This window comes from Argentina anserina, chromosome 4 (genome assembly GCF_933775445.1).
Source record: "Argentina anserina chromosome 4, drPotAnse1.1, whole genome shotgun sequence".
NCBI lineage: Eukaryota > Viridiplantae > Streptophyta > Magnoliopsida > Rosales > Rosaceae > Argentina > Argentina anserina.
The window spans coordinates 828,150-889,097 of NC_065875.1; the positions used below are offsets into that span (position 1 = coordinate 828,150).

General features: G+C 39.6%; 4 protein-coding genes across 4 annotated transcripts; 2 read left to right on the forward strand and 2 right to left on the reverse strand.

The window, feature by feature from the left end:
- Window positions 1–1,782: 1,782 nt before the first annotated feature.
- Window positions 1,783–3,924, forward strand: LOC126791262 (heat stress transcription factor A-6b-like). Its single transcript, XM_050517689.1, has 2 exons — window positions 1,783–2,372; window positions 2,792–3,924. Exons 1-2 carry the CDS (start codon window positions 2,118–2,120, stop codon window positions 3,587–3,589), a joined length of 1,053 nt encoding a protein of 350 aa, XP_050373646.1. The 5' UTR covers window positions 1,783–2,117; the 3' UTR covers window positions 3,590–3,924.
- Window positions 3,925–43,687: 39,763 nt separating this feature from the next.
- On the forward strand, window positions 43,688–50,921 carry LOC126791259 (uncharacterized). The gene is made up of 18 exons (XM_050517685.1): window positions 43,688–44,053; window positions 45,223–45,462; window positions 45,897–45,960; window positions 46,045–46,174; window positions 46,264–46,408; window positions 46,637–46,885; window positions 46,971–47,055; window positions 48,092–48,194; window positions 48,355–48,480; window positions 48,557–48,670; window positions 48,945–49,063; window positions 49,226–49,298; window positions 49,408–49,500; window positions 49,618–49,707; window positions 49,889–50,008; window positions 50,115–50,206; window positions 50,441–50,498; window positions 50,610–50,921. Exons 1-18 carry the CDS (start codon window positions 43,855–43,857, stop codon window positions 50,688–50,690), a joined length of 2,181 nt encoding a protein of 726 aa, XP_050373642.1. The 5' UTR covers window positions 43,688–43,854; the 3' UTR covers window positions 50,691–50,921.
- Window positions 50,922–51,447: 526 nt separating this feature from the next.
- Window positions 51,448–52,891, reverse strand: LOC126791267 (early light-induced protein 1, chloroplastic-like). The gene is made up of 2 exons (XM_050517694.1): window positions 52,151–52,891; window positions 51,448–51,967 (listed from the first exon to the last, which is right to left on the reverse strand). The coding sequence occupies exons 1-2, from the start codon at window positions 52,292–52,294 to the stop codon at window positions 51,518–51,520; spliced, it is 594 nt and encodes a 197-aa protein (XP_050373651.1). The 5' UTR covers window positions 52,295–52,891; the 3' UTR covers window positions 51,448–51,517.
- An 803-nt stretch (window positions 52,892–53,694) lies between these two features.
- On the reverse strand, window positions 53,695–54,707 carry LOC126791266 (early light-induced protein 2, chloroplastic-like). The gene is made up of 2 exons (XM_050517693.1): window positions 54,478–54,707; window positions 53,695–54,316 (listed from the first exon to the last, which is right to left on the reverse strand). Exons 1-2 carry the CDS (start codon window positions 54,619–54,621, stop codon window positions 53,867–53,869), a joined length of 594 nt encoding a protein of 197 aa, XP_050373650.1. The 5' UTR covers window positions 54,622–54,707; the 3' UTR covers window positions 53,695–53,866.
- Between the last annotated feature and the right edge of the window lie 6,241 nt (window positions 54,708–60,948).

Sequence of the window (60,948 nt, forward strand, 5' to 3'; positions counted from 1 at the left end):
AGTAGGCTCTGATATCAGCTATGGCGGATCTAACCAATGCTTAAAATGTTTAGAGGTCTCTGATCTTCTTCAAAAACTTCTTCAAGTACTATGATATCTTCTCTAGTTTCGTAGATTTTACGTTGAACTCTATAGATAATATCCCAGTAATTTATAGAAGGTTATCTCTGTATTTTATTATTTTTTTGTATTTTTCTTTTTCTTCTTAAAATTCTTTCAAAATAATTTTTGCAAAGTTAAACGTCCGAAGCTATTAAATTTGTAATAATAATAAAAAAGTAAATATTTATCTTCGAATAGATGATGAATTTATTTATTTGTATTATGTTAAATAAATAAAGTCAAGAATTAATCCCCGCCATGTTTTACTCAATAATGGTATTGTAACTGCCGCATCTTATACAGCAACGTACAGTAGACAAACCATTATTAGTTCACTTTTATATGTTTCTCGTTTGGTAGAGCAGAATGATCTAATACTGTGATTTATGCTTATAATAATAATAAACTGTAGCCCAGAGTAATGCTGTCGAGTTATAATCCAGAAGTACGTGTCCTGCAGACACCTGTTGATGATGATCATCTATGATCTATGATATCACACATTCATCAAACTATATTATTTTTACCAAAGAAAAGGGGACTATAAACAAATGGGTTTCTACAACCTTCTGGTTTAAAGATTCATAAAGTGCAATCCAAATTATTGTTAGGAAGCTCTTTTCTCTTAATTATTCAAACAATAGAAACAAACATTTGTTGGCAAATGCTTGACCTCTCAGTCGTTTACCCTACTTCTCAATCTGTCATGAGTGTCATCTACTGTGATCTTGACGACCCTAAAGTGCCAATGACTTTCCCAAAGAAGAAGGAAAATTTAGGGGGTATCGACATAATTGATGGTAGATAAAATTAAATTTATGTTACACATGACATTATGGGTTAGTCCTTTTTTTATTTATTTTTTTAGAAATCATTGAATCGAAGCTCAGGGAAACAAACCTACGTTAGTGGTGTAGGCATTGTTTTTGTTGGTGTCACAAGAGACTTTATTCTTCAATCATACATACAAATAAACCCTACCTCTCACCGTTGCTCCTTTATGATGACACTGTTTCACTATATTTAGTATTTACGGCCAAAATAACATATGGTGTCTATATACAAACAAAATTTACTACAACATCTATATAAGAGGAAGGCTTGGGAAGTGAAAGTGGAAAATCTAGCACCATTGTCCATTGCTGAGGATGTGAACCATGTCCTCTTTCTGGAATAGCAATTGCAAGAGAGACTATCTCCCTATATGAATTTGTTCGAACTTTGATGGAATTGACTTGTACTGGTAACAAGTATAGTTCGATATCTCATAGCTAAGACCAGATTTAAGATCTTTCACTTACAAATGTAATATTTGTAATAAAAAAATGAAAATAAATTACAAAAATAAACCTATATATTACAAGACTAAAACAACAACAGGGTATACAAAAAGTGGGAACACTATGTAACCGACCGCCAATATCAATTCATTATCTAAGATTTGCTATTGCATTTGCTGCAAAGTTAAATTTCAATATCAATTGTTATGGTCAAATCGGGAGACTGAAAGAACGACATTTCACCCACTCGAAATTAGTTCTTGAATAAGTTGCAACGTGTGCGATTGTGGTTGATATGCATAGAAAGAAATGACTGGCATAGTCCACCACGCACCTATAAATTGCAGGCACTCAACTCCCTAGCAGACTTCTTGTCCAAACAAATTCCCAATGCCCAACGCCCTCTTCTTTCTTTCACCTCTTCATCAGCTTTCTGGTCTCTTCGCCTCCATAGCCAACCTGATCATCTGGGCTTCTCTTCCTCTCTTCTAACAAACGCCTCAAAATTTCTGTGTGCCTTTTCTAGTTTCAATATTCATGTATACCCAACATTGAACATTCCCTCTTCCATTTTATATCTCTGTGAGTCTGTTTACAGTTTCTCAAAAATCCATTTGAAAAACCAGTGTCTGATTCACACCACCTTTGTTTTGTTTGTCCAAAGACAAAAGAGATCAAGGACACTAACCCAGATCAGATATTAGAGATTTGTTGTGAGACTACCATATTCAAACTATGAATCCCCAAGGCCAAGTAAAGGCTGCACCTTTACCTGTCCCAATGGAGAGACTTAGTGAGCAAGGCCCTCCTCCATTTCTCTACAAAACCTATGAGATTGTGGATGACTCAACCACCAATCACATAGTGTCTTGGAGCAAAGCAAACAACAGCTTTGTTGTATGGGATCCCCAGGCCTTTGCCATCAGTCTTCTCCCCAAGTACTTCAAGCACAGCAATTTCTCCAGCTTTGTCAGGCAGCTCAACACCTATGTAAGCTTCGTCATTTTTGTCTCATGAATGAGTGCAAAGTTTCTCTATTTTCTCTCTATAGATATTCTCATAAACTATGCTAGCTAGCTCTGATGGACATGCTTGAAAGGTTGCATCTTTATGGTTTCTGGCCTTTGTTTAATGGGTGGATTACTTAATGTGGGCATGGTGTTTGTTTAATGGCTTCAATGAGGAAAGTGCAGGAATCCATGTATATTATATATCTGCAGGCTACTATTACAGGGAAGGTGCGTGTGCATTATTGCATCTGTATAAACTATAGTAGAACTTAATCTTATGGGTCAGAAGCTATAGTTTATATGTTTGGATTGTTTTTGTGTGAGCTTCTGGACTAGGAGAAGCCAGAAGCATTCTTTTTGAGTTTGATCATGAATAGGTTATTTGATTGGTTAATGTAGGGATTTAAAAAGGTTGATACAGATAAATGGGAGTTTGCTCATGAAGTGTTCCTCAGAGGGCAAAAGCATCTTTTGAAGAATATTAGGAGGAGGAGGGCATCTCATAATAATGTTCATTATGCTTCACAGCGAGCTTTGGAGTCTTGCATTGAGGTTGGGAGTTTCGGATCGTTAGATGGAGAGCTTGATCAGTTGAGGCGTGATAAGGAGGTATTGATGGGGGAATTGGTGAAGCTTAGACAACAACAGCAGACTACTACAGTTCACCTCCATGGAATGGAAAATAGGCTCAAGAGAACTGAGATGAAACAACACCAAATGATGAGTTTCTTGGCAAGAGCAATGCATAATCCCAACTTTCTACAACAACTGGCACAGAATAAGGACAGAAAAAAACAAATTGAGGAAGCAATTAGGAAGAAGAGGAGGCACTCTATTGAAGGGTCTTATAGTGTTGAGGTGGGTGAATTATGCCAAGGAGGAGAAGATGCTTTTGTTAAAGTTGAATCCCAACATTATGGTGACATAAATGAACTTGATGTTTCAGGGTTGGACACATTTGCTATGGACATGCAAGGAACAGATGAAAACCAAAACGTCTGTGATAAGCAAGAGTATATAGAGAAAGAAGAAGAATATGAAGGGCGAGGCAAAGATCTGTCTGAGGTATTTTGGGAAGAATTTTTAATTGACAGCGTTGATGAAGAAGTTGAAGTACTGGGTGCTAAAGGAGAGGACGAGGAAGATGTTACTGTGTTGATTGAGCAGCTTGGTTGCTTGGTATCCAAGCCCAAGTAAAAATGATCGAGATCTTTTGGACAAAGAGCTGTTAAGTGAGCTTCCTTTGACAAATCTTGATCTTCCCAGGTCATCTTCTTATTTGGTATTCACAACTTAATTCAAGCACATTGGCACTCGTTCAACTCAAGCTGCCTGGTTTTTTTTGTGATTTTCATCTGTGTTAGTCTGCTACTCATAGAATCATTTGAGAATCGTGGTCAGTTTGTAGCACCACCTCTCTTCTCATTTGTCTACAAAGGCTACAATTTGTAACTTTATTTCAGTCTGTTGTTGAATTAAACCATTGTTTGTTCTGTTTCATCGTTTTATGACCTCGAATGACAACAAGTTTTTATGTGACAAGTGTGCAATGGCAGATGAGTAAATGACACAATTCTGAGATCATATTACTTTTAATTTGTGGTTCCAATTTCTGTAAGCTTTGCAAGAACTGAAATATCTGCTTGGATCACTGGGTCGTCACAGCAGGTCTACCACGTACAACAAATATACATGCAATGCTTTGGTATGCCTTCCGAAGCAAAAAAAATAATAAAATTATATACATATATTGTAATAACCCGATTTTTCGGAGCGAATGTTGGATTGTTTTTAAGTTCATAAATTTGTGAAATTTATTTAAACGAATTTTGTTTTCTTAGCGAAGCGGTAAATCGAAAACGAAAACGTTATCGAAACGTTTATTTAGAAAAACGTTACGTTTCCGCGAGGTAAAAATCAACTTTTACTCTGTCGATCGTTTGTGAAAACTTCCTCCACAAAAGTCGTAGAGCTCGTCGATACAAGTTCGTGGACGCGTCACACGTTCGAATCGGACACTGTACGTAAAAGTTATTAACAACGGAAGTTAGTTTCCGATTTGGAAAAGGGTATATAAGGAAAAATTGAAGGGTTAGGGTTTCCATTTTCGGAAACCCTTCACCCCGCCTCCCTTTCCCACTTCCTCTCTCTTCTCTCTCGTTCTCTCTCCCTCTCACCCGAGCTCTCCTCTCTCTCTCTCTCTCTCGGCTTCCACCTTCGATCTCCCTCCTCCGAGGGAGGTGTTCCTCACTGCCGGCTCCAAGGCACTCAGCAGCTCGACGCGATGACCCACCGAGCATGGCACGAGCCCCAGCGTCGCCGCGAAGTATCGTCGAACCTCACCGAGCCCAGCAACGACGGGTTCCAGCCCTCCGCCGATACGAGCACACGATCCACACCCCTCTCTTCCCTCCGACGCCGCATGTGAGCTATCACTACGCAACTCGAGCCGATGCAAGCCCCCCTTGAAGGATTGAGCTCCACCGACGATCCATCCCTCTCCAACGAGTTCCAACAGCTCCACCGTACGATCTAGGTAAGAATTGAAGTGATTAATGCTTGTGTGTGATTGTGGGATTGAAATTTGTTGAATTTGGGTTGATTTTACGGGATCAGAGGATTAATGAACACCGCCGCCTTAGGTGGCGCGTGTGGAGGCGTTGAGGTGGCTAGGCACGGCGTGATGCCGTGGGGGGTAGAGGAGGAAGATAGGAGGAGTTTGGAGGCGGCGATGGCGTCATACGCGCCTTGGTTGGTGTCGGTGCATGGGCCCCACGCGCTGCCACAGTGAGTGGCGCGGTCGCGGGTGAGTGACGCGTGTACCCCACGCGCCGCCACGTGCGGCGGTGTGAACAGTGTTTCCGAAAAAGGGTAATTTTGTAATTTATTTTTACGCACGGTAAATGTAAAAAAGTGATTTACGTACGGTAAATGTAAATTTTATTTACATACGGTAAATGTAAATTTTATTTACATACGGTAAATGTAAATTACTTTTAGTAAATGTAAAAAGTAATTTTGGAAGGGTAATTCAGTAATTATTATTTACTGAGACAGTACGTACATTTGAATAGTATTTATACGTATAAAAATACGTAAACAGTATGTACACATACATAAATACGTATTGGATGTGTATTTGTACAGTAATACATGATGAGTAAATACGTGAATAGGACACAGTGAATAGTACTCAGTGAACAGTAAATTCGTAAAACCGAAAATTGCTGAACAGTAACCGATTATTACTGTTTCGACATTTAAGGGTTTACGAAACGTTTCTAAATTCTTTTCTTATCTTTTCAAGGTGATCGATAAATCAAGGAAAGAAATTATTTTCGGAAATTGTGGAATTACGCTCGAGTCGATAAGGTGAGTAAAATCTCACATATTTACGAATCTACTATTGCAGAGATTCAAGATTTTTGCAAGAGTTAATATTGAATTATGACACGTATACGATATAATGGATTATATATATATATATATATTGTATAAATGGTAATAAGTACATATATATATAGTTCGCTATATTATATACTGTTATGAATTCATTGGAATCGGTCATTTCGATGACGTGAATGATATATTGAGCATGTGATATAATTTGTACAATATGAGGTGTGATTATTGTACATAATTTTAACACGGTGATGGTTAAAACGTTTTGTCTTCGAACGTGTTTATGAAATATGACATGTATAGGATATAGCGGATTATATATATATATATATTATATAAATGGTAAATAGGTACAAATATATATAGTTTGCTATATAATATACTGTTATGATTTTATCGTGATAATGTCATTTGATGACGAGATTATATATCAAGCATGTGGTTTTGATTTGTACAATATGATGTGAGATTATTGTACGTGATTTTAACATGGAGATTGTTAAAATGTTGATTTGTCTTGGGACTTGATTTTTGTACAATATGATGTGAGATTATTGTACGTGTTTGGCAAGTCGGAACCTAGCCTTTGGCCGGGCGAAAGTTACGATACAGTTAGAGCTCTAGTCTGTCTGCCGGAGTACTGCATGTGAGGTAACGGGTGGTTATCGGCTCATGAGTACTCATATTGTTTTGGAGGTTGGGTAGCGGGTGGTTACCCAATATCGGCGGTGTACTACGTGACGGGTAACAGATGTGTACCAACGTTCATTAGTACCCGTATTATAAATGCATTTGGGTAACCAAAAGGGTTGCCCAATTTCTCATGAGCACTTTCGTTTTCATATTTTGGACAACCAGACGGGCCGTCCATCGACCCATGAGTGCATTTATATTTGATGTTTTTGTGGATTTCCGTATATTGATATGCGGGTTTTATTGTTGTTTTTACTCATACGAGCTGTAAAGCTTACCGGGTTTGTGTTTACAATCCCGGTGCACCAATTCGATGGTGTAGTGGATACTCCGCAGGTGTGGATTAGCGGGAATTGACGGACCGCTCAGAGGTCTTGAAGATATTTAGTTCCAGTTTGTGTGAGGATTTTTGTGCGACTTTCTTGTGAGGATTATACATTTCCATTTTATGTAATGTTGAATTATAAATTGGGTTTATTATAATTGGTTGTCTGAATTGTATTGTGAACTCAGTAATGATCCGCTGTGCATTTAAACGATTTTGATTCGTTGAGATTGTTTTAGTGTTGTACGACTTTAATATTTTGAGTTTTTATGCTCGAAACTTTAGAGTTGTTACATATATATATATATATATACACATATACCCTTTTCGGATGCTAATCTATCATTATGCATGAAAGATCAAAAACTGTATTTCCAAGTATTTCCAGAGTTCGAACTTTATACATGCACACATGCTCATTGCCTCATTCATTAGTTCATTACGAAGTTGAAGAAGAACTATCCATTAGTTAAAAAAAAAAAGAGAAATGAAACCCGTTGCATAGTGGGGCACGTGTCGCAATTCTTTAGCGGTAACAAGAGTGGAACCCAAACAGACGTTACGTCGAAGCCGTTACTTTCCGAATTCAAACACGAATAAAGTTCAGCAGAGACTCTCACTCTAACTCAATTCAATTTTGAGTTCTTAGCTTGGCTCTCTCTCTCTCTCTCTTTCTCTCTCTCTCTCAAATTCAAATTTGAATTTCAAATTTGGGTATTCTAAAGCCGCTCCGGTGCGGCCAACCGCCGCCATCGTTCGCCCCAACAAGGTAAGACCGTCAAACTTTCCCCTTTCTTTCTCTGTTGTTTGATTCTTCTCGATTGGGTAATCGTTTTACAATTAAATCGAATCTCACAGTAACTACATCTGACTCTTTTAGATTTCATATGTAGGGTTTTGATTATGTCTTTCCTTGATCCAATTTCAGATACATGCACGGCGCCGGCGGGTTTCTGATGCTGGGTTTCAGATGGTCAATGGTTCGCCTATTGACCATCATTTATGGGATTTAATCTCGATTAGAAACCCAGTAATCTGAGATAGAGAAAGAGAGACATGCATGAAATTTCAATACAAATGATTGGTGCTCCCTCTTTAATTGGGGTTTGAGGAACCATGTTTGATTGGGTTTCATGCTGCCCAGACCCGAATTCGAAAGATTTGATCTTTCATCAGTCCCATATATTATTGTCACAAAGTGACAATTTCGTCAGAGTTGCCTTTTGTCTCATCGGAATTGTTTCGGAAAGATAAGTCGGAATTGGTCCCTAAGGTTGCCTATGATATCTATAGCATTCTACAAACATGTTGCCATACTCGGAATTTCACCACTCAAGTGGTTTTTTGCCCAACTTGAGATAGGTTTTCAACTACCAACTTGTTGGTGTTGTAGTTCAAAGGAAATACTGAACTTGTTGCCTGTCGGTTTATATTGATATAATTGTTGCATGTCGGTTTATATTGATAAAAGGATTGTTGCCTGTCGGTTTATATTGATTAAATTGTTGCCACTCGAGTGATTTTTTGCCCAACTTGAGGTGGCAGCAAACAAGCTGTTGAGGTAATACTGTAATAGTGCAAGGGATACCACTTAAGTTTGTTGCCTTGTAAGTTTATGTTGATATGATTGTTGCCCCCCTGAGTGATTTTTGCCCAGCTTAAGGGGTCAACCAAAGCCTCATTGTTGCTTCTTAAGGAAAGGTTAGACAAATGCTTATTTGATAGTGATGGGAGGTTGCATTGTCCACAAGAACAACTGTTTCATCTCTCAAGGATATCCAGAGACCATTGTCCTCTTCTGATAATCTCTCAACTCAGGTACTTTGCAAAGTCAAATTTGCTTCTCAATTTATGCTATTTGGATGCCTTATATATGATACTTGTAAAATTACAATGAGTATGTTTGTGTGAAACCTGAGTAAAGAGATTGATCCGATGGTGCATGAATACTGGTCTATATGCTTGTATGGAAAGTTTGGTTGTGAATGTTCTTTGTCAGTTGGTTCATAAAATGCCTCAAGGGAATAAAAACTCTTGAATATCCCTCTAAGGGTGTTGAATAAAGCATTTTGTTGTTTGGATAATTGCGGATGTAGGGTACTGAAATATATGTCTCCCCCTTATCACAAAGTTTGTAAACTTCTATGTTCCTGGCCATGGATCATGGAACTTGTTTGATCACTTGATGCCATACTTGAAAGAGATATGTCCCTTTGGAACACCTTAATTAGGGTTTATGCTGGAGACCTTGTCTTGAAGCCATAGCATTGCACAAAAAAAATGATGCAGTGTGGTTTTCCACCCTATAATCACACTTTTCCCTTTGTCGTTTGATCTTCTGCAGTGCAATCGGCTTTTAAGAGAAGAGATAAAATTATAAATGGTTTTAGTTCTGATGTATTGGTTCAGAGCTCCTTGGTGAGTATTCATGCACAGAATTCTCACAGTAACTATATCTGACTTTTTTAGATTTTATATCTAGGGTTTTGATCACGTTTTTCCTTGATTTAATTTCAGATACATCCATGGCGTTGGCGGGTTTCGGATGTTGGGTTTCAGATGATCAATGGTTTGCCAATTGATCAATGTTCTGTGATTTTAATCTCAGATAGACCTTTAATTTATCTCGGTAAATATACATGGTATGGTGAAAAACTCAGTAGTCTGAGATAGAGAGAGACTTGCGTGAAATTTCAATTCTCTTTCATTGGGGTTGAGGAACCATGTTTGATTGGATTTCATGCTGTCCAGACCCAAATTCGATGGATTTCTTCTTTCATCTGTTCCCTAGTTATTGTTACAAATTGACAATTCTGTCACAGTTGCCTTTTGTCCCATCGGATTTAATACACTTGTTTCGGAAAGATAAGTCGGAAATTGTCCCTAAGGTTGCCTCTGATATATATAGCATTCTGCAAGCATGTTGCCCTACCCGGGAATTCCCCACTCAAATGATTCTTTGCCCAAATTGAGATGGGTTTTCAACTACCAACTTGTTGGTGTTGTAGTTGGGGGGAACCTAATGAACTTGTTGCCTGTCAGTTTATATTGATTAAATTGTTGCCACTCAAGTAATTTTTGGCCAACTTGAGGTGGTTGCAAACAAGCCATTGAGGTAATAGTGCAAGGGATACCACTTAAGTTTGTTGCCTTGTACGTTTATGTTGATATAATTTCTGCCCCTTAAGTGATTTTTTTCCCACACTGAGGTGTCAACAAAAACCATATTGTTGCCTTATAAGGAAAGATTAGATATTGCTTTTATGATAGTGATGAGGTTGCATTGTCCGCTTCTAATAATCTCTGAACTCAGGTACTTGACCTTCAAAGTAATATCTGCTTCGGAATGATAATTCGGAAATGGTCCCTAAGGTTACCTATGATATTTATTGCATTTGCAAACATGTTGCTATACTTGGAATTTCACCACTCATTTTTTGATTTTTTGCCCAACTTGAGATGGATTTTAACAACCAACCTTTTGATGTAGTAGTTGGAGGAGACTAAAGAAATTGTTGCTTGTCGGTTTATGTTAATAACATCGTTGCCACTCGAGTGATTTTTTCCCAACTTGAGGAAGCGATAAACAAGCCATTAAGGCAATGGTGCAATGGATACCACTAAGGGTTGTTGCCTTGTAATTTATGTTGATATGATTGTTAACCTTAGGTGTTTGTATGCCCAGCTTGAGGGGCCTCATTGTTACCTCATAAGGAAAGGTTAGAAATATGCTTATCTGATAGTGATCGGAGGCTGCATTGTCCTCGAGAACATCTGTTTCATCTCACAATGATACCCAGTGACCATTGTCATATTCTGATAATCTATCAACTCAGGTACCTGACTTACGAAGTAAAATATGCTCCTCGATTTTATGCTATGCGGATGCCTTGTATATGGTACTTGAAATTTACAACGAATATGTTTATGAAACCCGAGTAAAGAGATTGATCTGATGGTGCATGATTTACTGGTCTCTGTGGTTGTATGGATAGTTTGGCTGTAAATGTTCTTTGTCAGTCGCTTCATAAAATGCCTCAAAGGATGAAAAACTCTTGAGTATCCCTCTAAGGGTGTCAAATGGAGCATTTTGTTGTTGGGATTATTGTTGATGTAGGGTAATGAAATATGCCTCCCCCTTATCACAAAGCTTGTAAATTTGGTTTCTTTTATGTTCCTGGCTATGGATCATGGAACTTGTTTGATGCCGTGCTTGAAAGAGATATGTCCTATTGGAACACCATAATCAGGAGTTATGCTTATCGGGACCTTGTCTTGAAGACATAGTTTTGCACAAAAATAAAATAATGCTGTGTGATAATCATAATGGGTTTAGTTGTGATGCATTTTTTAGGAGAAAATGTTGAAATGTTGAACTCTGAGCATATTTTTTTTTACTAAATCGCTGTAAGGAACATAGTTTCCTGGACCGCAATGATAGCAGGCTACGTGAAAAAAGGGTTCTGTAAAAAAGGGTTTAGTGTTCTGTGAGACATGGCGGCTTCAGGTTCTCAACCAAATGTGGTTATACCGGTCAACATCCTCCTGCTTGTTCAGGAAAACTGATTCACAGTTTTGGAGTTAAAGTTGAGGGGACTCAGATATATCACTCACGAATGCTTTGATTGCAGTTTATGGAAAGTGTTCAAATCTTGGGCAAGATCTTTATTTGATGCAATGGTAGTACGAAACCTAGTCTCGTGGTATGCAATGTTTGCCCGCTTATTCAATAGAGCTCTTTTGTCAGATGCAAATTGATAATGTGGGAGTATGACTATCATAATAGTTAGTTTTATTCCTGCCTGTGCTAGCTTGGGTGCGCTAAAATCACTGGGATATGGTTGCAAGAGCTTATTAAAAGGAAAGGCTTTAGGACCAGTGTTTCGATAACAGATGCACTCATTGACATGCATGTAAAGTGTGGGAATTTTGAGCTGGTCAAGGATTCTTTTTAGTAATTGCCTCATAAATGTTGTATCCTGGACATCTATAATAGGGGATTGTGCATCTCATGGTCAAAGTGGATATTGGATAATGCTCCCATGATTTTCTGAATGATGAACGAAAAGGGTGTGAAACTATTGTTTCACTTTTACAGCTGTTTTGACTGCTTGTAGGAACTCAGGTCTAGTAGATGAAGGGATAATGCATTTTGAGAGCATTACTAGTTTACTACTATTCCCTTGTTCCTGGTGCATAGCACTATGCTTGTATGGTTGATTTACTTGGTCGAGGTGGTTGATTGTTAGAAGCATAAAAATTTATTGAGATGATGCCGATTCAGCAGACGTTGGTCTTTGGGGAGCTTTACTTAGTGCGTGTTGGATATATGGTAATGTTGAGCTTGCTGAACTTTTGGCAGCCAATTTGTGGGAGTTATATCCTCCATATGCTCTTATAGGTAGCTGATGAAATTGAATGCTCTGAAGCACCCCTTATAAGCTGTCTCTTGGGTTCCATATTCTTGTAAATTTTGCAAGAACAACTGAAATTGTTTGGATCACAGGGTCCATCGTCAAATGTTCCTAAGATGCAGGCCAAATTGCCGACTGCACCAGTATATTCAAGGGATGGAAAATATTTGCAATAGTCGCTCTTGCTAAATGTGATGGTTATGGCTTGTGCAGATACAACAATACGGCTCTGTGATTCAATGGAAATCAGGGCTGCAGTTCTAGGACCCAATAAGGTACTAAAGGTTGCTCTACTTTCTTCCAAGTTATGATATGGACTTGGTGGCCGTTAGAGCCTGGATAGTTGCCTTTAAGGTGATAATTACATGTGTTTCTTCAAAAAGACCATGGAATGACACTACTCTCTTTTGAGCGATAATTTTTACTCTCTTTCCCAAATATAAGAAGCCAAGCATAGATGAATGCTGCTTCTTCGGCTGTGGTTGCATTTAGTAGGATCTGGACTGAGTTGTTGTTTTGCTTATAAGGTATAGAGCAGCCATGTCATGTACCAAGTACAAGGAACCGGTATCAATTTTCATCAGCAATGAGCCTTCTACAAGCTTACAGACTATGAATGGGAATAGAGTATCCTGCCCCAAAAGGCAGTTTAGTCTCCATACATACAAGCTTCTGGTACAAGTTCTTCCCATGAAAGAGCCAACAAAGCTATAAAAAGTTCTCTAGTCTCCAGGCATTGGATTTAGATTCAACTCAAACGATCCAAAAATAGCTAAAGCATTCTCAGCTTCTTTTTCGTTGACATATGATACAGGACCAGGTGCAGATGTGCCAAATGTGGGTAAGTTGGTGATAGTCTTTACCCATTTTTATCTGCTTTTGTTTCTTTACTGGGGTGGGGGCCTTACCCTATAATGGCATCTGTAAAAGGATGGTGACCGCAACACTCAGGTAAGTTCTGTTAGAATTTGATTCCTCTATCTTGTTATGTAACAGGATATGATTGAGCAAATTGAACAATCAATCTTGCAGTAGCAAGATGAGTATGAAGAACAAAATATAGATTTGAAAAACAAACTGAACTTTGCAACTGTTCTTGATATTTTCAGATCGTATGATTTTCCTTTGTCCTTACATATTGATCAAACATCTCTCACTTTATATAGTGAAGCAAAATGAAAGATTAACCTACAAAATATGCAAGGAGAAGAACTCAAACTGAAATTGAAATACACAAAATATCTATGATTGTTTTTGAGTGGAGAAAACAGTAAACTGCAGTTGGAAAAATCTTATTAGATTTTTCCGCAGCAGTTTCCTAGTTGCAGCAGGAAGTCATTAACATCAACACTCCCTCTTAATGCTTTGCTTCTTCACTCCTACCAAACCTCTTAGATATACAAATCTTTCTCTTGGCAGAGCTTTGGTGAAGATATCTGCCACTTGGTCTTCAGTATTGCAGTATATCAAATCAACTTCATTTTCTTCAACTGCATCTCTGATGTAGTGAAACTTCAAGGCAATGTGTTTTGCCCTACTGTGATAAACTGGATTCTTGCTCATAGCAATTGCAGATTTGTTATCACATAAAATAGTTGTTGCAGACCCTTGCTTCTCACCAAAGTCATTTATGACTCTTCTTAGCCAAATTGCTTGTGAAGTGGCAATCGATGCAGACACATACTCAGCTTCAGCTGTAGATAAAGCCACTGATTTTTGCTTCTTTGAAGCCCAAGAGAATACTCCAGTCCCTAGTGTGAAAGTATAACCTGATGTACTTTTCAAATCATCAACACTTCCACCCCAGTCACTGTCACAAAAACCAAAGAGTTTTGGTTCCACATTCCTCTCATACAGTATTCCAAAGTCCATAGTACCTTGGATGTATCTCAGGATTCTCTTAGCAGCTCCATAATGAATCTTAGTAGGGCTGTGCATAAATCTGGACATCAAGCTTGCAACATACATTATATCTGGTCTTGTTGCAGTCAAGTATAGCAAGCTTCCCACTAGGCTTCTATATAAACTCTCATCTACACTACCACTTCCATCTTCTTTTGAAAATTTTTCATTGACAACTAGAGGAGTAGCTACTGGCTTGCATCCTAGCATCTTAAACTTCTCTAAAATTGCCTTTGCATATTTTTTCTGTGAGATAAAAATTCCTTCCACAGTTTGAACTATCTCAATTCCCAGAAATTAATGCAATATTCCCAAATCACTCATTTCATATTTCAACATCATATCAGACTTGAAATCAGAAATCATTTTTTCACAACTTCCAGTAAATACTAAATCATCAACATATAAGGAGACAATAAGTATACTTGAAGTACCTTCAGTTTTGGTGTAAAGAGCAGGCTCATTCTCACTTCTTTTAAAACCTCTCTCTGTGAAATAGGAATCGATTTCACCATACCAAGCTCTTGGTGCTTATTTCAAGCCATATAGAGCTTTCTTCAATTTGTACACTTTCTGCTCTTTGCCCTTTATGATGAACCCTTGTGGTTGCTCCACAAAAACTTCTTCTTTCAGCACTCCTTTTAGAAATGCAGACTTGACATCCAACTGGTGTAGATACCAGCCTTTTTGTGCAGCAATGGAAATCAGACCTCTTATGGTCTCATGCCTTGCCACTGGTGCAAACGTTTCATTGAAATCAACTCCAGGTATCTGTGCATACCCTTTTGCCACCAATCTTGCTTTATTTCTTTCCACATAACCATCTGCCTTCAGCTTGGTTTTATAAATCCACTTCAAACCAATGACATCCTTGTTGTCTGGTTTCTCAACTAACTCCCAAGTGTTGTTTTTCACAATCACATTTATTTCCTCCTTCATTGCTGCCCTCCATTCATCTTCTTTTACTGCATCTTCAAATTTTTCTGGCTCAAACAAGCAGGCATTGCAGCTTGCATACACATCATTCAAGCTTCTCATCCTTATTGGTGTTGAGCTTGGTGTAGATTGAGCCTCAGAATTTACAGGTGAGGGTTGTTGAGGGCTCTGAGGTGGAGACTGTTGTGGTGGATTAAGCTCCAACTCTTCTAGACCTTCTTGTTCATCATGAACAAAAGCTTCTTTAATTCGGATTGTACCATTTTTCCAATCCTAAGATAAATTCTCACTGAAGAGAACATCTTTTGCAATTATCAATTTTTCTTTTCCCAAATTGTAGAGCCTGTAGCCCTTTGTCTGTAAACTGTACCCCATGAAAACACATTTTTCACTTGTCTCATCCAACTTGGTTCTGAGTTCTTCAGGAATGTGAGCATAGCAGATAGATCCAAACACCTTCAAGTGATTCACACTTGGCTTCCTTCCACTCCATGCTTCAACTAGAGTCTTGCCTTGCACAGCTACTGTAGGATGTCTGTTCATTAAGTACACTGCAGTATTAACTGCTTCACCCTAATACTCTAGAGGCACCTTTTTCTCATACAACATGGATTTGGCCATTTCCACAATCGTTCTATTTTTTCTCTCAGCCACTCCATTTTGTTGAGGTGTGTAACTCACTGTAAGCTGTCTTTCCAAACCAATGTCTGCACATAAATTCTTGAATTCATTTGATGTGTATTCACCACCTCTGTCTGATCTAAGCTTTTTTAACTTCAACTCAGATTGTCTCTCCACCATAGCTTGAAATTTTTTAAAGATACTGAACACTTCACTCTTCAACCTCATGCAATAAACCCAGGTCATTCTTGAGTAATCATCAATAAATGTCAAAAAATATTTATTTCCTCCCTGTGTAGTTGTTTTCATTGGACCACAAACATCAGAATGCACTAGCTCCAGTGGTGCTTTTGCTCTCCATGCCTTTCTCTTTGGGAATGAGATAGTATGCATTTTCCCAAGAGCACATCCTTCACATACATCATTTACTTCTATAATTTTTGGTAACCCATGCACCATTTCTTTTTCATGCAGCAGCTTGAGACTTTTAAAATTCAGATGTCCAAGTCTTTGATGCCACATCCATGGATCATCTTTCACATCCATTCTTCTTGCACTTTCTGCAGCATATTTGAGAGATAGAGGAAAACTTATGTTCCTCTTCATATCTATATCCACCATGAATTTTGTTCAGCTCCCCCTCTCAAAGATTTGACAAGAGTCATCACCAAAATGTAGATGATAACCATGCTCAATAAGATAACCTACACTTAACAGATTTGAGTCTAGGTCAGGAACCAGCATCACCTCTCTGATGAACATTTTCCCATTTTTAGTTTCAATAGCTATGCTCCCTTTTCCTCTTGTATCCACTAACATTCCATTTCCCATCTTCACTTTTGTAATGCTGTTGTAGTCTACATCATATAGGAGATTTGCATTTGCAGTCATATGGTTGCTACAAGCACTATCAACAAGCCACACATTTTTGTTTTCTGCAGGAGCTTCATCTTGTGTCATATTGAACACATTTGTATCACACTCCTCTGTGCAGTTTGCTTGTTGATTTCCTTTGTTACAATCTTTTGCTGCATGTCCAAACCTATTACAATGTGGACATCTTGACTGACCTTTAAACCAGCATTCACCTAAGTGAGCTTTCTCACAGGTTGCACATTTGGTATAGTTTGGATTGATTGAACTGCTTACTTTCTCATAAGTTGACTTTCCTCCTTGCTGGTTTGATTTTCCTCCCCACTTCTTGCCTTTTCCTTTCCACTTTTTCTGTTTGGTATTTGAACCAGATGGTTCACTAGTTTTAGGGGTAAGGCTAAATGTTTGGAAGGCTTTTTCTGTTGGTTCATCATGACTAGCTAACCTCTGATCAAAGGCTTTCAAAATCCCTACTAAATCCTGAACTCCTAGTTTTGAAATATCTCTAGTTGCTTCTATAATACTTACTATAACATCATATTTTCTGCTCAAACTCATTAGGATTTTCTCAACTACTCTTTCATCAGTTAAGGGTGCATTGTAAGTTTTTAACATATTAACAATGCTAGTTATTTTAGTACAATGAATATCTAGCAAGTCAGTATCACTCATTCTTGCATATTCAAACCTCTCCTTAAGGACTGAATTTTAACAGCTCTAACCTTATCAGAACCTTTGTGCTCCAGCTTCAGAACCTCCCATGCTCCTTTAGCTGTCCTCTCATTTGAAATCAAAGGAAAGATGTCGTCTGAAACTGAATTTTGCAGAATACCAAGGGCTTTTGCATCTTTCTTGACTTGACTTTTCAGTTCAAGTCTTTGTGCTATTGTCATTGTAACGACCCTAAAATTTCGAGCTTCAAAACTCAAAATCTTAGAATCGTTAAACACAAAAATAATCTCAATGAAATCGAAATCATTTTAATGTCGCAGCGGATCACATCTGAGTTTAAAATATAACTCAGTCAAGCCGATTATTACAAACCCAAATGATAATTCAACATATAACAAATGGAATTGTATAATCCTCACAACAACCTCACAAATAAAATCACACCAAATCTCACACACAATCCACGCTGGAACCTCACCACGACTGGATGCGATCGACTTCGAGTTTTCGGAGTCGTCACTCAATCACCACTACTCAGCACCTGCGGAAGTATTCCCTACACCATTGAAATCGGTGCACCGGGATTGCAACACAAACCCGGTAAGCTTTACAGCTCGTATGAGTAAAATATTAAGATAACTCAAGTCTCATAAAAGACACAACTCCACATCAACACAGTATAATGAAAAATCATGAGAAAACGAGCAACCCATCTGGTTACTCTAATACTTTCACAAAATGGTATCTAATGAGCGCTGGTACACATCCGTTACCCCTCACTTAGTATACCGCTGATGTTGGGCAACCACCCGCCACCCAACATCCAAAACAAGCTGAGTACCCATGATCAGATAACCACCCGTTACCTCATGCAGTACTATGGCAGACAGACTAGAGCTCTAACTGTATCGTAACTTTCGCCCGGCCAAAGGCTAGGTTCCGACTTGCCTCACATGTACAATAATCTCACATCATATTGTACCACACATCACGTCCGAAGACAAATCACAATATTTCACATTTTCCGTGATAAAATCACATGTACAATAATCTCACATCATATTGTACCACACATCACGTCCGAAGACAAATCACAATATTTCACATTTTTCGTGATAAAATCATGTACAATAATCACTCATCATATTGTACGTTTTAAAACTTTCACGATATATCCACAATAAAAATCATAACAGTATATTATATAGCAAACTATATATATTCGTACTTATTTACCATTTATACAATATATACATAGTCCACTATATCCTATACATGTCATATTTCATAAACACCTGAAAATTACGTACGATAATCTCACATCATATCGTACCATTAAAATCACACATGCACAATTTTTCTGTCACCGAGATGACTATTTTTAATGAATTAATAACAGTATGTAATTTAATGAACTATATATATATATATGTATTTATTACCATTATACTATATATACGTAGTCCACTAAGTTATATACATGTTGTAATTCATTAAATAAACACACTTGCAAAAATGTTGAATCACCACGAGGGTAGATTCGTAATTCAGTGAGATTTTACTCACCTTATTGACTTGAGCGTAAATCCTCAATTTCCGATAATACTCCCTTTCCTCGATTTAGCGATCACCTTAAAAAGATAAAAACCAGCATTTAGAATCGTTTCGTAAACCTTTAAATGCCAAAACAGTAATATACGGTTACTGTTCAGCAATTTTGGTTTATACGAAGTTACTGTTCACTGTTCACTATTCACGGTTACTGTACAATACTCAATTAATACGTATTTCTGTACGTATAAATATTATATACGTATTTCTGTACGTATAAATATTAAATACGTATTACTGTACGTATAAATATTAATACGTATTTCTGTACGTATAAATATTAATACGTATTTCTGTACGTATAAATATTAATACGTATTTCTGTACGTATAAATATTAAATACGTATTACTGTACGTATAAATATTAAATACGTATTACTGTACGTATAAATATTAAATACGTATTTCTGTACGTATAAATATTAATACGTATTTCTGTACGTATAAATATTAATACGTATTTCTGTACGTATACGTACGATTTAATGTAAATACAAATTCAGTAAATAAAATTACTAAATTACCCTTTTTACAATTTACTTTTTACATTTACCGAAAGTAAATTATAATTACATTTACCGTAGGTAAAACTTAATTACATTTACCATACGTAAATAAAATTTACATTTACATTTACCGTTACACAGTAAATTACCAAAATACCCTTTCAGTCGAAACTATTTACACCGCCTCACACGGCGGCGCGTGTGCCCCCCGCGCCACCTCCGGCCGGCCGCGCGTGGGGCCCACGCGCCGAGGCTAACCACGGAGCGTGTGACGCCACCGCCGCCTCCAAATTCTCCCCCTCCTTCCCCTCTTCCTTCCTACGGTCCTAGGCCGTGCCTAGCCCCCTCCACTTGCCCACACGCGCCGCCTAAGGCGGCGGCATCCCCCTCTCAAGCTCTCCTCCTCCGATCTCCTCAATACGAATCCAACAACCACACAAAACACATCTAAGCATCAACACTACCGAATTAAACTAACCCTCACCTCAGTCGGCTTGAAAACCACCGGAGTAGGCTCGGTACGACGGAGCAGAAGACGCAAACGTTGGTGGAGCTCGGGCGTGGCACGAGAGGGCGAGTCGACTTCGGGGTTTCTTGTGAGGGGTGCTGCGACGCCTCCTAGGCCGGCGGTGAGGACCACGTCTCCCTGTGAAGGGAGATCGGTGGTGAACCGAGAGGGTGAGGGAGTGAGCTCGGGAAGAGGAAGAGAGGTGGAGGCGCTGCGTGACGACCGGGGCTGCTTGCAGGGGATCTTGCGAGGGTATAGGGAGCGGCGGTGCTAGCCACGAATGGCTGAGGACGGAGGTCGGGGAGGGAGGCGATTCGGAAGGCAGAGAGGGGGGAAGGTCGGGTGGGAGAGAGAGAGAAGAAGGGAGGATGCGGCGAAAAAGAAAAGGGTTTCCTGTTATGGAAACCCTAGTTACAAAAATTCCCTTTATATACTAGTTTCCAAATCGGAAACTAACTTCCGACGCGAATAACTTTTACGTACGATGTCCGTTTCGAACGCGTCACATATCCATGAACTCGTATCAACGAGCTCTACAACTTCCGTGAAGAAAGTTTTCGAAATCGAGCAACGGATTAAAAGTCGATATAAACGTTCGGAAATGTAACGTTTTTCGATTAAAACATTCCGATAACGTATCCGTTACTCGTTTCCTATCGTCGTAACCAAACACATCAATTCTAATTAAATTCCACAATTTTAAAGAATTCAAATCCACTCAAATGTTGTTTGAAATTTAGGGTTATTACAATCTACCCCCCTTAAAGGAATTTCGTCCCGAAATTCAAGCTCACTCAACAAACAACTGTGGATATCTAGTCATCATGTCTGACTCTAGCTCCCAAGATGCATCACCCTCATCATGGTGACTCCACAACACCTTGACTAGCTCAACTTCTCTCCTCCGAAGCTTCTTTGTGGATCTATCCAGAATACGAACCGGCTCGACAACAAAAGTGGCATTTTCCTTCACTTCAATGGTGCTATGATCGATCACATGAGACTCATCTGGTACATACTTCCTCAGCATGGAAATGTGGAAGACGTTGTGAACGCCCGACATGCTAGTAGGCAAGGCTAGTCGATATGCTAGTTCGCCCACTTTCTCAAGTATCTCAAAAGGCCCAACATACCTCGGTGCCAACTTTCCCTTCCTGCCGAATCTCACTACACCTCTCATAGGCGAAACTTTCAAGAACACATGATCACCGACCTCAAATTCCACATGTCTCCTCTTCAAGTCTGCATAGCTCTTCTGTCTACTCTGAGCGGTCCGGATTCTGTCTCGAATGATCGAGATCTTCTCCGTGGTTTCCTGCACCACCTCTGGACCCATCAGTGCCTCATCACCCACTTCGGCCCAACAGATCGGAGATCGACATGGCCTACCATAAAGTGCCTCATACGGTGCCATGCCAATGCTAGAATGGTAGCTGTTGTTGTAGGCAAACTCAATCAATCTCAAATGATCTTCCCAGCTACCCTTGAAATCCAACACACATGCTCTCAACATGTCTTCCATCACCTGGTTCACCCTCTCTGTCTGTCCATCCGTCTGAGGGTGAAATGCTGTACTCATATCCAAGGTAGTGCCCATCGCCTTCTGCAAACCACCCCAGAACTTCGAAGTGAAACGTGCATCTCTATCGGAAACAATAGAAACTGGAGCACCATGAAGTCTCACTACCTCATCCACATATAGCTTCCCAAGCACGTCTACTGAGTACTTCATCGACACTGGGAGAAAATGAGCCGACTTCGTCAATCGATCGACAATCACCCATATGGCATCGTGACCCTTCTTCGATCTAGGCAACCCGGTCACAAAATCCATAGATATCTGCTCCCACTTCCAAAGAGGAATAGTCAGTGGTTTCAACATGCCAGCTGGTCGTTGATGCTCTGCTTTCACTTGCTGACATGTAAGGCACTTCGATACAAACTCTGCTACATCTTTCTTCATACCGTTCCACCAGAATTGTCTGCATAGGTCCTTGTACATTTTGGTGTTCCCTGGATGGACGGTATAGCGTGAACGATGTGCCGTACGAAGAACCTCCTCCCGAAGATCATCACAATCTGGAACACACAATCTTGCCCCAAACCTCAACCCTCCATCGGGTCCAACTCTCCACTCAGAAGGACACCCATCAAGCGTATCAACTACAAGATCCGCCAACTTAGCTCGTGAGAGTCTATCCTGCGCCTGACCCTGTATGATCCTCGTGATCAATGTGGGTTGCACTGTGACACTACCAAGAAAGACCCTTGGTTCTCCTCCCGATGGTACCAAATCAAACTCTGATGCAGCTTCTAGCATGAACCATTCCTGGACCATAAGTGAAGCTACTACGCCTCTCGGTTTTCTGCTCAAGGCATCAGCCACCACATTTGCCTTCCCCGGGTGGTACTCTAATGTGAAGTCATAGTCCTTGAGGAGTTCCATCCACCTCCTCTGCCTCATATTCAGCTCCTTCTGTGAGAACAAGTACTTCAAACTCTTATGATCTGAAAAGAGTTGAAATTTCTCACCATACAAGTAATGTCTCCAAATCTTCAGGGCAAAAACAACTGCCGCAAGTTCTAGGTCGTGTGTCGGATAGTTCTTCTCATGAATCTTCAACTGTCTCGAGCCATATGCAACTACTCCTCCATGCTGCATTAACACGCAGCCCAAACCCTGGAGTGAAGCATCACTGTAAATGACATAGCCACCACCACTAGAGGGAATCGTCAACACTGGAGCTGTGGTCAGTCTAGTCTTTAGTTTGTTGAATGCTTCCTCACATGCATCCGTCCACACAAACGGAGTATCTTTCTTGGTCAACTTGGTCAATGAAGATGCGATACTAGAAAACCCCTCGATAAACCTCCTGTAGTAACCTGCCAACCCGAGGAAACTACGTATCTCTGTAGGGTTCTTTGGACGACTCCAATTCTTCACTGCCTCTACCTTTGCTGGGTCCACTAGTACTCCATCTTTTGAGACAACATGACCAAGGAATTTGACCTCTTCTTTCCAGAACTCACACTTCTCTAGCTTGGCATACAGTCTCGCCTCCTTCAAGGTCTTCAACACTGTTCTCAGATGCACCACATGTTCTTCTTGTGTCTTGGAGTATATCAGAATGTCATCCACAAACACCACCACAAACTCATCCAAGTACGGGCTAAATACTTGGTTCATCAAACTCATAAAGACAGCTGGTGCATTCGTTAGACCAAATGGCATGACGACAAACTCATAATGTCCATACCGGGTCCTGAAGGCTGTCTTCGATATATCTTCTTCCTTCACTCTGAGTTGATGATAACCGGATCTCAAATCAATCTTAGAGAACACTGTGGCACCCTTGAGCTGATCGAACAAGTCATCAATCCTAGGTAATGGATACCTATTCTTGATGGTCACCTTGTTCAGTTCTCTGTAGTCCACACATAACCGCAGAGAACCATCTTTCTTCTTCACGAACAAAACAGGTGCTCCCCAAGGTGAAACACTAGGTCTAATGAACCCTTGGTCTAATAGCTCATCGATCTGCACCTTCAGCTCCTTAAGTTCATTCTGCCCCATTCTATATGGCGCCTTTGACACAGGTGCTGTACCGGGTACTACATCAATGCAGAAATCTACCACTCTTCGAGGAGGTAGCCCCGGTATCTCTTGGAATACTTCACCAAACTCAGATACTACCACAATGTCTGCAATAGATACCTTCTGATCCACTGACTCCACATGTGCCAAAACTCCTGATCTCATGGCGTTGTCGGACTTGAGGCAACGATAACGAAACACTGGCTCTCCAGGTCTATGAAAGGACACTACCATGTCGAAACAATCAATCACAGCATGCTGTGGTCTCAACCAATCAATACCCAAGATCACATCATAAGTGTGATCCGGAATCACAATCAACGAAGCAGAGAACTCTCTACTTCCAATCAAGATCGGACAAGCTTTGCAGATTGTCTCTAACTCAAGTGACACTCCAAGGGGTGAAGTGACACATAAGGCGTCCCCGAGAGGTGTAGGAATCAATCCTAGCATCTCCACTACTGAACTAGCAATGAAAGAATGCGATGCTCCCGTATCAAACAGCACTCTAGCAAGGTAGTCAAAGAGCGATAATGTACCTTCCACTCCTGTGTCTCGCTGACCCACTGCGAACACTCTAGCTTGGCCTGCTGGTAGCTGTCTCTGCGGCCGTTCCTGTCTACCCGGAAGTGGTCGGGTACAATCTCGAGCTATGTGCCCCACCTGCCCGCACCGGTGGCACCCTCCTCTCCTCGGTTTCGGACATGCTGAGGCGTAATGTCCCCTCTCATTGCAACCATAACACCTCACTGCTGCTAATGGTCTGACTGGTGCTGCCCTGATAGCTAGGGGTGGTGCCCTTATCGGGGCCTGATAGTGGGGTCTTGGCCTCTTCCATGACCTATCCTTCGGTCCTGAGTGCTCGCTGCCTGTATAGACTGCCTTGCCTTTCCCCTTCGCATCTCTGTTCCCCACATCACCTGCTCGAGTCTTCTCTGCTTGCTCCAAACTCATAGCACTCTCAAATATCTGCTCCCGTGAAGTCAGGCAAAGGACTGATATCATGGTCTTGTACTCTTGTTTCAGCCCACGTAGATACTTCTGAGCTAAAGCAGTCGCACCCATAGGCCTGACATACCGATACAGTTGCGAGAATCGAGCATCATACTCTCTAATGGTCATGTCTCCCTGTACCAATGCCAGAAACTCCAACTCTAAGTCCTCCTGTACTGTGGCTGGGAAATACTTCTCCTGGAATATGGTGGTGAAATCTCCCCATGTGAATGTAGACACATCCACAATCTGTCTCATGCTCTTCCACCAATCTAGAGCCTCACCCTTGAGAAAGAATGTAGCTATCTTTCTCTTCTCAATCTCTGTGCACTCTATCATCTCAAAATACGTCTCCATACCCTCGATCCAATGGTCAGCTACCATATGATCTAGTCCCCCATGAAATGTCGGAGCTGACAGTGCACTAATATCCTTGATCAGCTTCAACACTCGACCGTCATCTCTAACCGCAGGAGCTGGCTCATCCTGCTCCTCCTGCGGCGCAGCCTCCTCGTAGAGGTTCTCCACGTTGCGGACTCGACCTGTGGCCCTACCTCGACCTCGGCCTACCCGCTCTACCTGTGGAGCAGCCTCCTCGTAAAGGTTCTCCACGTTGCGGACTCGGCCCGCGGTCCTGCCTCGACCACGTCCTCTCGCCCGTCCTCGGCCCTGTCCTCGGCCCTTGTCACCGTTCATCACCTTCAAACAACGAAACACTTAGTCAACACTTGTGAAATCTCGAATTCAACTAAAACAGATTCAATAGGTATTAACATGAAATTTCAGGATATGATGAATCATCGAAGTATCATCACGATACATCTCGGAGGACCAAACCATTAGGTATGGCTCCTAAAACACTCTCGCGTACCCGACGACATATCAATACCGAGGAGCATGTGATGGGGGCCCGCCTGCAGTCGGATCATCGCTCCCGGATGATATTGATAATCGCCAAATACGCACTTAGGCTCTGATACCAACTGTAACGACCCTAAAATTTCGAGCTTCAAAACTCAAAATCTTAGAATCGTTAAACACAAAAATAATCTCAATGAAATCGAAATCATTTTAATGTCGCAGCGGATCACATCTGAGTTTAAAATATAACTCAGTCAAGCCGATTATTACAAACCCAAATGATAATTCAACATATAACAAATGGAATTGTATAATCCTCACAACAACCTCACAAATAAAATCACACCAAATCTCACACACAATCCACGCTGGAACCTCACCACGACTGGATGCGATCGACTTCGAGTTTTCGGAGTCGTCACTCAATCACCACTACTCAGCACCTGCGGAAGTATTCCCTACACCATTGAAATCGGTGCACCGGGATTGCAACACAAACCCGGTAAGCTTTACAGCTCGTATGAGTAAAATATTAAGATAACTCAAGTCTCATAAAAGACACAACTCCACATCAACACAGTATAATGAAAAATCATGAGAAAACGAGCAACCCATCTGGTTACTCTAATACTTTCACAAAATGGTATCTAATGAGCGCTGGTACACATCCGTTACCCCTCACTTAGTATACCGCTGATGTTGGGCAACCACCCGCCACCCAACATCCAAAACAAGCTGAGTACCCATGATCAGATAACCACCCGTTACCTCATGCAGTACTATGGCAGACAGACTAGAGCTCTAACTGTATCGTAACTTTCGCCCGGCCAAAGGCTAGGTTCCGACTTGCCTCACATGTACAATAATCTCACATCATATTGTACCACACATCACGTCCGAAGACAAATCACAATATTTCACATTTTCCGTGATAAAATCACATGTACAATAATCTCACATCATATTGTACCACACATCACGTCCGAAGACAAATCACAATATTTCACATTTTTCGTGATAAAATCATGTACAATAATCACTCATCATATTGTACGTTTTAAAACTTTCACGATATATCCACAATAAAAATCATAACAGTATATTATATAGCAAACTATATATATTCGTACTTATTTACCATTTATACAATATATACATAGTCCACTATATCCTATACATGTCATATTTCATAAACACCTGAAAATTACGTACGATAATCTCACATCATATCGTACCATTAAAATCACACATGCACAATTTTTCTGTCACCGAGATGACTATTTTTAATGAATTAATAACAGTATGTAATTTAATGAACTATATATATATATATGTATTTATTACCATTATACTATATATACGTAGTCCACTAAGTTATATACATGTTGTAATTCATTAAATAAACACACTTGCAAAAATGTTGAATCACCACGAGGGTAGATTCGTAATTCAGTGAGATTTTACTCACCTTATTGACTTGAGCGTAAATCCTCAATTTCCGATAATACTCCCTTTCCTCGATTTAGCGATCACCTTAAAAAGATAAAAACCAGCATTTAGAATCGTTTCGTAAACCTTTAAATGCCAAAACAGTAATATACGGTTACTGTTCAGCAATTTTGGTTTATACGAAGTTACTGTTCACTGTTCACTATTCACGGTTACTGTACAATACTCAATTAATACGTATTTCTGTACGTATAAATATTATATACGTATTTCTGTACGTATAAATATTAAATACGTATTACTGTACGTATAAATATTAATACGTATTTCTGTACGTATAAATATTAATACGTATTTCTGTACGTATAAATATTAATACGTATTTCTGTACGTATAAATATTAAATACGTATTACTGTACGTATAAATATTAAATACGTATTACTGTACGTATAAATATTAAATACGTATTTCTGTACGTATAAATATTAATACGTATTTCTGTACGTATAAATATTAATACGTATTTCTGTACGTATACGTACGATTTAATGTAAATACAAATTCAGTAAATAAAATTACTAAATTACCCTTTTTACAATTTACTTTTTACATTTACCGAAAGTAAATTATAATTACATTTACCGTAGGTAAAACTTAATTACATTTACCATACGTAAATAAAATTTACATTTACATTTACCGTTACACAGTAAATTACCAAAATACCCTTTCAGTCGAAACTATTTACACCGCCTCACACGGCGGCGCGTGTGCCACACGCGCCACCTCCGGCCGGCCGCGCGTGGGGCCCACGCGCCGAGGCTAACCACGGAGCGTGTGACGCCACCGCCGCCTCCAAATTCTCCCCCTCCTTCCCCTCTTCCTTCCTACGGTCCTAGGCCGTGCCTAGCCCCCTCCACTTGCCCACACGCGCCGCCTAAGGCGGCGGCATCCCCCTCTCAAGCTCTCCTCCTCCGATCTCCTCAATACGAATCCAACAACCACACAAAACACATCTAAGCATCAACACTACCGAATTAAACTAACCCTCACCTCAGTCGGCTTGAAAACCACCGGAGTAGGCTCGGTACGACGGAGCAGAAGACGCAAACGTTGGTGGAGCTCGGGCGTGGCACGAGAGGGCGAGTCGACTTCGGGGTTTCTTGTGAGGGGTGCTGCGACGCCTCCTAGGCCGGCGGTGAGGACCACGTCTCCCTGTGAAGGGAGATCGGTGGTGAACCGAGAGGGTGAGGGAGTGAGCTCGGGAAGAGGAAGAGAGGTGGAGGCGCTGCGTGACGACCGGGGCTGCTTGCAGGGGATCTTGCGAGGGTATAGGGAGCGGCGGTGCTAGCCACGAATGGCTGAGGACGGAGGTCGGGGAGGGAGGCGATTCGGAAGGCAGAGAGGGGGGAAGGTCGGGTGGGAGAGAGAGAGAAGAAGGGAGGATGCGGCGAAAAAGAAAAGGGTTTCCTGTTATGGAAACCCTAGTTACAAAAATTCCCTTTATATACTAGTTTCCAAATCGGAAACTAACTTCCGACGCGAATAACTTTTACGTACGATGTCCGTTTCGAACGCGTCACATATCCATGAACTCGTATCAACGAGCTCTACAACTTCCGTGAAGAAAGTTTTCGAAATCGAGCAACGGATTAAAAGTCGATATAAACGTTCGGAAATGTAACGTTTTTCGATTAAAACATTCCGATAACGTATCCGTTACTCGTTTCCTATCGTCGTAACCAAACACATCAATTCTAATTAAATTCCACAATTTTAAAGAATTCAAATCCACTCAAATGTTGTTTGAAATTTAGGGTTATTACAGTCATAGCTTCCAATTCTTCAGCTGTTGGAACTGTGTAACCTTCATGCACATAGCTCAACAGATCTCTACCAAGAAACATTGTTTCCATCTTGATCATCCAATAATCAAAGTTCACTCCTGTAAAGATAGGAACTTTGATTATTTCATTTGATTGACCCATCTCAGTAGCAGTAAGAATAAACTTGTGTATGTTTGTTTTTAATCTCTTCTAACAGATGATACACCCCCGTTGATATTTGATCAAAGAGGCTCTGATACCATATTAGAATTTGATTCCTCTATCTTGTTATGTAACAGGATATGATTGAGCAAATTGAACAATCAATCTTGCAGTAGCAAGATGAGTATGAAGAACAAAATATAGACTTGAAAAACAAATTGAACTTTGCAATTGTTCTTGATATTTTCAGATCGTATAATTTTCCTTTGTCCTTACATATTGATCAAACAGCTCTCACTTTATATAGTGAAGCAAAATGAAAGATTAACCTACAAAATATGCAAGGAGAAGAACTCAAACTGAAATTGAATTACACAAAATATCTATGATTGTTTTTGAGTGGAGAAAACAGTAAACTGCAGTTGGAAAAATCTTATTAGATTTTTCTGCAGCAGTTTCCTAGTTGCAGCAGGAAGTCATTAACATCAACAAGTTCTCTATCTGCTACCTCTTGTAGTATAATATGCGTTCTATATATCTTTTCATATGGGTAGAAAATCGTTTAAAGATGGGGCATATAAACAATGTATTAGCAGTTATGCATATAAGCTATATAGATCAACGAACAAGTCTACCACTGCAAAAATACATGCAATGCTTTGGAATGCATTTGAAAGCAAATGTATACATTAATAAGCCATTATTAGTGTTAGGTTCCTGAGCTTGGTTGTATGCATACATGATTAGAAGGAACTGATGCTTTTAGTTACATTATTAAGTGGACTGGTCTGGATGTGTAATCAGTCGCAGTATCATTTGTCTAATGAGTAGATCACATCATCATCTATGACTATGAGTATAGATCTTGTAGTCTAAGCTATACTTTCTCAAGTTCCTCTATTTGTAGCATGATAGGTGTTGTACCATAGCCACTAGTCTCAGATGTTTTGAATTGAAAAAACCATCTGAACACAAATATTTCCACTCGCATACAAACTTTGCCCTATATTGATATCCTTTTATGTGGGTAGAAAACCTGTATGGATAGCCTACAGAAACGAGATAATAGCATTACTGCATAAAAGCTATATAAATCAGTACTTTAGCCCGTGTAAAAATACATACTAGCAAACATATACATACCTTGCATGACTTTCAAAGCAAACATATCCTTGCATATACTTATCAGTAGGAGAAAATATCATGCAATTTTTTCATTTATGCATCAATGATTACAGGATGCATAAGCTGATAAATTGTGTCAATGAAATATGCACAATATTGTACAATTAAGATTGTAGATTCATTTGGTTCATTCTAGGATCTCTTCTTTGCTAAGGAGGCTATGATAGTTGATGGAAGAGTCTAGAGAAGAACATACATGCTTGTCTCTCCTTTACATCATCTTTGCATAACTCCGCCTTCCTCTGCTTCTGTAATCACACAGCTCCGTTTCTTGCTGTAACAAGGTGGTTGCAAATCATTACATATAGCTCCCCAAACACGCTCGATTATGTCCTGGTTTCAAACATCATCTAGAAGTACGAGGATGCTCTTCCCGTACATATATAGTTTAGAGCTCCACAGTGTTCATCCCTGGTTCTTTCGAAATTCAATTTGCACCAGAAATTGGCAAAGTTTTCTTGCCAAAGCGTCTCTGGTATTCAACCTATACTTCTGTTGCAAGCAGCTCTACTGCACCATTGGCCAAAGCCAAGTTGAACTGCACCATCGATAAATTTCTGAGATTAGAGGCTGCGAGCCAAAAATGACTTCCAGCTTTAATCCCTGAGATTAATAGAAAGAAATATAATCTCAAGGACTAATTTTTTTTTCTTGGGAGAGGGGATGGGTGGAGATCAGAGGCTGCGAGCCCAAAATGACTTCCTCGACGCTAAAAAAATGAGAATGGCATGGTGAGGATCATCCTTTTCCAATAAATGATTCCTAATCTAAGAAGTGTGGCTCATGGACCAACTGTACCGATATTGTCCCAACTTAGTCACCTCACAAGTGTTAGGTTTTAATCACAAAAGGCCTCGGTACAATTGGTTATTATCCACTAACTTATAAGTTTTATTTTCTTTGTCACTTCTTCGATGTGGGATATCTCCTCTCCAACACGCCCCGTACATACTGGGACGAAATAAACCAAGGTCAAGTAACCAACGACACTTGGTGATCATCCAATCGGAAACTCTCTGATGACATGATAATGACACCCATCTTGGGCCCATGATAAAGTGACACCCAACTCGGGCCCACGATAGATTGGAGGTGCGATTGGAGAGAGACACGCTCTGATACCATGTTAAATAGCGACAAGTGTGGATCATAGACCAACTGTAGATGCTTGTTCTAATGTAGCAATGACAACTACAATATGCTTGAAACTAACTATCTTGAAGAAGAATTGACTGGCAAAGCATCCATTACTTAAAGCGTTAGCTATAATACTCGACAATTATTTGTGGCCAATTCAATACTTTCACGTCAGTATTCAAATTGACCACAGTTCCAATGGACCTCTGAAAAGGGAAATAGGCGTGATCAGAGAAACACCATTTTGGATTGAAAAGATGGGACTGTACGTTGTCATTCAGAAGTACAGCAAGCTATGCTGTAATGCTGACCCTTCTAACTATCAAATTAAACCAACATTAGTCATTCTAGACGGCCGGTAGCTCCGGATTCATAATACACGGAGAGTGCTACTGTATTGCTTCACATAATTTGTCAATCTACAACCATTTTATGTCAAATTCTCGATTTTCCTTATTATTCCACTTTTTTTTTTCTGAAATTAACTCAAATGGCTAGCTGCTCACTCGTCTTATTTATTAGAATTGAAATGTGTGAGAAGTCTCCTCCCCGTCCTACTCATAAGGTTTGCTCATGAATTCATGATAGACATAACTCACCATGATAAAATTAAACCTTCACAGCCGTTAGTTGGTCTAATTTATTCTTATGTAAATTAAGCTGTCACTTTAGCGTGCCACACTTCATCTTATGTTCAGATTAGGACCTTAATTTATTGACAAGGAATCATAAAATCAAATCACAACTCATCTTATCATGTTCATACCAAATTTCTTAGACGAATAAGAGGCCTTTTGATGTACACCAATGGTGAGAATCGAAACACCAACTTGGTTACTTGGACATCATGAACTTCATTCGGCCTTCATTCTGAGCACCCAAAAAGAAAATCCTCGTGATAAATCATAAAAGCAGCGGTTGGCACTTGGCAATATGAGTGATGCCAAAAGTGAAAGAGAGATTATTGCATAGCTCCAAAATCCTTTCATGTCTAATGTCCTTTGAGCTCTACCAAGAACCACTATTTTTCAAGAACCTTCATTTCTCTATCACAAAATTACAAACTATACAAACCTTCATTTCTAGCAACCAGTATTGTCATTGAAACTAACAGCATTTAGAATAGAAGCTTTCTAAAGCTATTGGCTTTAATATACTGAGTTTTACTAATATTTTTGCGTAACTTAGTCATTGTGCTTTCTCTTTTCCTATTCATGTTGCATTACATGTGTATAATTGCAGCTTCTGAGTTTCTGTTTGCTTTCTGAACTCTGACTAATTTGTTATTGGAAAGGGACATAAATGATATATCGTCTGGATTTTCCTAATCATAGTCTTCTAAAATGGGTTACCCTGGGGTGAAGGAGCCCAAGAGTTCTATGTAGGAAATCAGAACTCACTGGCTTTCAAGTGTTTCTTTGTTTTGTATATATCACTGTACATATTACAGTTTACGTAGCATGAATCCAAATCATATGGAAAAAATCTTTCTTGTTGGAATGTTGGTGTTGGTTGTTTTCCACCAACTGGTTATTTGATGCAAACCATCAACTGGTTCTTATTCGGACATTTTCAAAGCCAAAAAAATTCCAAAATTAACTTTTTTTTTTCCTCAATGGTGCTGTAATTTCAATAAGTCCTTTCCAGTTCTCACTGAAACAAGAATGTTAATTGGTGAGTACATGGGGGCCTCGATCATTTTGCAGTTGCACCATACCTGTAATGAAACTGTGGACCAAATGATGCTGTTTTGCATCATTGTATGTACAAGGTTTTGTGGATAAACTCGCATGGAGGGAGGGTTCAAAAATTCAAAATCACATGCACATGGCATCAACTGTAACTCGATCTGGAACAAGTGGTGGTATATGTATGTAATTTACTCGCCGGTTAACTTTATTTGAATTTTGATGCTATCATCAGTTGGTGTGATTCTTCAACAAGATAGAAACTAAATAGAGTAAGAGTAGTATGCCTCCTACAGGTATATGACAGGATAGTGACAGTTTAGGGTTTAGGCTTATAACATGCTGGAGCAATTAGTAAGGTAAATAGTGCTAGGTCTCAGAAAGGAACCAAGGTGCAAATAATGAACAAGGTTAATTTGGATTTCAAGTGCTAGGTCTTATCTAGTTGGTCTGCTGGAACATGACAACATGTAGTGTCAAATTTAGCACTGTTTAGAACATTACATGTAGTAATAACTCGTCTCACTTGGCTAATGCCTAATGGTCCATTGATGAATTATATGTCTTCCTTGTAGCCTTGTAGGGCCTTACACAAAGATTATTAAGTGATTTATAATTCTCAAATCGACTTCTAAGCAATCACTCACTTGCGTCTTTGTCTCCAGCTGTCTGATATTGATTTTCATATGTGCTACATGTTTTTTTTTTCCATTGCAGCTATATTAGAAAGAATGATATACAGGTTTCAGGCTTGGGGATTTGTGTAAGACTATTCAGGGAGAGTCCTTGGATCTGGGACTAATCTTCAGTTATAGGATTGTACTTTTGTTCTCCTTGTTTATTGATGACGCTGGGTTTCTGCACAGGACCCTCTGTGGAAGTGCTGGATTTGTGCTGGTAATGGTTGAAAAAGACTTGAAAAACTTCCATACTGAAAGAGATGAATGAATGCCATTTTCAGTTGTGTGTATTATTATATCTACACATGCTTTGTGCATACTAGACTAGATTATTATGTGGTTTTATTCATATTACTTGCTCTGGATTTTGGGATGTGAATAGGGGTGAACTGCAGTACACTTCTGAGATTATCATTTTTTAGTTTTAACTTTTGAACACCGGTGAGATTTATTCAATATGAGGAGCATAGTGTTTCACTGTGGTGAACTTTCTGCTCGATATGGAGTTTCAGAACCATGTTGCACAAATGGAATTCTGAAACTCCTGTTTGAGCTTGTTTAAGGGTTTTCTTTGTGCTGAGATGACTTACAGATGGGAATTAGAGTTCGTTGGTATTTGGTGGCTGTAAAGTTTAAGCCAGCATTTATGTTCCTTTTCTACGTGGAAATTAAACGTTCGTACTGAGCTCATAGTAACTGACATTCCAGCACAAAGTACCCTTATGGCAACCTCAGCCATTTTATCTGCAGTCATTACCTGTTCAACTTGACCAGCTTCCATCAATTTCATATTCCCACTGAATTTGTAATAACCCGATTTTTCGGAACGATTTATTGGATTGATTTCTAAGTTTTAAAATTTGTGAATTCTATAAATCATGTTTATTCCGCTTTGTGACGTCGGAAATCGAAAACGGAAACGTTATCGGAATGTTTATTTAGAAAAACGTTACGTTTCCGCGACGTGAGAATCGACTTTTGTTCCGTCCTCGTTTGTGAAAACTTCCTTAACAAAAGTTGTAGAGCTCGTCGATACGAGTTCGTGGACATGTCACGCGTTTGAATCGGACGTTGGACGTGAAAATTATTAACGACGAAAGTAGTTTCCGATTTTGAAAACGAGTATAAAAAGGGAATTTTTGGAGTTAGGGTTTCCATTTCTGGAAACCCTCACCCCGTGCCTCCTTTCTCTCTCTCTCACCTCGATCGCTCTCTCTCCCTCTCTCAAAAATCCACGCTGGTGATCTCGTCGACCGGCCCGCCGTGGCACACACCGCTAGCCCAGAGGCACCGCTCGACCTTCCGCAACCGACCCTGAGCTTGGTGCACCTCACCTCGCCGCCGCAACCTCCCTCGCGACAGAACGAAGCTCGGAGACTTCCTCTGCCGTGCTCGTGGCAAGCTCGCCCCACCCCTCCTCATCTCAGGAGCCTCTACGAAGAGGTTGGGACCTCGATTCGCCGCGCGCCCTCACCTCTGCTCAATCGACGGCGCTGGCACCTCAAGCACCTCCGACGACGATTCAAGGGCTCCACCGTGAGATCTAGGTATGAATTTGATGCAATTGATGTTTGTGTGTGGTTGTGTGATGATTTTGGATGAATTTGGTTTGAGTTTGTGGAGATCAGAGGAGGATTGAAGGAGGGAGGATACCGCCGTCTTAGGCGGCGCGCGTAGTAGCGTGGATGAGGTTAGGGACGGCGTGCGGCCGTGGGGAGGAAGAAGGGGAAAAGAAAAGCAGAAATGGGGCGACGGTGGCATGCTACGCGCCGGCCTTAGACTCGGTGCGTGGGCCCCACGCGTTGCCACAGTGAGTGGTGCGTGAGCGCCACGCGCAGTCTACCGGAGGTGGCGCGTGTACCTCATGTGTTGCCACGTGCGGCGGCGCGTGAATAGTGTTTTCGAAACAGTAAATTTGTAAAATTTATTTTTACATGCGGTAAATGTAAAAGTGATTTACGTACTGTAAATGTAAATTTATTTTATGAACTGTAACAGTAAAAGTGAATTACATTCAGTAAATATAAAAGTAATTTTGGAATGGTAAATCAGTAATTTTTATTTATTGAGACAGTATTTACTATTGAATAGTATGCATACGTATAGAAAATACGTAAACAGTATGTACTCGTACATGAATACGTAATTGATGTGTATTTGTACAGTAATACGTGAATAGTAACTCATTGAACAGTAATTTCGCAAAACCAGAAATTGCTTAACAGTAACATATTATTACTGTTTCGGCATTTAAGGTTTACGTAACGAATCTAAATTCTTTTCTTATCTTTTCAAGGTGATCGATAATTCAAGAAAAAGAATTACTGTCGGAATTGTGGAATTACGCTGAAGTTTATAAGGTGAGTAAAATCTCACATATTTACTAATCTACCCTTGCGGAGATTCAAGATTTTGCAGAATTTTAAAGAATGGAATATGACATGTATATGATATAGGGGAATATATATTTGTATAAATGGTAAATACGTACATATATATAGTTTGCTATATTATATACTGTCATGATCTCGTTGTGAATGTGTTCGTTTTGATGATGAGATTTATATATCGAGCATGTGATTTGATTTGTACAATATGACATGATGATTATTGTACGTGGTTTTAACATGGAGTTTGTTAAAATGTGTTTTTGTCTTCGGACGAGTTTTATGTCTTCGGACGAGTTTTTGTCTTCGGACGTGATTTATGTCTTCGGACTTCGGACGAGTTTTTGTCTTCGGACGTGATTGATGTCTTCGGACGAGTTTTGTCTTCGAACGTGATTGATGTCTACAGACGAGTTTTTGTCTTCGGACGTGTTTATGTCTTCGGACCAGTCTTCGGACGTGTTTGACATGTCGGAACCTAGTCTTTGGCCGGATGAAAGTTACAATACAGTTAGAGCTTTAGTCTGTCTGTCGGGGTACTGCATATGAGGTAACGGATGAGTTATCGGCTTATGAGTACCCATATATTTTTGATATTGGATGACAAATGGTTGTTCAATGTCGGCGGCGTACTAAATGAGGGATAACAGAGGTGTACCAGCGCTCATGAGTACCCGTATTATAAATGCATTTGGGTAAATAGAGGGGTTGCCCAATTCTTATGAGTTCATATATTTTCACATTATTAGACAACCAGATGGGCCGTCTAATTTGTCATGAGTGCATTTATTTTTGTTGATTTGTGGATTTTCGTATATATTGATATGCGAGTGGTATTTGTTATTTTACTCATACGAGCTGTAAAGCTTACCGGGTTTGTGTTTACAATCCCGCTGCACCTATTCGATGGTGTAGGGGATAATTCCGCATGTGTCGATTTGTGGAAATCGAATGACAACTCTGAAGATTCGAAGTCGTTCATTTTCCATCTTGTGGCGAGGATTTGTGTGGATTTTGTGTGAGAATTTGTGAGGATTATTACATTTCCATTTGATGAAATGTTGAATTATAAATTTAGTTTGTAATAATTGGTTTGTCTGAGTTGTATTGTGAACTTAGTAATGATCCATTGTGACATTAAAACGATTTCGATTTGAGAGATTGTTTTAGAGTTTTTCATGACGTCGAAATTCGAGTTTCATACTCGAAATTTTAGGGTCGTGACAGAATTCCTCAGTTGACTCGAATCTCTTTGTACCTATTCGAGCTCTACGTAAATCCTCTTTTACCTGCTGTGCATATAGAGATCCCATACCAGCTGGAAAAGACCTGTGAAACATTATTAGACGAACTACTAGACTTCCACAAGCTCTTGCTGACAGATATGGGAGATAGCATTGGAAACTGAAGGCAAGCTCTGCATCCCAATATTAGCAAGGCAATCGAAGCTAATGGTCCTGCACTATCTCTTCTTTTTCTGTCCGCAAAGGCTACAATTCAATTGTATTTCAGTCTGTCGAAAGTTAAACCATTGTTTGGTCTGTTTCATCGTTTATGACCTCAAAGCTCAAATTTCTAATGAAAACTCTTGACAACTAGTTTCTTAAGTGACAATTCTGAGATCATTGTTCTTTGTTGCTAACTGCATAAATGTGGTAACATAGAGCTTTTGTCATTTAATCATCTCTGTGGAAGTGGCTTTGTAACGACCCTAAAATTTCGAGCTTCAAAACTCAAAATCTTAAAATCGTTAAACACAAAAATAATCTCAATGAAATCGAAATCATTTTAATGTTGCAGCGGATCACATCTGAGTTTAAAATATAACTCAGTCAAGCCGATTATTACAAACCCAAATGATAATTCAACATATAACAAATGGAATTGTATAATCCTCACAACAACCTCACAAATAAAATCACACCAAATCTCACACAAAATCCACGCTGGAACCTCACCACGACTGGATGCGATCGACTTCGAGTCTTCGGAGTCGTCACTCAATCACCACTACTCAGCACCTGCGGAAGTATCCCCTACACCATTGAAATTGGTGCACCGGGATTGCAACACAAACCCGGTAAGCTTTACAGCTCGTATGAGTAAAATATGAAAATAACTCTCGTCTCATAAAAGACACAACTCCACATCAACACAGTATAATGAAAATCATGAGAAAACGAGCAACCCATCTGGTTACTCTAATACTTTCACAAAATGGTAACTAATGAGCGCTGGTACACATCTGTTACCCCTCACTTAGTATACCGCTGATGTTGGGTAACCACCCGCCACCCAACATCCAAAACAAGCTGAGTACCCATGATCAGATAACCACCCGTTACCTCCATGCAGTACTATGGCAGACAGACTAGAGCTCTAACTGTATCGTAACTTTCGCCCGGCCAAAGGCTAGGTTCCGACTTGCCTCACATGTACAATAATCTCACATCATATTGTACCACACATCACGTCCGAAGACAAATCACAATATTTCACATTTTCCGTGATAAAATCATGTACAATAATCACTCATCATATTGTACGTTTTAAAACTTTCACAATATACCCATAATAAAAATCATAACAGTATATTATATAGCAAACTATATATATTCGTATTTATTTACCATTTATACAATATATACATAGTCCACTATATCATATACATGTCATATTTCATAAACACCTGAAAAATTACGTACGATAATCTCACATCATATCGTACCATTAAAATCACACATGCACAATTTTTCTGTCACCGAAATGACTATTTTTAATGAATTAATAACAGTATGTAATTTAATGAACTATATATATATATGTATTTATTACCATTATACTATATATACGTAGTCCACTAAGTTATATACATGTTGTAATTCATTAAATAAACACACTTGCAAAAATGTTGAATCACCACGAGGGTAGATTCGTAATTCAGTGAGATTTTACTCACCTTATCGACTCAAGCGTAAATCCTCAATTCCCGATGATAATTCCTTTCCTCGATTTAACGATCACCTTAAAAGAATAAGAAAAGAATTTAGAATCGTTTCGTAAACCTTTAAATGCCAAAACAGTAATAAACGGTTACTGTTCAGCAATTTTGGTTTATACGAAGCTACTGTTCACTGTTCACTATTCACGGTTACTGTACAATACTCAATTAATACGTATTTCTGTACGTATAAGTACTATATACGTATTTCTGTACGTATAAGTACTTTATACGTATTTCTGTGCGTATAAATCTTAAATACGTAATTCTGTACGTATAAATATTAATACGTATTTCTGTACGTATAAATATTAATACGTATTTCTGTACGTATAAATATTTAATACGTATTTCTGTACGTATAAATATTAATACGTATTTTCTGTACGTATACGTACGATTTAAATGTAAATACAAATTCAGTAAATAAAATTTACTAAATTACCCTTTTACAAAATTACTTTTTACATTTACTGAAAGTAATTTATTTTTACATTTACCGAGGGTAAAATTTAATTACATTTACCGTAGTAAATAAAAATTACATTTACATTTACCGTACACAGTAAATTACCAAAATACCCCTTCAGTCAAAACTAATTACACCGCCGCCACATGGCGGCGCGTGTGGCACACGCGCCACCTCCGGCAGGCCGCGCGTGGGGCCCACGCGCCGAGGCTAACCACGGCGCGTAGCACGCCACCGCTACTTCCAATCTATCCCTCATCTCTTCCTCCTCCTTCCCACGGTGGCAGACCCTCTCCTGCACCTTCCACGCTTCCCCACGCGCCACTACTACGCGGCGGTAACCCTCTCCTCCTCCAACCCTCCGATCCTCACAAATCGATCCCAATTCATTCACAATCACAAACAATCATCAAATACAACCACACCATACCTTAATTCGAAGCTAGACCCTCCGATTTGGCCTCGGAAAGGCTTGAATCGCCGATGGATTTCAACTCCTTGGGGAGGACTGAGATCGTGCGGTTTTGCCCCTGGATCGATGGTAGCGAGCTCCAAGGCGAGGATTCGGCGTCGTGATGCTCCCTTCGTGTCCTCGCGTTGCCGGTGAGGTGCGATGGCGGCGATGAAGCTTGCGGCCTCGGGTTGGAGCGCGGAGGCTCACGACATCTCAAGGAGGTGCGTCGACCTCGGGTTTCGTGGAGAGAGTCCGTGCGACGCGATTGGGAGAGGCGGTGCTCGTCACGGTGGGCTGGGTGGCAAGATCGCCGGCATGGGAGGAAGATCGGGGAGAGAGGGAGTCGCGAGGTGGGAGAGAGAGAGAGAGAGAGAATGAAAGGGAGGCGGGCCGAATGCGAAAGGGTTTCTAATTATGGAAACCCTAGTTCTAAAACATTTCCTTTTATACCCCCTCCCAAAATCGGAAACTAACTTCCGTCGTTAATAACTTTTACGTACGTCGTCCGATTAGAACGCGTCACATACTCTCGAACTCGTGTCGACGAGCTCTACAACTTTCGTGAAGGAAGTTTTCGCAACCGATTGACGGAATAAAAGTCGATATATACGTTGCGGAAACGTAACGTTTTTCAATTTGAACGTTCCGAGAACGTATCCGTCGCTCGTTTTATAACATCGCAACCAATCACATTCATTCATATTAAAATTCCAAATTTTATAGAATTCAAATCAAACTTAAAATTGTTCGAAATTTAGGGTTATTACAGGCTTTGTCCGCACCAAACTTGATCATTATGTGGTTTTATTCGTATTAATGATACTAAATTTTTTTAAGGAACATAGAAAAATTATATATTTTGACAAGAACCATATATTCCTAATACCTCGCGCTACTGTAAAGGGGCTGGCTAGTCATCTGGAGCAGTAACAAATGATGAAAGATGAGGATTGATTCTAGAATCACTCTATCCTAACATTAGCTAATCAAGCTTGAGAGTATTAGTGCATGTGAGCACTCTTAAAGAAGGGTTGGCAAATGATGACCTCTTTATTCTGTTTATGGGCAAAAGGAAAAAAAGGTGGGAAAATTAAATCCAGTTTTATGGCACAAAATCTGAGAAATTGAGTTGGAAGACATAGAATGCTGCATTGCGTTGTCTGTCAAAGACATAAGGTAGCACATGCGTGGAGGTAGCTAGCTGGGGGTCATTATAGAGGGATGACATATCTCTCATATTTGCCCTATACAAAAGGTTTTGATTCATCATAATATCACTCTTCGAATAATTCTTAGCAATTTATTCCTAAATTCCTATTGTGCTCCCGTTTATTTCCAACACAATACCCAAAACAGCCATTTACTATGCTTTTAGTGGACAGCCCCACATCCACGTGGTGCGTTCACCCCACACAAGAATCTCTCTATCAGTTAAGCCTGTTGGAGTCTTCAGGTAACTGACCAAAAAAAAAAATAAAAGAGAGTAGAAAGTGAGTCAGAAAAATTGCTGCAATGGACTCCTAACTTTGAAAAGGATATGATTTTTTGAAAGGATTCAATATTGCCACAAAACCTTGGTCTATTTCCCTCGAGTAAATGAACCTAATACGTCCAATGACGCAGTGCTCGCAATATGATGCGTGATTCAATCTCGTATATGTGGTACGGTTGTACCCTGCGTTCACTTTGGCTAACCAATGCTCCCCAACTAAGCTCGGATCCCATGTACCATGCATCAATTGCAAGCAATGCTTTGATCAAAGCTTCTGCAAAACACAGAGCCATTCAACACTACGTATACCTTTCCTCAATTCCTCTCATCACCTAGCTTTAGGAGTGTCGAGAACTCCAAGAGATACTTCTCATCTTCCCTGTTCTGAAACCAAGGGAAATACCAACGCCAGTCTAACATGCATCTATCTCTAGCACAATGCCGATCTCGATCATCTAAAGCTGGGGATACCGGAGAGAACATGAGAGAGATCGCCAGTGACATTAGTCGTAGCACCACAGTCGAAGCAAAGTAACAAGCATGGGAATCAGGGCATGCCTTTTGTATGGGTCGTTTGAGCAACAAGAAAAGAAATATATATCGATTTTAGTTCTCGGGTAGGCAAGAACGTACTGGCCAAATATGCAAACTTGCAGAGCTTCTTCTTCCTACTTTTGGGTATTTTTCATTTTTGGTTTTCAATATCTTTGAGGTCGGTGTTGATAGATAATTAAGTTGATGTAATGATTTTGTTCTGGTCGTGAGGGATTGAGACAATGGGCATTCAAAATACCCAACGGCATTTTTTCTATAAACAAGACAAAGTGTGATCGATATCCATTTTTGGATTGCTACCAGCTGGACCCAGGCAATGACCTCATTCCCAGAAATAACGAAAGCTCATCTTTAGCTACCGACACACCTTCATCCCAATCCATCTAGGGAATTCTACCCTGCATTTCCTCGGCCCTGCCCTTTGTCTCTATCATCATCATCCGCTACCACACATCATCCTAAACTCCAACCCTTTCCATCGGTCATCGGACTACGGAGAACTATATAATTTTTTGAAATACTAAAAAAACTCATGTACATGTACACGTTGTAACGATCAATAACTTCTTTTTATTTTATAACATTTCACCAAATGCTTGCCTTCCTTAATTTTGAGACATATAGCTACAAGAAAAGTGATGGTGATCGCGAATTGAGGGATGTATATCCTCAACTACTACTCTGGTTGGTCTCATTGTTGATATAATGCGTAAACATAAGTTTCCGGATCACTTACTTGGTATTCGGTACATAACATTATTACGTAACATTAGTATTTTCACAAAGAAACATTTAAACAGTTATATAAGAATATAATGTGACGACGACAATATGAGTACCATTGGACATCATTTGCACACAATGTAGTTGTACTAGTGCCTCGAGTAGACATGCATGCACGTAATCAAAACCAAGTGAGAAGCAAAGATGACCTTTTCTACAAACGAGTAAAACAACTACTTAAGCTTCAATAACTATCAATCTAGCCCCTTGATTTCAAATTGTAGCATGGGATCTGAAAGTCCACGGTGATGAAACCCATGGTGCAGCTTAACTTGGTGGCACGTCCCGCACCCAATCAAGTTAAGCCGAATCCGATATTCATTGGACGCTTCACCTCATAATTAATTTTGGAGGATTAATTAAGGATCAAGTCATGCTTTTCAACAAAATATTGTCTCAACGTGTCTTGTTGCCGACGGTGCCTAAAACTGTTATAAAATCACCCAACGCAAAGACTGAAATGCCATTACCTAAAATTCCATTTATCTACTAAATTCTTTTTTATATCAAATATTAATGTCGTAATTGATGATTGAAAATGTAACAAAATATGTGCACCAAAAATACACCCCTAACCAGAGAGTAAACCACTCAATTCAAGTCAGAACAGTTTTTTGTAACTCTACTTTTCTTACCTTCAGTGGTCTATATAAATACTCGGTCATCGTAAGGAGTAAACGCATATCATAACCCACATGTTATATTAGACTTTCTTCGTTTCGATTCTTTATAATTATTTAAATTTAAGATATTTTTTTAAAAAATAGATGAATAAATAGAACTCTTGCATCTCATATATTGTAGTTTTCCGCTTTGACGCAAGTACGTTGACAACATTGGCTTCTGGATCATCAGAATAACAATGTGTAGTCCTGACTCATTTGTAACCAATATTCATTGATATAAAAAAAATTATTAAAGCGCGTCCGGAACAAAGGGTAGTTTCGTCCGTAAAAAATATTGGATGGAGAATAGACCCAAATGTCGTTTTGGTTCCACAACGGAAAATTCTGCTAAAGTCGTAGAGAGGCGGAGAGAGTAATAGTGATCTCTTTGGCTGTTGCAGACTTTGTACTCTCTTTCTTCTCCCTCCCTTAAAAGTTTGCTCTCACAATTCACAAACCTTCCTTCACAAGCTCTCTCTCTCTCTCTCTCCACCGCCCGATCCAGCCCCCCCTGGTAATGCCGTTGTCGCCATCCACCGCCGAGATCGCCGCTCACCGACTCCTCCTCTAATCCTCGCCGTCCTCGTCGCCGTGTTTGCGGTTGCTGCATTGGAATGGGAGCGGTGCCGTCGACGCCGCGCTGGGGGAGCAGCTCCGCCGCGCGTCCGCTGGAAACGGCGGAGTATCTGATCGGGACATTCGTCGGCGACGAGTCGTTTCCTGTTTCCTCCGATTACTGGCAGAAATTGCTTGACCTCCCTCTCAGTCTTCAATGGCCTCCCGACCGTGTTCAACAAGCTTGCGAGGCTCTTGGTCCGTATTTATACACACACTCTCTCTATTTCTCTTAGTTTCAGGAGTTGTTACTTGCTTTGATTCGATTTTTACAGCTGAGCAATGTGATTAGGGTTCTTTTATGTATGCGGCGTCAGCATTAGTGCTAAGCTTTGTGTAGTTGTGGATGTTGAGCTCAGCTTTGTTTTTATGGCAGTCGAAATTGATGGATATTAAGATGAGCCTAGTGCAGTAGATTTTGATGATGGGGATCGACTTAGGGTTGTAGATTTGTCATTTTAGAGTTAAGCATTGGTAAAGAAAGTTAACTATTGGATAATTGAATACGAGAAAAACTGAAGAAGGTACTTAAGGTGCTTAGGATGCTTATATCGAAATGCTTGGTTCAAGAATTAGTCTATAGAGAACTTCTTAATCTTATCTAGCTGGCTGTTAAGTTTTAAGCATCTGTTAACCATGGCCATAGGATCAAATGATCAATGGACTGGTTCTCACTTCTCAGATTTAGAGAAGAATTGGCCTTTGCTTGTTATTGATGCCATTGGAAAATTCAGGATGCTTCAGATATGGTGTTGAATAACCAAAAACTCCTTATAGTTAGTAACCAAATTTAAAAATGTATAAACTTTAAATGATATCATAGCTTTCAAATTTTAAATATAAATTTGTGTAGATGACATCTTTGTTGAAAGTGATTGGTAGTCAACAGTACGTTTCACATGCGCTTATTGTAGCTATTGATATTTAATTGCATCCATTCCCATCATTAATTTGTTTGAACAAATAAGATCCTTCTGACACTGATTCATCTTAAATTTGCTGGTAAAGAAATCCATGGCTTTTTCCTAGTTCAGATTACATCAGTTGCCAAAGTTTGTGCTTGTGGTTTTTTTGATGATTAGGCTATTGAAAAATATGCATTCCGCAAGGGGATTGTTAATTATATATGAAATATTTTTAGTCATTTTTTCTCGACTTGACCTTACCAGCATCCAAAAAGTCCTGGACGTTCTAGGAATGTGCATGAGCAATTGAGGATCCCCTCCTTTTCCTCTTAACTATTGATGATTCAATAAATGTCATTGATTGTACCTGTTTTCTACTTCCAACTTGGCATCTGTCAACAAATTAGCATACCTGCATGTTCTCATGTGAGTGATTTATTTATCTTTGACCCAACTTTGCAGCACAAAACAACTATAAAACCAGGCATCTCGCAAAGCTTCTTATCCATCTGGCATGGTGTTTACAAGAAGCTATTTCAACTTCTGGTGGCCCTTCTTTTGTTTACGGGAAGGCTGTTAATGCAGTGTACATCTCATCTGTCTTCTTAAAGTACTTAATTGAAAATCCAAAAAGCGACAAGTTGGAAGAGTTGTATTTATCTCTAGATGAAAGTGAGGCAATGCCAACTGATATTACAAGAGGTAATTTCCTTGTATTCTTTTTGACGAATGGTCCTAAAACAGTAGTGAGCTTTTCAATAAAACTTGTTACATGATCTCTTGTTTTCTACTGATACATTTGGTCTACCTGACATTTCAAATTTAATATCTTAATCAGTGTGCCATGAGGTGTACTGTGGTAGAAGGATGATGATAACTATAAATTGAGGAACAAATTGCAGCTATTATTATACAAATATAATGGCTGTTAGTGTTTTAAGCATATTATATTTCCCTCAGTGGGGTTTGATGGGTGATTATTCAAAAGGGTAGAACTTATAGATGGTTGAATAAACTGGGAAGTCTTGCTGTTTAGGTTTCTCAGTTTCTCATTTCATAGATCCAGTTGACATGATGTGATAAAATGTTTTTGACAGCATTAGTTTATAGCCATTTTATTTTATTCAATTTTGCAGGTCTTAACATCGGGGATTTCATAATGTGTAGTGTGTTTACCTTTATTGGATCAATAGATGTAAGGTACATCTTCAAGTACCCACGTATGCCCTATTTTTCATATTGTGTCTACTGTCATGCTAACTATATAATTTTTCTTGTTTGAAGTCCTGATACATACCTCCTTCACTTGGAACTGCTTAACTTCATGCTGATTGCAATGTCAACTCAGCTTCTTTCTGGGCCATCCCCAACACCAGAAGATGTGAACCCATTTCTTGATGTAGCAATGTCTCAGGTTACTGGACAAAAAATGTGATTTTTTAAGTTGAATTTTCTAGTTGATGCCAGTTTTCTTTAATCTTGCATATTTTTTTCAATATACAGGAAAGCTCTTTGGTTATCTTGGTTGTTCGTAGACTGCTACTCAACTACATCAATGGACCTTCGATACCCCTGAATAGTGCATCTTATTCTATATTTTCTGAAGGAAGCCAGCCTGGTGTTATACAAAGAGTTAGTTCTGCAGCAGGTATGCCAGCTTCTTTCATACGATTTTTTCCCTTTTTCCAATTTTATGTTGACTTGGCTCCTCTCCTGAGAGAACAGCATACATATATGCAGTTGATAAACACCATTCAAAGCTTTTAAGTTTTAATTTTTTTTCTTCTGCTTCTTTAGAGTGACATGTTTTTTTTTTACTATTTCTGGGCAACATTAAATTATAACTTTCTGGTGACACCAATTGTTTGACCTTCAGCAAATTTGATGCTGTTACCATTCAACTTTCTCGTCAGTTCGAGTGGTGAAGGCTCAAGAAGTCTTTTGGCTGACTGCAGTCTCCATGTGCTACTTATTCTCACTCATTATCGTAAATGTGCTGTGGAAAACGAGTCAATAACAGTTAAAACAAATGATACCACTACTTCAAATCCGCTTTTAAAAGGGAGTAGATATTTTTCTGACAACCCTTTCTGCAAGGCCTTGGAACATGCGACCGATGTTGAATGTAAGATGCTTTCATTATAACCTTATGTACTCTTATTATGAGGTTTTCTTCAAATAACTTGCATTAATATTTTTTTGGCTTTCAGTTGATCGTGTAGATACTGAGGGCAATGCGCATAGTGGTCCAGTTTTGAGGTTACCTTTTGCTTCCCTGTTCGATGCCCTTGGAATGTAAGTATCTGTTTTTCCTTCTATTGTGTTTGTAGTGATTGCTTTTTTGTGCTATTATAGTCTGATTATTTGTGTCTATTGTCATCTAACTGGCTGTATGCTTCTTAAGATGGAGTGCATGTGTGTACTGCGTGTGTTAAAATGATAGACAATCAGGGTTCGGAAATTTTAGGTGTCTTCTGTGCACATTAAAAAATTTATAAAAAAAGCATGTAAAAGCTAACAACTTATCTTTGCATTCTTACTTAATATATACTTTCAATATCTTTGATTCCTTGGCTGTGTTATAGAGGCTTGTTGTAGCTCGGGTGGTCATCAATGTTTCCCTACTCGAGTGTTACACTCAGGTCCCAAATTCATACATCACTTATATATCATTCGATAAAGAAAAAGATTCCCTGGCCCCAAGGGGCGGATCTAGAGCATAGGGTGATGGTGCTCAAGCCCCACCAAACTTTGCGTGCTGCAAAAAAGTTATGCAATTATGTTTTTGTGTATAAATGCTTCATGATCTTGTCAAGCCCACCCAGACTTCGATTTCTTTGAACTTTCATACATATGCAGCTCAGTCTAAGGTCGAAGCATACTCTCTTCCTCTTCTTCTCTTGAGTCTCTTCTAGTCTTCTTCTTCCCAAAACTCAAAAAGTCCTCTATTTTTGGATTCCAAACTCAAATATATAACTTTTTAAAATCTTTTTCCTCCCAAAAATTGTAAGTCGAACTCCTGCACCTATATGGTTATGTTTGTCTCATGGACATGCACCTGCTTAGTTCCTACACTTAACATTATTGTAACTGAGTTTTTTTTCAGCCTTCGGCCTAGAAACACCTAATATGAAGCCGACCCTGTTTGCTGATCCTATTTGTTAACATATACATGATATCAATATGCGTGTTCAGAGTGAAATTTTTGTGGGCCTTATGGTTTTATGCTGATGTCCATGGGCATGCTACCGCAATATCCATACTCCATATCTAATATATCCAACCTGAAAGTACTAGTTTTGTTTTGAATTAATTTTTTGTGCCTCTGCAGGTACTTAATTGACGAGGCTGCTGGACTTTTGCTTTACTCTTTATTGCAAGGAAATGCTGACTTTCTGGAGTATGTCTTGGTGCGAACTGATTTGGATACACTGGTATGTTTAAACAACTGATCACTGTCATTAGAAAAAAAAAGGAAATGCCCAGTATTTTGTGGCCAAATTTGTGTTAATACATACTGGTCCATTCTTTTCTGGACTACTAAATTGAAGTCAAGACTTCGTACTGACCTGTATTTATATATGAAATGGACAGTTGATGCCCATCCTGGAAGCTTTATATGATGCTCCAAAAAGGACATCTAATCAAATCTACATGTTGCTGATCATACTTCTCATACTTAGTCAGGATTCATCTTTTAATGCAAGCATTCACAAATTGGTAAGGACTGCTTCCTGTAGCCAACAAGTCGTCATGTCAGATATGAATCATACTAATCCAACTTTCACATCAACAGATACTTCCTACTGTTCCCTGGTACAAAGAACGTCTCCTCCACCAGACATCTCTCGGTTCATTAATGGTCATTACCCTGATAAGGACTGTGCAGTATAACCTATCTAAGTTACGGGTATGTATCTGCCTCTTATACTATGAACTTTCTTAAAGTGCTCTATGACTATGATTATAATTCGATATCAATGTCAATTACGTATGACATCTTGCTATTTATGTATTGCATGGGCTGTAATTTTTTAAGGTACGAGTTAGATTTCCAGAAGTGGAATATGATTAACGAGTTGGTCTTGTTAGTTGTCAAAGAACCATGATTGTGCACACCCCCATTCTGTAAAAAAATTGTCTACTTCCCTGATTAACATGTTTACTCTGTCTAATTGTTACAGGATGTTTATCTCCATACAACTTGTCTAGCAACTTTGGCAAACATGGCACCTCATGTCCACCGCTTGAGTGCATATGCATCGCAGAGATTGGTCAGCTTATTTGATATGCTTTCTCGGAAGTATGTTCTTTTCTGCCTGGCTTTTTGTTTCTTTATCTTTTTATTCATTTCAGCTTTACTCCAGTTTTTGATATCTTTGGGATTTCATATATTTATTCTGCTTTTCTTACACTTATTAGTGAATTGATTAACATGTTACCCCTGTTGTAATCTTTGGTTTAGGTATAACAAACTAGCAGAGGTGCGTAATAATCAGTTGACATCAGCCAAAGGCAATTCAATAGAAGACGATACTGTAATGGCCGCATACTTTGCATATCTTTGGCAGATCAAATTGTTTTGTTTAATAAGTATCACACTATATTATTCTGTTGTCTGCTAAGCTAGAAACTTTTTTGTTGCAGTCAACAGAGATGCACATATATACCGACTTCTTGAGACTTGTCCTTGAAATATTAAATGCAATTTTGACATATGCTCTGCCACGGAATCCCGAGGTATTGTTACTTTCAGTATCAGTGATCCACTGATCCATGCTAAATATTGTTGTAATACTCTGAGGGATTGAATACATTGTCCGGTTTCCATATTTCTTAATCTATGCAATGGTGCAGGTTGTATATGCGATAATGCACCGGCAGGAAGTATTTCAGCCTTTCAGGAATCATCCACGGTTCAATGAACTGCTTGAAAACATCTATACGGTATGCTCCTAAAAGTCTCTCTTTCTCAACAAAACTTGTCTTGTTCTCTTCAGTGGGCAATCTCTAAAGGCACTTGGGTCCCATTTACCTTTTTTGATAATTTGCAAACAAATTATGTTTTACAAAAGAAATTACCTCTTAGTGCATTTTCTGTACTTATATTGTTTGTCTGGTTTTCTAGGTATTAGATTTTTTCAATAGTCGCGTGGATGCTCAGAGAATAGATGGAGAATGGTCAGTAGAGAAAGTACTTCAAGTCATAATCATTAATTGTAGATCATGGCGTGGTGAGGGGATGAAGGTAAAACGGGGAAAGAGAATTACATGGTTGAATAGGTCGATTTAAAGTTGTACCTGATTTTTGAAATTTTTTTGTTTATAATCTTTTTGAATTTATGTTTTCTCAGATGTTCACCCAGTTGCGATTCACATATGAACAGGAGAGTAATCCAGAGGAATTCTTTATTCCATACTTGTGGCAGCTAGTACTATCTCGCTGGTAACTCTCATCTCCTTATAGCGTGGAAAAGAATTAGAAGGAAGAGTGCTTATCTTATATGTCCTTTGCCCATATATGAAGTCTATTATATATCTCTCACCTTTTCTCAGTATAGAAGTTATTTAACAAACATGTTGGATGAATCTTGTTGCTATTTTTGCAATTCTTACTCACTGGTCAAGTATGGATCCATGTTTGACTAATATCACTTTTCATTCATGCTTCTCACTACAGTGGAATCAATTTCAATCCTGGAGCCATAAATTTGTTTCCAATTAATCAACCTGCCGAGGTATGACCTAATAACATAGGGCAGGAACATTTTTACTTTGGTTTGATTGATTTCCTGTTTTAAAGTTATTCATAAGCATGTAAACTGAAATACGTATTTTTTTTTGTACAGAAACAGAGTGATTATGAAGTGGTGTCCGACAATCATGTAAATGGAGAGGTGGCCAAGCATGCAGTCTTTCTTGATCCATAGATGGGAAATGCCACAAAAGATGTTGAGGTATCTTGGTGGATTTGTAAATATACTTGAATAGTAGAACATGTATTCTTCTCATTCTTTTCTGTTTATACGTGTGCAACACTAGAGGCCATATAAGTAGATGTATCCCAATATCTTTGACGTACTGAATAAGAGAAGATGCTCATTTCCATCTTCTTTGATGTACTTATGTCAATCTGAAAACGAGAGTTAAGATTTGACCGAGTGCTGGTTGTCTAGGCGATTTTCCCAAGTTCTAGCCATCTGGGTAGTATATTCTCTAGCTAGTTATAGTTTTGACTCCGGCTGGTAACAACTAACAAGGTACTTTTTCCTTATAAAAGGACTATTCCTATAAATCTGAGCTAATTTAATCATTTCCTGATGTTTTGATCTTTAATATTGCATGCAACTGATGTAAGTACTCACCTATGTTTGCGATAAATGTGCTAGATGACTTAAGAACCTCTTCTCATTTATCAAAGAAAGTTGGTTTGTGTTTTTTCTTTTGAGGATTTCAATTAATCATTTCCTGATAACACTTGATCTTTAATATTGCATGCAACTGATGTAAGTACTCACCTATGTTTGCAATAAATGTGCTAGATGACTTTTAAGAACCTCATCTCATTTATCAAAGAAAGTTGGTTTGTGTTTTTTCTTTTGAGGATTTCAATTCTCTACATTTATCGCTGCAAATTGAAGTGATTTTCCATTAGGGTTGTGAAAAGTTGAGGATGTAGCACATTCGAGCATGAAAGTATAACATTCTCATTAATATTTGTAATTGCTACATGTGAACGACTTTTACAACCCTATTCTTAAATAAGGGTTCCACCCTTGACATACTCGGTGACGGCCAAAGCTACCAAACCCAGCATGGCCAATCTTCCATTCCACAACTCAGCATCTGAGGTCATGAGCCCCTTTGATTTCGACTCCACACTGACTCCTTGAAATAGAGGAATCACCGATGCAACGGATAGCAAAATGCTAGTGCCAAGGAACACTGAGACTCCACCGTCGGAGATCTGAGAAAACACATCCTGGCCCTTTAACAGTTCAACTGCAAGAGTGGAAACAAAACCAACCATTGCGAGTCTGCCGTTGATTCTTTCCGGTGCTGGACCGCTGAAGGCGAAAACGTCCCCGAATTTGGTGCTAACCTTGGGAGTCCTGGGTGGTGGTGGGAAAGGTGTAGGTGATGGTGCTGCTGGTGGGATCTTTGATGGTTCTGAAATTGTAGATGGCTTCTCCTCAGGTAGATCACCCTGCAAAATAGGGAAAAATTAACATGGTTAATTATGTATTCTCGACAAATTTAAACTCTAAACACTGGATCGATATCTAATCAGAAAAAAGTCAAAAACCATTTTATCTTGAACCCGGCCCACACAAATGTTAGTAGGAACACTAAGGAATACAGTAGCTAGCTTAGATAGAGATCTCATTACCTCAGCCATGGAGCGCACCCTCATGTTAGGGTACCTGTGAAGAGTTGGTACAAGTTGGTTTACTCTGACTGAGCTCCTTTTTGCAGATCCATAAGCGACGGAGTTGGCTAGGAATAGCGATTGCATGGAAGCTGAAGCAGCCATTTTATATGTGCTTCTTTAATAAACACCCACGTACGATGATGAAAAAGGAGGTTGAGGAAGCACAAGATCGAGCTTAGAAGACAAGTGATCGAGTAGAGCTAGCTGGGTTATCAAAGTTGAACGCCCTCAGCTGGTTTTTATAGTACGTTAGAGTACATACGTACTAGTGGGGTTGGCTACAATTGGCTCGTGAAGTGAACGGTGGATGTTTAAGCACCACGTCAGTCGTTAGGGTATGCCAAGTAATTTCAGGACACTTGGGTTGATTTCTTCACACATGATGGGCATGGGAGACGTGGCTGAAGAACACACCGCGAAAATGCAGAACTCTGTGATTTTCTGAGGCCCCATTCGTTTCAGTTTTCCTGATCTTTCCAGAAACGAGGACTGATGTATGACGAGTCCACGATACTGGTTTTAGGGTTTGAATTGAGCTACTCGACACTTGGTTGGCACGGGTGCTACTTGCTAGGGCTGGCTACCTCCATTTTCGATTTGTTGGAAAGACGAAGACACTGGCCGGCCGAGTCACTAAGCACCCAGCAGTCCCTAAAACAGTTGCAGACTTGCAGTTACCTACGGGGCTCCCTCGAGACACACACATGCACCGTATAATATTCATCAGTAAATTTGTATGTAGTCTATAACGAAAATTTAAAACCATAAATTATATTATATTATATTACAGGCAAGAGCTTCAATTTCATGTTCAATATCGATGATAATGAGGAGACTTTGACATACATTATGTACTATATGTGTGGTCTTGAGACTAATGAACCAGACTATATGTACTTCAATTGCAATCCATATTCCGTCGTTATGTTATGAAATCTACTAGATCTACCGTGTTCATTATGTTAGTACATGGTTATCATAACTGGTATTTGTCCATAACTGACTCTGGAGATTTTGCATATGCGTTCTCATTTATCTCCACCATTAGGCCAAACACCCTGCATGTATATTTGGGAGTAGTCCGATATCAGTACGTAGTCATGTATATGTACAGACTCGATCGGTACTAGGTAGATATATATGGTCTTGATACTTATAGGCTAGGAGTCTAGGACACATTTCCTATGAGAGGAAGTTCAACACATATTTTTGTGGTGTTGATAATGTCGATTACCGATTCAAAATAAATGAATTACGCATGTGGATTTCATGATGTTGCTTAATTTCACTTGGTTGGTTTTGATTAAATTTTTGTTTCACTTTTCATGTAGTAATTAGAAAGTGAATTCGGACGGACGGCCCTATCCTCTATGTTTGTTTTTGTATTCACGAGTAGGAGCTCGAGCGCTCGACTTAACGAGTGTTCAAAAGAAATTTGATCGAAGCGCCAGCCCTTCTCTGGTCGATTTGCAATTCCGTTTCACGCTCATTTTTAAGTGACTCCAAATTAACAAATTATACATTTTAATCCGCAAATAGTATAACACCATAACTGATTATAATAATTTCTCTAAGTGATTAATAGAAATTGGAAAATCCTACTTTTACAATGTATCGAGTTTGAACGCTATCTAGCAAGTTAAACTCCGGCCAATTGCATTATATGTGACCCAATCAAATTAGGGTTCCACCCTTGACATACTCAGTGAAAGCCAAAGCCACCAAACCCAACATGGCCAATCTTCCATTCCACAACTCAGCATCTGAGGTCATGAGCCCCTTTGATTTCGACTCCACACTGACTCCTTGAAATAGAGGAATCACGGATGCAACGGATAGCAAAATGCTAGTGCCAAGAAACACTGAAACTCCACCATCGGAGATCTGAGAAAACACATCCTGACCCTTTAACAATTCAACTGCAAGAGCTGAAACAAAGCCAACCATTGCGAGTCTGCCGTTGATTCTTTCCGGTGCTGGACCACTGAAGGCGAAAACATCCCCGAACTTGGTGCTAACTTTGGGAGTCCTGGATGGTGGTGGGAAAGGTGTAGGTGTTGGTGCTGCTGGTGGGATCTTTGATGGTTCTGAAATTGCAGATGGCTTCTCCTCAGGAAGATCACCCTGCAAATTATGGAAAGATTTACATTATTAATACACATAATCTTCGTGAAACTTAATCTCTAAATACAGAGATCCAATTAGAAAATTTTGAACCCTACACAAATGTTAGTACATAGGAACACAAAGGTTACACTAGCTAGCTTTGGTAGAGAGCTAATTACCTCAGCCATGGAGCGCACCCTCATATTAGGGTACCTGTGAAGAGTTGGTACAAGTTGGTTTCCTCTGACTGAGCTCCTTTTGGCAGCTCCATAAGCGATGGAGTTTGCTAGGAATATCGATTGCATGGAAGCTGAAGCAGCCATTCTATATATGCTTCTTGATTAAACAACAGGTATGTGCTCAAGGAGGTTGGGGAAGTAGAAGATCGAACTTAGAAGACGAGAGAGAAGAGCTAGGTGGTTATCAAACGTTAAACGCCTGCAGCTGGTCTTTATAGTACGTGATGGGTTCAAAGCAGGCATGATCGAAGTGCTAGTGGCCGGCTAGTGGGGTTGGCTCGTGAAGTGAATGTACGGTGGATAGTTAGGCACCACATCCTCGTTAGGTATGCCAGTAATGTTGGAACACTTGGTTGTTTTATCGACACGAGATGGCAAAGGGAGACGTGGTTGAAGAACACACCGCAATAGAGATCTCTTTCATTTGCTGATCGAGGTCTCCATCGTTTCACTTTTCCTAATCTTTCCGGAAACGAGGATTGATGTTTGATGAGTTCACGATACTGGTTTTACTGTTTTAGGGTTTTGAGCTACTCGACACTGGCAGACACGAGAGTATTAGTACTCATTTATAGCTAGCTCCACTTTCGATTCGTTGGAATGGAAACTAACCAATGAAAATTGTAATTATGTATAGTTTAGTAACGAACACTAACCATGGAAATTCTACTGCATAGATAGGCAATAACTTCAATTTTATGTTCAATATCGATGATCATGAGGAGACTTTATGTTGGTATAAATATGTTGATTGGCAATCGTTTATTTAATAAAACACGACATGTTAATTAGTACATTAAGATCATGCTTATGCGAAGCTTGTTACATCAGGAAAATGAATTCTAATAATACTTAAATTACCAATCTTTTTATTGCCAAGGTCAATCCAATCATGTTCGTTTATCTGAGTCATGATTGAGAGGGTTTTCTGTAATAACCCGAATTTTTCGGAACTATTTATTGGGTTGATTTAAATATATAAAGTTTGCAAATTTCATTAAACGACATCTGGTTGCTTGCGACGTTGTGAAACGAAAGAGGAAATATTATCGGAACGTTTATTAAAAAAAAACGTTACGTTTCCGCGACGTGAGTATCGACTTTTATTCCGTCGCTCGTTTGCGAAAACTTCCTTCATGAAAGTTGTAGAACTCGTCGATACGAGATTGTGGACTTGTCACGCGTTCTAATCGGATGTCGTACGTGAAAGTTATTAACGACGGAATTTAGTTTCCGATTTTGGAAACGAGTATAAAAAGGAAGTGTTTCAGATTAGAGTTTCCAATTTTGGAAACCCTTCTCTCTCCTCTCACCCGCGCCTCCCTCCTCTCTCTCTCTCTCTCCCGAAATCGCTCTCTCCCCCTCAGAAAAACCCACCGTCGATCCACCACCCTCCGGCCGTCCGTGACTCACACCACCTAGCCCGGAGGCATCCCTCGACCCTCCACAGTCGACCCCGAGCTCGCGACGCTCCGTCTCGCCGCCGAGAGCCTCCCTTCTTTCCCCGAGCCTCCCTCTGCATCACACCGCGATCTCCGCCTCCAAGCCGCCGTGTCCCTAGAGCATCGCGCGACCCTTCGCTGCAACCCTGTAGCTCACTGTGCCTTGCCTTGCCTCGCCGTGCCTCGCCTCACCGCCAAGGAGCCACATCGACGAGTGGAGTTCCTGCGAGAAGCTCGCCGACGATTCAACAACTTTCGGCGCATTTCGAGCTCCGATCTAGGTAATGATGCATTCAATTCATAGTTATGATGTTTGTGGAGGATTTTTGAGTTGATTTGATGAAGATTGAAGGAGATCGGAGGAGTAGGTGAGGTTACCGCCGCCTTAGGCTGCGCGTGTCGATGCGTGGAGGTGGCTAGGCACGGCGTGAGGCCGTGGGGAGGAAGAGGCGGAAGAAAGGAGGAGAAATGGGGCGGCGGTGGCGTGCTACGCGCCGGCCTTAAGCTCGGCGCGTGGGGCCCACGCGCCGGCACGTGCCGCGGCGCGTGAATAGTGTTTTCGAAACAGTAAAATTGTAAATTTTATTTTTACGAACGGTGAATATAAAAGTAATTTACGTATGGTAAATAATAATGTAAATTACATTCAGTAAATGTAAAAGTAATTTCGGAAGGGTAAATCAATGATTATTATTTACTGAGACAATATTTACATTTGAATAGTAAGCATACGTACAGAAATATGTAAACAGTATGTACTCATACATGAATACGTAATTGATGTGTATTTGTACAGTAATACATGAATAGTAAATACATCAACAGTAAATTCGTAAAACCAGAAATTGCTGAACGGTAACATATTTTTACTGTTTTGGCATTTAAGGTTTACGTAACGATTCTAAATTCTTTTCTTATCTTTTCAAGGTGATCGATAATTCAAGAAAATGAATTTCATTCGGAATTTTGGAATTACCCTCGAGATTATAAGGTGAGTAAAATCTCACATTTACGAATCTACACTTGCGAAGATTCAAGATTATGCAGAATTTTAAAGAATGAAAATATGACATGTATATGATATAGTGGAATATATATTTGTATAAATGGTAAATAGGTACATATATATAGTTTGCTATACTATATACTGTCATGATTTCGTGGTGAATATGTTCATTTTGGTGGTGAGATTTATATATCGAGCATGTGATTTGATTTGTACAATATGACATGATGATTATTGTACGTGGTTATAACATTGAGTTTTGTTAAAACGTGATATGTCTTCGGACGTGTTTATGTCTTCGGACGTGTTTTCTGTCTTTCGACCAGTTTTCGGACGTGTTTGGCATGTCGAAACCTAGCCTTTGGCCGGACGAAAATTGCGATACAGTTAGAGCTCTAGTTTGTAATAACCGATTTTTCGGAACCAACTATTTCCTTGTTTTAAATTTATTAAATTTGTGAAATTCATTTAAAATGACTTTTGGTTGCTTGCGACGTTGTGAAACGAAAACGGAAACGTTCTCAGAATGTTTTTGTAGAAAAACGTTACGTTTTCGCGACGTGAATATCGACTTTTATTCCGTCGCTCGTTTGTGAAAACTTCCTTCACGAAAGTTGTAGAGCTCGTCCATATGAGTTCGTGGACACATCACGCGTTTGAATCAGACGTTGGACGTGAAAGTTATTGACGTTAGAAGTTAGTTTCTGATTTTGGAAACGAGTATAAATAGAAAATTTTAGGGATTAGGGTTTCCATTTCTGGAAACCCTTCATCCGCCTCCCCCTTTCTCTCTCTATCTCTCCCCGATCGTTTCCTCCCTCAGCCCACCACCGAACTCCCCACTCAGGGCGATGGGGCCCTCACCGCTGACACCGAAACACTCGCCGACTCGACTTCTCCCTCCCTTGAGCAGGGCACAACGTCCCTCGCCACCGAGAAGTCACGCCCACCTCTTGCGGCCCCTGCAACTTGTCGCCGCTCAACCCTCCGTCTCCGGCGACATAAGAGCTCGGAGGAGAGCACCCCGATGCCGGTCCTCACCCGTGGAACGATCTTTAATCGAATTGGGGGTCAACCACATCACGATTCAGTCACGCCCCAAAATCGAACGCCGGCAACTTCTTGAGCTCCTCCGTGACGATCCGACGGTCTCAAGCTTCGACTGAGGTGAGGGTTAGTTTCATACGATTGTTGTGATGAATTGTTGTGAATTTTTTGTTGGTTTGAGGGGGATCGGAGGATTGATGAACCCCGCCGCCTTAGGCGGCGCATGTGGGTGCATGGAGGGGGTAAGAGGCGGCGTGAGGCCGTGGGAAAGTAGAGGAGGAGATTTGGGGCGGCGGTGGCGTAATACGCGCCGTGGTTGGTGTTGGCGCGTTGGCCCCACGCGCTTCTACAGTGAGGGCGCGTGAGCGCCACGCGCAGTCGCCGGTGAGTGGCGCGTGTACCCCATGCGCCGCCACATGCGGCGATGCGTGAACAGTGTTTCCGAAGGGTAAAATTGTAATTTACTTTTACGTGCGGTAAATATAAAAGTGATTCACGTACGGTAAATGTAAATTTATTTTACATACGGTAAATGTAAATATAAATTACTTTCAGTAAATGTAAAAAGTAATTTCAGAAGGGTAAATCAGTAATTATTATTTACTGAGACAGTATTTACATTGAATAGTATTTGTACGTACAAAAATACGTAAACAGTATGTACACGTACACGAATACGTAATTGATGTGTATTTGTATTGAAATTCGTAAAACCAGAAATTACTGAACAGTAACATATTATTACTGTTTAGGCATTTAAAGGTTTACAAAACGATTCTAAATTTTTTTATTATCTTTTTAAGGTGATCGATAAATCAAGGAAATGAATTACCTTAGGAAATTGTGGAACTACGCTCGAGTTGAGAATGTGAGTAAAATCTCACATATTTACGAATCTACCCTTGCGGAGATTCAAGATTTTGTAGAGTTTTAAAGATTGAAATACGACATGTATATGATATAGTGGATTATATATATAATTGTATAAATGGTAAATAGGTACATATATATATATATATAGTTTGCTATATTATATACTGTTATGATTTCATTGTGAATATGTCATTTTGATGACGAGAGTTACATATTGAGCATGTTGAGTTAATTTGTACAATATGAGGTGATGATTATTGTATGTGGCTTTAACATGGAGTTTGTTAAAACGTTTTGTCTTCGGACGTGTTTATGTCTTCGGACCAATCTTCGGACATGTTTGGCATGTCGGAACCTAGCCTTTGACCGGGCGAAAGTTACGATACAGTTAGAGCTCTAGTCTGTCTGCCGGAGTACTGCATGTGAGGTAACAGATGGATTATCGGCTCATGAGTACTCATATTTTTGGACGTTTGGTAGCAGGAGGTTGCCCAATGTCGGCGGTGTACTACGTGAGGGGTAACAGAGGTGTACCAGCGTTCAGTAGTACTCGTATTATAAATGCATTTGGGTAAACAGAAGGGTTGCCCAATTTCTCATGAGCACTTTGATTTTCATATTTTGGACAACCAAATGGGCCGTCCATTGACTCATGAGTGCATTTATATTTGATGTTTTTGTGGATTTCCGTATATATTGATATGCGAGTTTTATTGCTGTTTTTACTCAAACGAGCTGTAAAGCTTACCGGATTTGTGTTTATAATCCCGGTGCACCAATTCGATGGTGTAGTGGATAACTCCGCATGTGTGGATTAACGGGAATTGACGGACCGCTCAGAGGACTTGAAGATATTTAGTTCCAACTTGTGTGAGGATTTTGTGTGACTTTCTTGTGAGGTTTTTGTGAGGATTATACATTTCCATTTGTTATAATGTCGAATTATAATTTTTTGTAATAATTGGTTTGACTGAGTTGTATTTTGAACTCAGAGATGATCCGCTGTGGCATTTAAAATGATTTCGATTTATTAAGATTGTTTTAGTGTTTTTCATGACTTCGAAATTTGAGTTTCATGCTCGAAATTTTGAGGTCGTGACATAGTCTGTCTGCCGGGGTACTGCATATGAGGTAACAGATGGGTTATCGGCTTATGAGTACCCATATATTTTTGATATTGGATGACAGATGGTTGTCCAATGTCGGCGGTGTACTACACGAGGGGTAACAGAGGTGTACCAGCGCTCATAAGTACCTGTATTATAAATGCATTTGGGTAAACAGAGGGGTTGCCCAATTCTCATGAGCACATATTTTTCACATTTTTAAACAACCAGATGGGCCGTCTAATGAGTCATGAGTGCATTTATATTTGTTGATTTGTGATTTTCGTATATATGTTGATATGCGAGTTATGTTGTTGTTTTACTCATACGAGCTGCAAAGCTTACCTGGTTTATGCTTACAATCCCGGTGCACCTATTCGATGGTGTAGGGGATAACTCCGCAGGTGTGGATTACCGGAAATCGACAGACCGCTCAGAGGACTTGAAGTTATTTATTTCCATCTTGTGGTGAGGACTTGTGTGGATTTCTTTGTGAGGATTATACATTTCTATTTGTTATAATGTTGAATTATAAATTTTGGTTTGTAATAATCGGTTTGACTGAGTTGTATTTGAACTCAGAGATGATCCGCTGTGACATTTAAATGATTTCGATTCATTGAGATTGTTTTAGTGTTTTTCATGATTTCGAAATTTGAGTTTCATACTCGAAATTTTGGGGTCGTGACATTTTCGGCCTATAGATCACTATTGCTCAATATGCTGTTGGGACTTTCAAGAAGATTAATTCATTTTCACTTATTTCCATTTTCTCTCCCTTGTTCTCATTGTTCAGATCAGGAGGCTCAGAAAGTTGAGGGAGATTCTTCTCAAAAAAAAAATTGAGGGAGATAGTTGGCATGCTCGAAGTAATTGAATGATCGAACAGCACGTGTTGTCATAGGAAATTTTTGTTTCTTAGCAAGGTCATGAATGC

Excerpts from the sequence above, each read along its gene's own strand:
- LOC126791262 (XM_050517689.1), top strand. The coding sequence starts at position 2,118 with ATGAATCCCCAAGGCCAAGTAAAGGCTGCACCTTTACCTGTCCCAATG. Across the intron at positions 2,373-2,791 it reads TCAGGCAGCTCAACACCTAT|GGATTTAAAAAGGTTGATAC; the intron begins GTAAGCTTCGTC and ends TGGTTAATGTAG.
- LOC126791266 (XM_050517693.1), bottom strand. The coding sequence starts at position 54,621 with ATGGCTGCTTCAGCTTCCATGCAATCGATATTCCTAGCAAACTCCATC. Across the intron at positions 54,317-54,477 it reads GGGTGCGCTCCATGGCTGAG|GGTGATCTTCCTGAGGAGAA; the intron begins GTAATTAGCTCT and ends CATAATTTGCAG.
- LOC126791259 (XM_050517685.1), top strand. The coding sequence starts at position 43,855 with ATGGGAGCGGTGCCGTCGACGCCGCGCTGGGGGAGCAGCTCCGCCGCG. Across the intron at positions 48,671-48,944 it reads ATAACCTATCTAAGTTACGG|GATGTTTATCTCCATACAAC; the intron begins GTATGTATCTGC and ends TAATTGTTACAG. Across the intron at positions 50,009-50,114 it reads GGCGTGGTGAGGGGATGAAG|ATGTTCACCCAGTTGCGATT; the intron begins GTAAAACGGGGA and ends ATGTTTTCTCAG.
- LOC126791267 (XM_050517694.1), bottom strand. The coding sequence starts at position 52,294 with ATGGCTGCTTCAGCTTCCATGCAATCGCTATTCCTAGCCAACTCCGTC. Across the intron at positions 51,968-52,150 it reads GGGTGCGCTCCATGGCTGAG|GGTGATCTACCTGAGGAGAA; the intron begins GTAATGAGATCT and ends CCTATTTTGCAG.